The sequence below is a fragment of the Molothrus aeneus genome, chromosome 15, assembly GCF_037042795.1.
Source record: "Molothrus aeneus isolate 106 chromosome 15, BPBGC_Maene_1.0, whole genome shotgun sequence".
NCBI classification, from domain to species: Eukaryota; Metazoa; Chordata; class Aves; order Passeriformes; family Icteridae; genus Molothrus; species Molothrus aeneus.
In genome coordinates this window covers 10,831,934-10,903,337 of record NC_089660.1, presented here as the reverse complement: position 1 = coordinate 10,903,337, position 71,404 = coordinate 10,831,934, and the positions used below count along the sequence as shown (strand labels likewise).

The following is a 71,404-nucleotide window of genomic DNA, read 5'->3' as shown; positions in this document are numbered from 1 at the left end:
TTCTCGAATGAGAGATCCCACCAAAGTCCTGGAGTGCTCCTCCTGCAGTGGTGCTGAGCTGCCCAGCACCCCCAGACCCAGCAGAGCCACAACCTGGACCAGCATTTTGAGAGTCAGCTCTGCTCCTCAGCTGGGTGAACTGTGTGTGGCTCTGCCTTGGGCTCCTTTTATATACACAGTGCTGCAGGAAATGATTAATATCTCACCACAAACATGCTCTTGCTGAAGGGGAGGCGGGGAAGGGTTACCTGAAGAATGGAATTTTATTCAAATGAGTAAGAGTCTATGTACTTGGTGCATCAATTTTATAGACTATCTACCTGAACCCCTTTGCAATATGTATTTCCAAGGCAAACTGTACAACCCTTTAGTGTGGATAAAGTGTAGACAGATATCTGGATCTATCTGAAATTATTAGAGTATGTATTCATAGACTATACATACACCTGTAGACAAATGTGTGTGCAGTTGTGGATGATGGAAAACTAAAATATTGCTTTATATTAGTTTCTCAGCACTTCCAAAAATTTGGAGGTAATTTGAAGAAAATGTACAGGTTTCCTCAGAAAACTAGGGTTATAGTTCTTAATATCAGTAGATTTATGTTTTTTAAGATTTATAATAAAACTACCAGAATTATTGAGTAGAGTTTCTACAGGGAATTCTGTCTAATTCAGTAAATATAGTACAACCTGACTGAGTCAGGACCGAGACCTCAAAGTGTTGGTGTTCTTAGAAAGGCACTGTGGCCTCAGGATAGATTTTTCAGGTGTCTGTGGAGAAAACAAACTGAACAGTAACTGAGAAATTTTGCAATGAAACTTCATTTAATATGGGTAGAGCTGCACGGGACAAGCTAATTATGAGTATCAAGTGGAGAAATTCAGTAAAGAATGATTCAGAAGTCTGCTGACCTGTGAATATAAAAAAAAATCAGATTTCATAAGAACAGCTGTCCCCTGGGTTGCATTAGAGGAAGATTACCATGGATGCTGCAGCCCTGGCAAAGAGAGGTTAGATCAACTATTCCCTGGACAGAATGGCTGTGTCATCTCTCACTGACTTAGCCTGGGGCTACAAGTGAGGAACCAAGCTGTAGCTTTCCATGTTCTAGGTAACACATGAAAAAAGGTTTCCAAATCAGAGTGTTACCAGGAGATTTATTCAGTCCTGGATTATTGAGGATGCACTTGTGGGTGCTGGGTGAGGTTGTAGCCATATCCTGGGAAGGAAAAGGAACCCTCTACTCAGTATTTTCCCCATACCTAACACACTTCCAGAGCCAATAGTAGAAGTAGAAGTACACGCTCTGTCATACAGAAATTTTGTTAGACTGTATTTTTCTCTTTAATACAATATTTCTGATGAAAATCCTGACTAATACTGGACCCAGAACAGATCCTTACAGCCAAGGAGAGGTATGACCTTGCAAGCTGATGATGAATTGCTTGTAAATTATATATTTAATGCAGAAATTTCCATTTTTTTCGCCTAGTTTGCTTATGAAAACATGCTGTAACCTTGGACAAAAATGTCAATAAATGTTTTTCTACTAACCAAAGCAAAAGTCCAAGGGGCAAATTATTTTTAACAAATGTTACATATGACATGATCTGCTTTGCTCTCTTTGTGTTTGTTATTGCTCTCTAGGAATGAAAGAAATTTTAAAATCAGACTGTCTCTTGAGCATGCTGTGCCATTATTCTGGATGGACCATGCTGAGTGATCTTCAGGGAAGGCAACAAGGAGCAACAAGGCAACAAGGAGGGAGCTCAGCCTACTCGCAGGTGCTTTATCACCTCCAGCTCAGGGAACTGGATGCTCCTTTTGCTTTCATTCCTGTATGGTCAGGTATGTGCAGGTCATGCGCAATTTTGCATTTTTCCATTTTTCAGATGTATTTTGTTAAATTCACTGAGTACATTCCTCTCCTGAAAAGTCAATCCTATGATAAAAATCTTCTTTTTTCCAGTTGTATTATGAAGGCCCTTGCACCATGACAAACACAGATGACACTATGAATTTAGATAGTCCTTAAAAGATGTGAAGTAAGAGGTGAAAGGAGAAAGCATATCTCACACGTCAGTATTATATCAGATCACATCATCAGGCTTTCTTCCAGCTACCTCTGTTTCTCCATATCTATATGGTTCATCTCAGGGGTAATTTCCAGCAGTGACCCATAGTTTCCTCATAATTTTACTAGTATTTCAGCTGTTCTTAATAATTCCTTCCACATTCCATCAATTATCTATGACATTTCTCTGGTAATTCCCAGAGAAATTATTTAGTACAGCTGTCAAGGTCATGCATATTTCAGGATTAACTTTTCACCATCCTGGACATACTTTCATCCCCAGGCAGGGGACATGATGTGCAGGCAAGGGTTGGAGACTGGCTGAAAACCAACTAACAAGTGTAAAATGTATTAGTAAGAAAACTTCAGATGCAGCAAGTGATTTACAACAGGCCTGTGAGTACAAAGGAGTTACTCATGCAACTGGTTACATCCTACCATCAGGACACTTGCCAGAAACAACAGAATCCAGTGTTAAAATCTGAATTGATAATCTGAGATAAATGCCAGGACTATGACTTTTACAATTACTTATTTGGATTCAGTCTAGAGCGTTAGAATAAGTAAATAGTTGCGCTGAGGAGACTGTGGAAAAACAGTGTAGCTGTCTGGGGTCAGCCTCATCACTCTGAGGGAGTATTTTTTGGGTAAAGGCTTTTACAAGACACTTTGTTATGCTTGCGGAGATGTGCAGGACACAATAAGATGTCATGCCTTACATCTCCACAGCTTGCTTGTACATCCTGCAGGGAGTATGCACATTTATAAAATGGGAAGCAGGAAGAAAATAAATTAGAAGAAAATAAAAAAAAGACAAAAATCTGCACCAGGCCAACCTAGCTGATGTCTGTGATCCTTCAGTGGTGCTTGGCTACTCTGTGTGTGTGTGTTTTGGCCATTTCCCTCCCTAATCATTGCACTTTATGCCTCATCCTCCCAAGAGCACATCACACTCAATTCCAACAAGGATTGTCTCTGATTTATGATTCAAAAAGTTCATGATTACTTTTTTTTTTATTATTATATCTGGGTCAGAAAACTGCCTGTGAAAACTCAATTGTTCTGCCTCCATTTTGTAGGAAATTATCTACAATGATAACATGTTTCATCCTCTGAAGAAAATGTCTTCAAACATTTCAACATTTTAGTCCCCAGCCTGTAATGCCAGGAGCCCAGCAATCTCTTCACCCTCACCCACATCAAAGAACAATTTAACTGTGAGCAACAGTGTCACCCCAGTTCTATACTGAAATGCTCCATTTCTAGAAACATCCAAGGCCAGGCTGAGCAAGGTGCTGAGCTACCTGGTCCGAAGATGTCCCTGCCCATTGCAAGGGGTTTGGAATAGATGAGCTTTAAAGGTCCCTTCCAACACAAATTATCCTATGATTATATGAAAGCTCATCAATCACCTTATTTTTAGTAGAAAAGACTGATAGAGAACTGGTTTCCAGATCCTCCCACAGCTCAGGCTGAACTGATTGCTCTATAAGAGGCTCTTCAGCTTTTTACCAGTCCCAAGCTGTGTTTAACTTCCTCCATTCCCAGAAATTCCCACAGTCCTCTGGATTTTCCCAGATTGTCAGTAGTCATCCACAGCCACACTGCAGAGAGCCTTAGAAGCTCAAAAATTAATTGTATATCCTGCAGACTTGGCTATGGTTAGTTTACTTAAATTGTTTCCATGAGGGGATATTTTTATGAAGACAGCTCTTGTGTTTTGTTGACCAGCTCTCTTACATGCATCCGGTTTACAGAATCTTTGCTCCAAATTTCTGCAATGGATGAGTAATAACAGCTGTGTGTTTGTGCAAAGGAAGGCCCTCAAAAAGACAAGCCAGTTACAGAGGGCTACATGGTCAGCAAACAGGTTGTCCTCTACAGAGACATCTCAGAGTGTGGCTCATTCTATATTCTGTATCTACTTAAAGAAAGTCTTCCCAAAGCCTTAAACTTCAAACTGGAAGAGCATTTTGCAAAATCATTAGCATTGAATCACTGTGGCAGTTTTCTCAATCTGTGAAACAACAAATTCCTTCCAAATAAGGTACAAGTCTGTTCTAAGAAAACTGCAAAAGCCCTTTCTAGGAAACAGGGTACCTCTGGCAGGTTAACTGTGTTGACCTATATTGGAGAGTGGAGTAGAGGAAGATTTATGTACAGTCATCAGTGGCAATTTCATCAGCCCATGGGCTATTTCTGTATACTCAGAGGTGCCTGAAGGTGTCCAAAGCCCAAGAAGCTCTCTTGGTCATGGAGGACAGTGCTGGAAGACATGGTGGGAGGAAGGATGTCCTCTGTTCTGGCTCCAAACAGAATCTCATGTTAATGAGATGGATTTAATGTCTCTGAACAGAGCATATTGCACTAACCTTGCACTGTTAGTACAGTAAATACTGAAAAAATCTGTATGTTTCAGGCCATGATCCAAGAAGCAAGTGAGCCAACACCCACAGCTGTCCACTACATGCAGTCACATAGAAAAGTGCTTGATTTCTCAGTAGTGATGAGATTACTGGAAACCAGGTGGTGAAACGTGGGTGAACCAACTGTTGTACTGCAAGACATTGAATTACTCTCATACTCAGCTTCCCACTAAACTGAGCTGAAAATTTAGTTATTTTTGGGCTGCCCACTTTGGAGTGAGCTTGTGCAAAATGGTACGTTTCTTCCATGCTCAGTAATATCAATTTATTTACTCTTCTTCCAATTACTTATTTTGAAATGTGTATATATTTGCGAACATATAAAACTTTCTCCTGGAACTATCAAGACCAATTATTGGGTGATCTTGATTAAATAATTAAGTTAATTACATTTACTCAACAAAATTCCTGAGGGAATAAAGGAGTAGAATCAGAATCATTGAATGGTTTGGGTTGGAAGGGACCTTAAGATCCTCTCGCTTCCCCATGGAAGGGAACCATGAGCAGAATAAGAGAAATATTTGTGTCAGAAAGTTAATGTATCTCATCTAGGTTTGATTTCCAGTTTCTCATGGAAGCTTTACAGAGGTTTTGTCATAAAAACCACAAGTGCAGATAGCAAGTGCTTTCTTGTGTCATTAGTAAACCCTTTGTGAGATCAAATGAGGACACCAGAGATGCAATGATATGAGAGCTTTAACTTTGAATTCTGATCTGCCTGCAAATCTTGCTGCTGTGAAATGCACCTCTGCAAAAGTTGCTCAGACTTCATGTGAAGACTAGATTTTAGAAGGGGTCTTGGGGTTTGTCAGCCTGATGTGAAAGTGCAAAGATGGAGTCTCCTGATGGGCTACAGCCTGGCTGCTCCCTCTGTTTTCGATCCAACCATCTACTGCATTCAGACATGTCTAGGCAGATTCATTTAGACAGTAATAACAAAAGCCATAAAATCAGGTGTATTGGATGGATCAGTCTTGATCTTCCCAAAGGAAGTGTGTCCTCCTGTGTGCATAACCTCCTACCCCTTTGGGATCCCACTGCTCCAAAATGGAGCCCAAAATAGGCATTCTTGATTCTTGTGCTATTTGCTCCCATGTGGCCAAGAAGTAACTCAAGACATTTTGTGATAATCTATGCAGTTAGTAGAATAACTATTTATTATGTCTGTTTTTCTGGTTTTGCTTTTTTTTTTCTTTTCTTATTTTCAAACTCACAATGAATTTGGTGCATTTGGTAGTGCGACAAAATGGGAAGTACAGTGGATGTTTACATTTATAAATACTAGAATTTACTTTATAAATACATCAGCTTGAGAGGGCTGCACCAGCACTATGTGAATGAGAAACTTTATCAATAGCATGAAGGGAAGAAAAGCCAGAAACCATGCATCTAAACAAAAATTAGGAGAGGTCCATGAAGTTGACCTGGCAGACATGAATTATTTAAGTACAGTGAGTAGTTCAGGATATTTTGCATTAAAAATGCCAAACAGAATTGAAAGTATTGATGAGAATCTGATGCTCATCAGACTACTGCCAACGATGAGGGTAAAAATCAGACAATTTTCTTCCAAGCTCCTTCTGATGTGGCAGGCAGCCTTAGGCATGCTGGGAGCCAGGTGAGAGTGGGCAGGACCGGAAATTCCTCTTCCCAGATATGGTGAGCTGATGGTGCTCACAAGTCATGTGGTGGTTTCTGTTTCAGAGGAAAAATGCCACCCATGCACAGTAACTGTAAAGACAAACAAAAATGAATTTTTACAAGTAGTTGTGAATTTATATATTAATATTTTCCATTAAATGGACCATCAAACCTTAGGAAAGGAACTATCATCACAAAGCCACAGTTGTTGAAGTTGTTGATAGGATCCTTGTAGCCAAAGATTTTACCTGGCCATTTTTTACAGGTTTGACTGAGATAAAAATGACCTGGTAAAAGATTTCACAAATCCAATTTCTTGTCTGTGTAGTGAATTCTTTGACCACTTTTTATACCTTATTGCAAATAAAACCAAAGTTGAACTCTGAGAAGCTTATCTTAAGGGTCCTTAACAAACAATTATTCTATAATTCCTAAGAAATGGAATCCTAAAATGTAATTTGCTTATATATAAGCATTATTAGTATATTATATATTATTATTATATTATATACCATATATTAATGTCCTTACATTGTGCTTTCAAACTTTCTTTAGTTATATTTTGCCTATTTTTTCCCATGAAAAATTTGTGGAATCTGTTTTGCTCAGGGTGGATCTCTCTTGGGTGGCAGTTTTTCTGTAGCACTTCTAACTTCTAACTAAGTAGATTTTTTGCAAGCTTAATTATCCTTTTGAGTAATTTTTTCCCATGTAATATTGGGGTTTGTTTTACCAAGTAAACCAAACCCCAAAATCCCAGGCAATGTACCTTGTGGTGTCACAGTGACAACAGCATGGTGAAGAACTCTGAACTGCACTCTATAAGGCCATGGAGATTTCAAACAAAAAGTAATTTCATGTTCTCAGTCTTACCAAATATCTTTTTATACTAGGTCCTATTTTTAGAACCTACTGACATCTTCAAGATGAGTCAGCATTCCAGTCAACATGGAAAATGTTGTCCTGGTGATTAAACATTCATATGTCTGTTGAGAAAGAAAATGACAGCTAACACATGAGGCTTCCCACAAAAGGCAAAAGATGCATCTTTCGGAAGTGCCCTAGGAAAGAGCATCACCTCCAGCCTGGTACAACCAGTGGGATTCAGTGAGATGGAAAAATACCTGCGGCTCTGTGGGAGCTGCTGATGCACCCCAGCTCCTCAATGGGAAAAATACAGAGAGTCAGAGATTAAAGAGCCCAATATGGAGTTTGTGGAGCAAAGTGTCTCAAGGCACTTTGTGGCTCCCCAGCAGCTGCAAGAAACCCTGCTTGAGAGATTAATCACATCCTTTGGAAGTTTCTGAATCTCCACATCAGCTGAGAGGAACATCAATGTTTAGAATTGCTATGCTAGTTTTAAACAAACAAGAAGAGAGACCATTTATTTCTAACTCATTTCAAACAACCAGGATATTTTTATTCTGTGCCTCCCAGATTGCTTTCTCCACAGAGCTATGGAGAGGGCAGCACACAGCCCATACCCATCAGTGCACACTGAGCAGGCCAGGGCCCATGGCAGCATCCCCATGGCTGCAAGCAAGCTTATGTGACAACACAAAGGTGAGAAATCAAATACGGATCAATGTCAGTTTGTTCTCTTTAGGAAAAAATAAGGGGGAATTTTCAGGTTGCTGTGAGGATTTCAGTCTCGTTTTGCACATCTGAGTACTGAGAAATAAGTTTCTAGATCTCATTTGATTATCTAATAAACTACTGAATTTCAATACCTCTTACCCTTGGGAAAAGAGAAGTAGGTTCTGGGAGTAAGTGTGCAACTTTAAAACAACCAGCAGCCAGTGCCTTTGCCATCCTTATCCAGGCAGCACAACTCGCCTTTTGCTTCACTGCTGGTGGCTGGCACTTGCAGCTGCTCCCACTCTGCTCCTCTGGAAGGCAGAAGGAAACATTGGTCGCCAAGGAACGGCTTGATCTGTACTAGGAAAAGATCTTGAAGTCTCTTGAGTGCTTAAGGGCAGCTGCTTTAACATTCAAGAGGTGTTTTCAAAATACTGACATAAATGGAAAATAAAAGCCTTTGCTATGGAGAGCACCATGTGCCTGCATGCAGCAGTTACCACTCCAGGGTATAAAGAGTTTTGCTCAACAGAAACATTCCCCATGTCATTAAAAAAGCCAACTCACTCTCTGTTGTACCTATCTGGGTTATATTTCCTGAGTGCATGTCTTTGCTTACCAACACTGGGGTTTTTGTGCCATCTTCTTGCCCAATTGCTCATCATTGTGAGATCCTACTATGATGCCTCATACTCAAATTAAGAGAGTATTTGGCATCACTCCACTCCTCAGATTTCATCCACCTCCCTTTGCAGAGGATATTAAGCAATGCAGGTCCTTGCTACTGTTAATTCTGGCTTTAAATGCTGCTGCTGAAACATGGTCTTGTGAGTAATTAATTGTTTCATGCAAGGACTTTTCCCTTTGACTGAATGATCCAAACCTCTCATCACTTTGGTTTTATTTATGACCCCTTTTTGCACATTGAGTCCTGCATCCATTCATTGAGACTGGGACTTGTTTCCCTTACATCCATTTCATTAGACCATACAGTCTATTTTACTCCCTTTCAAGAAATAATATTTGATTCAAAATATGAATGAAAAATCTACTATTTAGAAAAATCTACTATTTCTCCTAGGTAACAGCTACTTTTGCTGTTACCTTGGTAAACAGGGAGTTTTCCCTGTGCAACAAACTCATTGCTGCTGATGCTTCTACAGTATTTTTAAAAAACCATATTAAGGTTCAGCTCTGACATCCATACCTCTTTTACCTTTGTTTTTGAATGGTTTTCTAAATTCTTAACCTTGCTATTATAAAAATTTCATGACCAATCAATTCTATCTTTTAATTAAACCAGAACAAATAGGCAGCTGGCAGATGATCAAAAGCCCTGATAGACTGGGCTAAAGGGCTTTTTGTCTGCAACACAAATGCTTGTCTAAAAGATGTTCCATTTGAGTACAAGCTAATAGAAATAATGAATAAATATGTGAGATGATAGATAGTAATAAAAATTTTTATTAAAGGCATTTCAGCCTACACTCTCAATGATGATATTTCTGCAGCTCTTTGACTTCTGATGCTTTTAGTGCAGTTGACTCTCTCCCAGTTGTCTGAATGGGCTACTGACAGTAGATGGCATCTTCCTCAAAACCAGAAATCAAAAAGGGATTGCTACAGGAGGAAACAAGGTGGAAAGCTCATTGCCCCACTCTGCCAGTCTGCTGTCATTGACAAGGTCGCATCATGGATCAGCAGCAAAATGTGGCCATGAGGACTCTCTGTGCTGTGCCTGTGCTCAGTCTCTGTGCCTGTGCTCACACAGGCTGGTGAGGCACGGTGCTTTATTGGAGCACTTACAGCTTGAAAGAGCCTGGATGCTTTTAAAATAATAGGGTTGACACTTCAATGGCTCACCAGCAGGAACAGTCAGTTGCTTTGCACCCACTGCACCTCACTGCCCACACAACTCTGCCATGAACAGGTCAGCATTCAGCTGCCTCCAGCCAAAATCTGTGGCAAAATTATTTAATATACATTAGATATCACTTAAAACTCCACCTAAAGCTGAGGAGTTCTGAGCTTTTGGATATGCTCAGGTCTTGGCTTTGTCCTTTACTTACTTTAGAGGTGCGGCTCATGAGCTGCAAGCTGAACCACAATACCTGCATTTGTTCACTATCCAAATCCAAAGAGGAGAGCTTTTGTCTAAAGAAAGCTCAAAGGTCATTACAGTGTATATTTATATCTATATAAAAAGGTTGAAACTTTGCTTCCAGTCTGATGTAGGTGTAAGATAATTTCCTGCAGCAGCATTAAGCTCTTCTGGCCACAGGAGAAGTGTGACCAGAGCTTGTTCCACTTTATTGACAGATCTTTTTGGATTTGGGGTGTGAGTATGTCCTCTAAGCCAGAAGAGGTTAAGTGAATATCACTTCTTTTCCTAATGTGATTTCAGCATAGCTGGCATGAAGGGCTATGGCATTAAATGGCTTCTGTCAAACTCTCATATCTTCATTTGTTCCGTAACAACCATAATAGAACTACTTGTTTTCTCCCTTCTTACTGTAATGTAGAAAGAGTGGGTCTGGGATTTGGTTTTTTTTTTCTAAAACCCCTCTTTTTGCTTTGTTTGTGCAGCTGGGGCAGCAGCAGAGCAGCAGATGCACCTGTGCACTCCCTGAATAACCCCACCAGAAGTGGTTCAGAGAGTTAATGGTAATGAACGGATGTAAACAGAAACCAAGAGAACAAACTAGGTCATCAAACCACTTCTTATCTAATGCTTGTTGGTATTTCTGTATCCTCAAAATGAAATATTCTATTTTCCCTTGTTTTTCACAGGCAATCAACTGAGTTTTCCTATGAATAGTTGAGTAGAGGTCTTGTCTCTAGCCTATTCCTTACAGCCATGAAGATTTTGGCACTAAGGTCATTGATCTCAGCTAACAGTGATGCATAGGTAAAATTTTATGAAATTAATGAGACATACAAAAATTTGCACTTGGTAGATTCACCTTCTGTTGCTTCATTTAGCCACAATAAACTTATCTAAATCTTCAAGGTCAAGAAGGTATGGAGAGTTGGCACCATGTGGCATGTTTGCATAGCTTTCAGCAGCAATTGGAACCTTTTTCTTGGCTATGAGATGCAAAGCAGATTTATTGTAATGGCAGTCCTAGCTCTTCATCTGGATCTGGGCTGCCAGATAGCACTGCTCTGTGTGCTGTCCCTCTGGTAAATAAATCCATGCCCATCCTGAGCACACCTGCTGCCCCAGCCCTTAGGCAGAGATCCACTATCATCTATATGAGATGGCCATTGGGGGGTATGAGGAGCAGCTTGAGGGGCTCAGCCTGGAGAAAATGCATCTCAGAAGGGACTTTTTCTCTCTCCAGTTCCCAAAAAGGAGCTTGGAGCCAGGTGGGGTTGGTCTTTTCTCCCACAGTAGCAGGACAAGAGGAAATGGCCTTAAGTTTCTCCAGGGGAGGCTTAGATTGGTTATTAGGAAACATTTCTTCAGACACTGACAGAAGCTGCCCAGGGCAGTGGTGGAGTCACCATCCTTGGAGGGATTTGAAAGGTGTAGCTGTGGCACATCTTGAGGGCATGGATTAGTGGTGGGTTTGATTATCTCAAAAGCATTTACTAACTTAAAGGGTTCTATTAGTCTGATGCAGAATGGACTTAAATGTCTTCTCTTCCACAGGTAGGAAAAAATAAAATGGTAGAAGAGGAGGCTGGTGGTGAAGCAGAAGACAAGGAAGGAGCAACTGCAACTTCCAGGGTAACACATTAATCCTTGTTGCTATCTCTAATGTTGGGAGTAATGTGGAACACAATAGGGAGTCCTCAGAACCGCCAGTGATTTAATGGAGCAAAGAAAGGGTTTGTTAATGAACAAGGTAATTACTGAGCTGCCGCTGTCCGTGGTGCTGGAGGTGTCGCCTGAGCCCCCGGGGAGCAGCCGTGCCCCAGCCATGATCCCTCATTTCTCTGTTCTTTGCTAACACCCGAGCAGGGGCACACCTGGTGGGAAGGGCCTCGAGCTTCCTGCGTGGCGTCAGGGTTGGGAGGGCTTGGAATGGCTGAGAAAAAGTGAAAGATGCCTGCAGGGCTAGAGAGAAAAATTAATTATTCTTCCTCAGACATGTTTTGCATTCCAGGTCTAAAATAACTATCTTAATGTTCATAAAGTGTACTGAAAAAATACCTTAGCTCTCCCCACATATATTTGCTATATTATTTGTCATAAATCTGTCAGCTTCAATTTTAGAAAGTTAAAATTGAGAAACTAACTCAGCTGAGATCCCCCGCCAGCCACTTTAAAGGCACTTTCTTCCAGAATGTCATAATACAGTGAAACAACTACCTCAATGACAGAAAACTCCATGATGGGAGAGTTCACACCCTTCTAGCTCTGGGGAAATCCAGCCATGAGATGGGAAACCACAAACTTTGCAAGTTTCACTGTTATAAAAAAAATTCTTCTAATTTTTTGATGACTTGCCAATTGATGATGTGTGGGCTTTTCATACACTTAGACTTGATACATTGGATGACTGTAGTAGATAAAGGATTGGCTGATAGTCACACTCAAAGAGTTTTGGTAACAATGGTAACTGGTTGGCCAGTCACCTCTGGGTTGAACTGAAACCCAAAGAAAGAATAAAGGAGAAAACTCAAGGTGTAAATACAGCCTTCAAAGCAAAGTAAATTTAAAAAACCCAAACATATGAACAGAAAGCAAGAAGCTTTCAACATTAAAAAAGGGAAGGGGAGCTTCTCCTCACAATCAAACAGGGATATTTTGGAGCTGATTATGTTGTGGTTTGATATGAGACAAACTCACTTAGCAATATAAAGCTCCAAAGAAACACTGAGAAATTATGGAAACAATTCAGACATCTTTGTGATCAACACAAAAGGAAAGCTGAAATAGCATCCTGAATAGGTATGATCTTTATTTAGCAGATTCTTGCATTGATTCCACCAATAAATGCTGAGTTTCACAAGGAAAGAATGATGTTTTAAACATCATAATTCTGCAATGAAACAATAAGGGGAAGACAAGGTTATAATCATGAGAAACCAGAAGGGTAGACAGCGCTGCTACTGGAATGTGAGGGAGTGCTGAGTCACTCTGCATTAGGTGCTGCCATAGTAACTATTTACCAGCTGTTTGGGAAGGAGAACAGACTGAAAAACTTGGAATAAAAATCATGTAAATCCCAGCTTGAAATACATTTCATATGCTTATTTAAAATATTTAACAGAATGGAATGCTTCTAAGGGTTTTTTATATTAGTGTTACTTGGGTCAAACAGATTATATTGGACTACTGAATAAACTGATTTCTTCCCAGCTAGGCTAATGTTACTGTATCTAATTGTGAGAGCAAGTAGGAGCTGCTTTGTATTCATGGGGAGGTGATAGAGTGACTGTTCTCTATAACCCAGCCTCGGCTGTGATGCAAACAGAAAAGATGAGAGTTCTGGTAGTAACAGCTTCTGGGGTGGATTGGAAAACTTAACACACTTCAGAGAGGTGTAAGCTCAGATTCCCTGGCCAGTTTTTTCCTGATGTTGCCCTCTGCTCTGACTATTAGGAAAGTCATGCTGGTGGTTGCTTTAATAACTTGGTGGCTGAAGGTCCCCTGCAGGAGAGATAGCTCTGGTGTAGTAGTGATTTGGGGCACTTCTGTGAATCATAAGATTCTGGGTGATTTCCTAGCATGGAAAATTTCAGCATCATTATGACAGGTGTCTGTCACACCTCCAAAGACGGAACATCTATTACTATTATACCAGTAAGTGAGAGCACTTAAACTGCTATTGAGGTGTGGACAATTTCAGAAAACTGTAGATGGGCCTTTTGATAATCAGTTTGGCCAAGTTTGCCTTGGACTGTAGTTACAGAGAAGTAGAAAGCTAGCAAAGGTTTTAAAGTCAAGAATTAGAGAAAGGTTTATGAGAACTCTGCAGAGAGGCAGGAAGTTTGTGGTGAAACACAGGAAGTCTCTTGTCTTTTTTTAATGTGTAGGGCTTGGAGGAGCTGCTGCAGGAGATGCTGAGGTCAGGAAAGCTCTGCTTTGCAGAGCATAGGCAGACACCTTGTGGCTCCCCAAAGCAAGGGCACGGAGGTCCAGGTGGGATTTGTTGTGCCAATGATCTTCACTCCTACGGTAGATGAACAAAAGGTGTTTCCACGACTCATTGTGCAACTGCATGCACAGACCTGTTTGCATGAATCTCAGTGAAGTTTTGGGAGCTGGTACTCTTCAGCCAGTTTCCTCTGATCCCTCAACTTCCCTAAGGAAGTATTATTTAAAGATACTCATCTCCTCAAAGATCAAGACATCCTGAATCATAGAACATTTTGGGTTGGAAGGGACCTTTAAAGGTCATCTAGTACAACTCCTCTGCTGTGACCAGGGACATCTTCAACTAGATCAGGTTGCTCAGAGCCCTGTCCCACCTGGCCTTGAATATTTCTAGGACAATTTGTTTTGTGGTATCTGTTAGCTTCAGTATTGTGATTTCCAGCTAACAGATTTCAGGAGTCCAGAAGCAAGGCTCAGCTAAGGACGCTGGTGGTTCAGGGAGAAGTCTGGGCTTGCTTAGACACAGGAACTGTAGGATCCAGGTAGCCTGCTGAAGATGAGACAGGCTAACAACCTTGCAACACAAAAATTGCCACAGAGGCAGGTAAAAATTGGCATAGAAACTGTTTTTCGTTTTCAAGAAAGAGAAGGCTGTAGGAATAGGCTACAAATGTTCTTAAGTAAATTAGATTGTGCAATATTTAATCTATAATCTATCTCACTCTCAGGCAAAACAGATGACAGTAGAAATGATTTTGCCAAGTCCTATTTTATAGCTGTTTGATTTGATTTGATTTGATTTGATTTGATGGCACTTGAAGGTGTAGCTGAAGTCCCAATTGCTTTAGAGGCATTTACTATGAGAATTGCAGTCTGAGGAAGCAGATACAGTTCTCTTTGGTTTCCAGCTCACTTGTTAGAGTGCTTGATGATGATTTTCTGCCTTGAGACTGTGAGTCTTGAAAGACAAAAGGCCCTTGACTAAAAGGGACATGACAATTTTATAACAGCTTTCAGGAGTGGGCAGTGATGGCTCTAATACAAATTACATCAGGTTTAATCAGCTGCTGGGCTTCTATACACAGGAAGTGTTTTTAGATTGTTCCCATATTGAATCAGAAAGAAACCACATGGTGAAATTTTTTTGCCATGGAATAGAAATTCTTAATTTTCATATGCTTCATTTTCACCTTTGAGAAAACCCAAAAGCTTTTATCTGCAAAGGAAATGTGTGCCCTTCACAGCTGTAATCATACCTGAACTAGTGCTAATTCCTGGTACAAACAAGGAATTGTATTGGTGTATCTTGGCCTGTGTTCCCAAAGAGTTAAACAGCAGCATATCACAGCTTGGAGCAGGCAGCTTTGCCAACGGTGCAGACCTGCCATGTTAGTGACTCAAAGGGCTGAATAAAAAGACAGCATATCTTCTACCCTTTGGCACTCCCATCCTGTTTACTCCACTGGCACTCTGATTCCCAGAGGGATACGAGACGTGTTCTCACCACCGGTGCAGCCCCTTTAACACCTTCTTCTGCAAAGCCCTTCATGTACCATGGAGCTGGGACATGTTTTTTTTTTTACAACTAGCTTGTTCAGGGAACAGTCAAGAGCACAAATCTGCTCTTCTCTCCTCTCTCCATGTATTTAGTATCACACACAGTTTGCGTTTTTGGGTTTTTTTTGGTTTTTTTTTGTTTAAGTAGCCACGAGCTGTATGATGATGTTTAGAGTTAATGCCGAGCTGTGTCTGCTGATGAAGCTGGCTGTGTTTCAGCATCTCTGATGATCTTTAGTACCTCTGTTGTGCAGGTCACCGGCCAGCTGCAATTTCATTGGCCAAAGGTGAAAATAAAGCTATAAAGGAGTAAGTTTCTCCCCCTCGCTCCCCTCATGGATCCCAGGGGGCAGGGATGTTCTGATGAGCATCCGCGCACCTCCGGCAGCATAGCCCCTTTTAGAAGGGATCTGGAGGGCTCGGCTGGATGGGGAGAGGAGGAGGGCTGCTAAAAACACCGCCCTCCGCCGGGGGAGCGGCGGGGAGCGTGCGGGGCGCGGCGGAGCGGGCCGGGCCGGGCCGGCGGGGTGCGCAGTGCGCGCCGCAGTGCGCGGAGCGGGGCGCGGGGGCCGCGCCGCAGGGATGCTCGCCCCGCTCCTGGGCTCGGCGGGCTCCGGGTGGCTGCTGCTGGGTGAGTGCTCCCCCGGCCCGCCTCGGCTGCGGGGTTTGTCCTTCTCCCCGCCCCTCTCCCTGCTTCCCGGCTCCTTTCTTTCTCCGCAGCGGGTGGGACCGGCTGCCCGCCTCGGCGCGGTGGTACCGGCCTGAACCCTGCGAAGCGGCCTCTGGGCCCGCGGTCCGGCTCCCCATGGCCGTCCGTGCTCCGGGATAAAGGGTATTCAAGCTCTTTAAAGGGAGGAGGCAGGCGGGAGCGGCGCTCTGCATGGGGATGGCATGATGCTCGGCGTGATGCGTGCGGCGGAGCCGGCACCATGAGCCGCTGTGGCAGTGGTGCAGAGAGCTCGGCGGGAGGCATTACATAATATCTCTCAAACTGTCCTGCTGGTTCGTTCCACCAGTCCCTCTCTGGTAAATTTGTTGGGGCACTTTGTCTGTAGTGGGTATGTGAAATAGGGCGGCGCGCTTGGAGGGGTGTGTGCGTGTTAAGAGCTGATGGGCAGAGGGTGATGCTGGATCCCATTGTTTTGTGGGCAGGCAGTGACGATTCCAAGTGGGTCTGCGTTAGGAAATTCTTGCGAGTCTGAAACAGGAGGATTTCTGTAAGGTATTTAAAGGTTCATCTTGAATTGATCTGCTGTGCTGATTTGAAATTGACTCCTTTGAATCTGTGTGAAGCGCCTTTTCTAAAGAAAGGTAATGTTCAATGTCTGTGCTATTTCCCCCTTTATGTATCAAAGAGCTTCCCTCTAGACCGGCAGACTTCCAAGGAGAAGAAGTACAAAGGGGAAAATTATTTTAAAAGACAACACCTTAGCATCATTCAGTAGATGTTCTGAGGGGAGTGTTGATAATGGAAAATATTATAATTATTTATGTTCATGCCTACTTGATATTTTTGATTATGAAAAAGGATGTTTCACACTGAAAAAAAAAGGGAACCCAAAATTGCTAGCCTGAATTTTGCCTCTGAAAATATCCTGTTAGCTCTCATTAAAGGCAGTGGCCTTACAGCTGCTTATATCAGCAGCTTAAATCAGCTGCTTCAGAACTGTAGCAAAACTCATGCAGTGAAATATGGCCCAGAGGGAATTACATGGGTGAAACAGAAAGGAGGACTTGGCTGGGAAGCTGTGGGCAAGTGTTTGTTACTGTGTTTTGGGCCCCAAGGCCCCAGGGACTGCTCTGAGCCATATTACTGTTGCACCAGGCTTGTTTATGACAACAGCAGGAGAACAGGACCCACTGGGAACAGGTCTCCTGTGTAAGCTCCTACTCTCAGTCCTCCACATGTGCCCTGAGGTATTGATTTCTGTGCTTCACATCTCAGTGTTTCTCCTGTGTCTCAGCTCCTCTCTCTTGTACATCTGGCTATCCCAAAGTGGGGCCTCACTTAATGCTGTGCTCTATTTTAGTGTGGACATGACTTTAGCCCAATGTTTCTGTCTGCAGAAGAGGTGCCCTCAGAAGAGAGGTGTGCTGTTATTGCCTTTTGCAGTGGCAGTGAGATGTGTGCCACCACAGGTATCTCTGAGAGATGGATCCCACCAGAGAGCCAGTGGCTCTGCCTGACCTGGCAGTGTGGCACCTGCTCAGCCCTGGAGCAGCAGCTGCTCTCATGTCTGGTTTTGGCTTTCTGATGGCCCCATCCCATCAGTCATGTTGCAAAGGAGTGGCTGTGCTGATTTACTGAAAAAGGGGCTCCTTGGCCCTCACAGCCCAGTGAAGCATTCTTCTTTAACTCAGATTAATTTCTGGCGCCATTAGGAAAGTTTTAACAAGTTGAGAACAGGTCTATAATGTTCATCTCAATGAAATAATGGTAGAAATCAGTGAAAGACAAAGCCAATTATTTCCTACTGTGCAGTCTTGGATGGTCTGATGGATGCAGAGAGTGGTATAGTAAACCAAACACAAGCCTAATGGCAAATTCCCTAGGGATTTGAACATTGGTGGTTTGCTTGAAATTGTTCAAGAATTCACCTTACCCCTTGAACCTCTGGGATTTCCTGCTTTTACTCCTCTGCTCTTCTCTTTCATGTGGCTGCAGCCATGAGTCTCTTGCCTGCCCTATCAGCCCTGCCTTACAGAAAGGAAGTCTTTGTTCTCTTGCCTCCTGGCAGCAGCTGGAGGCCAGGCAGGCACCTGCACTCATGTGTGGAGGCACAAGAAGGGAAATCTGCCATCACAGTGTCCCTTCCCACCAGCACCAGTGCCTCTCCAAACATTTCTCAGTGCATGTTTGCAAAGGGCTGGGAGGTTCATCTGAGGTTACAGTAGACTTGCACAATCCCACTCCTGATCCTGGCTCTCATGCAGTGACACAGGAGTCCTTGGTGATGCTTTGTGTACAGAGGAGATGCCCAAGGCTGCTCAGCCCAGCCTGTGGAGTGCCAGGTGCTGCACCAGAGGCAAAGCTCATGGTATTGGCTGAGGTATATTTAGTTGCTTTTATTCTCCATCCCTGTATTACTGCTCCATTTGAACATTTGCTAGATACTATCAAAAGGAAAGATTAGATACATTTGAATTTCCCTGCTCCCTCACAGGACAAGATAAGACATAGCAATTTTTCTCTGCTGCTCCTAACTAATCTGGACATTTATTTGATTCTTGTCTCCACAATAGAACTATGGATATTACAATTACATTCAAGTAATAAAAATAGGAGAGAAGCTTTGAAGACAGATGGCAAATGGAATTAACTGGATACCCTCAGAAATAGGAAAGCTGACTTGGGAGTGAGCCAGAAACAAAGAAATACAACATTACATCAGTAAGGGTATAATTGCCCTTTTGATGTCACCAAACACTGCAGAGCACCAGAGGGTTTAGATGTTTCATTGTGAGTACATTTCTGAGAGCACTTTGAGAGAAATACCTTGTTCTTCCTTCATCACTGCACAGTTGCAATCAGCACCTGGATATCTTAAAGGTAAATAGAGGCAAGTCTGGGTGAGATGGAAAGGGATGGTGGGTAACGTGGTGCAGGCAGTTATCCTTTGGTGGGTTCACAGGCATTCAGGGCAGCTCTTTTCCCATGGCTTTGTTTTTAACTTTGCTACATTATTTCTTCATATAGACCCAAATAAAAAAAAAAAAAAACTTACTCGCCCTCTTTCTGATCAGAAATTAACATGAAAGAAAAACATCTGTTAATTTATTCTTTTATTTTTAAGTGCTCTGCATACATTCTTTGGGGATGGGCCAATACAAGTAATGAGGTTTTTTCCTTCACTGCTATTTCTGTCTCCTGTGCTACTGTGTGAAGCCAAAGCCCTGCAGATCCTTGGCACTGGGGACCCATCTGTCCCTGCTATTGTTCCCTCAGGACTGTGGGTGCTGGGAGCAGGGACAGCTCAGAGGAGGGACAGTGCAGACCTCTGCTCCTGCAGCTCACCGGTCTTGTCCCCTCTGGACAAGGCACTGGTGGTCCAAACTGCTCCATCCTCTCACCTCTTCTCCCACTGTGCAGGAGGGTTTACAGAGCTCAGGAACCCAGATACCCTCTTACCCTGTGAAACCACTCAGATAGAGTGGAGAAAGGTGTATTAGAGAGCATGTGGCCATAAATATATAAATATGCTTGAAATATACATGTAAAATCCTTGAATCCCCAGCAGGGACCCTCACACTCCACACTCTCCTGCATTTTGCTGTGAGCCATGATTGGTTCTCCAGGAGCTTTTATTCCCAGATATGCTGATTCAGAGTCTTTGCAAATCCTTTTTGGAGACTTCAAGGAACTGAGCGATGATTCTGTACAGCATGATACAGGGAAATGTTCTGCTGGGCTTGGAATATTGTGGTGTGCCACCAGGACTTACTGATGACAAGTCATTTGCTGTGTCAAAGCCTCCTTGCTCCATAAACATTGTCACAGAGCCTCCAAGGTGACCTGAGGCTGGTGGGAAGGTGGGTGAGGAAGCAGACCAGGGGCTTTGCCTCATTTTGCTTCTTCCTACACTCTGTACATAGGCAAAATTATAAATATTTTATCATCCTACCAGAGACTGCACTATGGAAAACATGGTAGTTGGTGGTGAGAAAGTAAGACACTGGGATGAGTGGGGATTTTTAGTCAGGAAAGAGTGTCAGGGGTAGTTCAGCACCTGCGAGCTGGTCCCCAGCTCCTTGCTGCAGCCATGCTTCAGCATCCTTTACTCACTGCTGGGGCTTTTGCAAGCAGTGATGTAGCTGCTTCAGCTACAGTGTGTAGCAGATACTTCAGAAAAGCATGGCTGAAAATGCAGCCCCTTTTTGTCCTGGGCTGAGTCCACAGCAGGGTTTTGGCAAGACCCCATGGTGATTTCCCCCACAACCCCCGGATTAGTCAGCCACACAGGGGGTTTTTCTGTCTTCTGTGTTGTGTGGGATATTCCAATCCCATAAACATGGAAAGAAGCTAAATCCAACCAACCTGTCCAAATAATTTTCTTCCACACCACAGGAAGAAAATGTCACTTGTCAAAAAAAGTGTGTCATTCAATGGAAATCATGGTTTCTCTAGGAAAGTCCCAGTTCAGGGAAGAAAATTCTTTTTATTCAGACCTGTGTGCCATGGTTTTGCAAGACTGCAGCTCACATTTCCATTTGCTCAACAAAGTGGCTTTGGTTGTGTAGATAAAATCTCAGAGACACCGCATGTGAACTGCAGTGAGGAGTTTCCACTAAGCACTGTGCAATCGTGCTGCAAAATCTGTGCTGGATGAGTTGACCTCTTTGAGAGTAACGCTCCAAAGGCACCTGGGGGTTTTTAGGTGACTTTTCCCTCTGTGGCCAAGTGTGTCACTTGGCCCAGGAGCAGAAATTCCAAATGCTGGGTTATTTGGAAAAACAATCTCAGCAGAGGGTCTTTTGCCCACTGTTGCCTGTGGCAGAGGTGGAGGGTTACCTGTGTAAATCCATCTTTTAGTGGCCAGATTCTAAGAGAACCCTCACTGCTTTCACTGGTGAGGGGTTTGATGATGGCAAGGAGGGGAGCATCAGTCCCACACCTGGGAACAGACACTTGGATGCTTCACCTGGCCACCTGAGTTTGTGTTTTGACCACAGAGGAACGACAGCCACACCAACGTTGTCAGCCAGATCACTCACTGCAATGGGACTTTTTGTTCTGCCAGAGGAGGTTTAAATTAGATATTAGGAAAAAAATTTTAATGGAAGGTGTGGTCAGACATCGGAACAGGTTGCCCAGGGAAGTACTGGAGTTGTCATCCCTGAAAGTGTTCAAAAAATATGTAGATGTGGTGCTAGGGGATTTAATTTAGTGGTGGGTTTAGCAGTGCTGGATTAGCCATTGGACTCAATGACCTTTGAGGGCTTCTCCAGCCATAATGATTCTGTAATTATTAAGGTACAACTTTGGGTCAAGAAGCAGAAGTGCTGAGGTGGCAGGGACCTGGTGTGTGGTGCCATGTAAGCTGATCCTTCCACACAAGTGTGACTTCCCCTGCTGTGAACATACTTTCATTTGGGAAAGTTCTAGAAACTACTAGAAAATCTTCCAAGTTTCCTCTCATATTTGCTTATGACTAATACAGATCCTGCTTATTAGGATACCAACATGATGTTGAGACTTGCTAACAATAGCCTTGCTATTTGTTTTTCCCCAATATTTTCACCCCAGAGAATGGCACAGCCTCCTCTCTGGGACAGTTGCCCATGTGGCAAATCTCTGCCCTGTCCTGTCTGCTGTCTGCTCCTGGGGCTGTGCCCCCTCTTCAGCCTGACATCTTTTGCCTTTGGAAAGGATCAGTTTTCCCTGCTGAGAGCACAGGCAGTGCATGGATGGGTGCAGAAGGCACCACAGCTCACTTCGGGCTGTTGCTTGACCTGCTGTTGGATGGAAAATTGCCTTTCCTGGGCAAGCCACTGTGCTTGTTCATGGCTGAGAATCACAGGGGCTGGTTGAAATGACCTTTCCTTCTCCCACCAGCCCTTAGGAAATTTGGGCTGAGCTGCCCCCATGCACAAGGCAGAGCAGCCCCTGGGCTGTGCCCACCCATGTGGGCCAGTGATGGTGCCCAGGGAAGGACAGGGCTCAGGAGCAGCCTCTTCAGGGAAGGGCCTGCACATGGTAAGGGTCAGAGCCCTGCTCTTCTTTGCCTCCAGAGCAACAAGCAATTCCTTTCCAAGGGCTATGAAATCCCTAAAATCAGCTATGGGAGCCACATTGACATCGCTGTGACCGCTGGGGTGTCCCACTCACTGCTAGATGGCCCCAGGCGAAAGCTACAGCAGGCAAAGCACTGAGACATTTGCTAAGTTGGCATTCTTTTTATTTGTTCCCCCATCTCCAAGAGCAAGTATGAGCTGTTCGGCACAGGAACAAGCACGCAGATTGCTAAACTGATTTAACTTTTTTTTTTCCTCTTTGAAAAATTATCTAGGAAACAGTCAATCATTCTGCTGTTGATTGAAGTGAGTTGGAGGTGATCTAAGCAGTCAAATTACAGAAGGCAGGAATGATGCAGACTTAATGTCTTTTCTGCAGAAAACAGTACTTAGTAATAAGAAGTGGAGAGGATATTATTTAGTTTGTTGTAAAATTCTTCGTAATGATGGACAAAAAAAGACAAATACATTAGAACCCCTTTTGAAATGTTAAATATACTTTATTTAGTATCTCCAATTGCCAGAGATTGGAATTTTTTCCTTTTTTTTTCTTTCTCTCAGAGAATTTTGTCCCATTTGATGCCCAAGAGATGATAATGACTGGTACTTAAGAGAACAAAATATATGGATGGGAGGAGGAGGAGGGAATTTATTCTAGCCAGGATGTTGATCTGGCCAGGATGTACCACAGAAATAATCTCATCTACACATAGCCCAGGTGTGCAGAGAGAATCATTCCATGACACATGTTTTTGCAGGATTTCCCCCCAAACTTTATACGGTCAAAACCCATAGAGATGCACTGCTTCAAAGTACATTGGTCTAGAGTTGAGCAACCCCTAGTGTTCAGTTTTCCATTGGATCTGAATTTCTTTGCCTCTGATATTGATTAGATCTTGATTCTTCGATTTTCTTATCAGTCCTTTCCAGAGCAGGGGGTGGTAGATGTTCCTGTGAGGGTGGCAGATGTTCCTGTGAGGGTAGATGTTGGTAGGTGGCCGCTGATGTTCCACTGATGGCCTTTTATCTTTCTGGGTATCTTTGGGCTGCTCCCAGTCTGTTGGTATGTTAAACCCATCTCCTTAGAGTGATGTTACATCTCCTAAAAAAACCTAAAGAAAATTCCTTTCTCGGAGGCAAAGTCAAGTCAAGCGTAACTAGAGAGACAAAATAAAAATGTAAAAGTTATGTTGTTTCCAACAGTTCAGTCTTTTAATGCTTTTCCTACCATGGGTGAGCCTTTGCTTTTAAGAGCAGTTGTTGGACCTTATCAACCCCTGACCTCACTGGAAAAATGTCCTCACCATCTACCGGGGTGCCCCAGGGGAAAAACCAGCACCCTGAGCCCCTCTGAGGGAGCCTCTCCTGGCTGCTTGCGGGAGCCCGGCTGCTCCTTCACAGCCTTGGCCATTTTTTGCTGTTATTTCGGGGTTTTTGCCATATTTTAGCTGGACACCCAGCACCTGCAGGACCCCCTGCTGTCCTGCCCCTGCCACTGCTTAGTGCTTACTTTGTTTGCCAGTGTGGGTGTGCTGAGCTCTGCCATTCCAGCGCCACTCCGGGGTTCCACTGTGTGGTGTTGTGAGGGTCCCCAGGACGAGGTGAGAAAGGAGAATTTGACTCCAAGTTCTCAGAAGGCTGATTTATTATTTTATGATATTATATTATATTAAAGAATGCTATACTAAAACTATACTAAAGAATAGAAGAAAGGATACATCTGAAGGCTAGACAAGAATGAGTAATAAAAACCCGTGACTGACCAGAGAGTCTGAGACAGCTGGACTGGGATTGGTCATTAAGTAAAAACAATTCACATGCTTGGATAAACAATTCTCCAAATCAAATTCCAAAGCAGCGAAACAGGGAGAAGCTGAAGCTTCCCAGCTTCCCAGGAGAAGAAATCCCGGCAAAAGGATTTTTCATAAAATATCGTGGTGACATTTCACCATCAGGAGGGCCGCGGGCCCGGCTGCTCCTGAGCAGTTGCCAGGGAAACCCCATTGCCCTCTCTCCACCATCAGCCCTGTGCGCAGTGGGGCTGAGCTCGCGCCACAGCGCCCCCTGCAGGCATGGGGGAGTCAGTGCACACCCTGCCCGGCCAGGAGCCAGCAGCGCCCCCGCTGGCCGTACCCGGAACTGCAGTGCAGGGACAGCCCTGGGCCCAGGGGAGGCCGCGCTCGGCTCCTGCTCTTGGCTGGGGCTGCTGCTGCTGCTGCCCTTGGTTTGCCTTCTTACACACACACGCCAGCAGAGAACTGTTATTGCTTTCCCATACCTTTGCCTGAAAGCCCCTTAACTTCAAAGTTATAATAATTTGGAGGGAAGGCGGTCACATTTTGAATTCTAAGAGAGGTTTCTGCCTTCCTTGGCAGACAGTGTATATATCAGACCCAGATACCAATACAGCTCAGTTTTAGGTAAAACCCTTCTCCATAACTCCAGGCAATCTCATTCAGAATTATCTTTTCTTCAGCCAAATGTTCAAATAGCTCCTTGGAGCTGAGAGCAGCTTGTGGCTGGCCTGTGAGCACCAGCTCTCCCAAGCTGTGCCAGCGTCCTGACGTCCCCTGAACCTTTGTTCACTGTGGGTCTCCCTTGCACACTCACTCTTGTTGCTACAGGACAGGGACACCTGCCACTAAACCAGGCTCCAAGCCCCGTCCCACCTGGCCTTGGACACTTCCAGGGATGGGGCAGCCCCTGCTTCTCTGGGCAACCTGTGCCAGGGCCTCCCCACCCTCACAGGGAACCAGGGTTTTGAGATGCCGGGGGAGCCATCCCCAGTGACCTCCTCCCTCTGTCTCCTTGGAATACCCGAGTCCTGCTTTTTTTTCTGCCTGAAAAGGGTCTTTTTGTGCCACCACCTCCTCCAGCCCGAATCTCCCACAGCTGAGAGGCTGCTGAGGGTGGTGTGATGCTCTGACCTGCCAACAACAATTCAGGGCTGTGTTTCCTTTGGGAAAGGCATTTGCATATCCTCTATTCACTTTATTTGGTTAAATATATTTGAAAAGGCAAAAGCTCTGTGTCATTGAGACCAAAGAATGAGCCATGAGCCGAAGAATGAGCCATGACCCCCATGAGCCGTCTGGGGGCCTCCTCCATCTTAACCCTTTAGAACCTGGTTCCAGCATCTTGGAGGCTTAAAATATTCAGAAAAAGAGATTTTAAGGCTGTTTTTGCAGCAGGTATGGGGAAGGAGGCTGGAGGCAGGGAAAGCCCTGACAGAAGTCAGCAAAAATGTGCCATATACATTTGAACTGAAAATTCACTTTTGTGAATACAGCCACAGACTGACTTGCAGAGTGTTTGCAAAATTTAGCATGGACAGAAATGTCTTCAGGGTGATTTGAAAGTACTTGTGAAAACAGGAGAGCAAAAGCAAGTTACAGCAGTGTCAGGGACAGAAAGGTGCAGGGTGCTTCAGGATGTGGCATCGGCAAAGGGAACTTTCTAGAAACAAAATTAGAAATAACCTAATTGCTGCTTTAGTTAACAAAATAAATAAAAAACTCTGAAGCAACAACAAAGATCCTGAAACCAAACCGTGTGTTTAAAAATCATTTAAACAATGTAACTGCTTGTTATTAGTGTCAGGAGAAAAAAAATACTTCAGTGAAGTATTTAATTTGGACTATTTAAGGACATCTCAAATCACAGCCCAACCACAGATTTCTCAAAAACCCTCCATGAGATGATGCCAAATTCCCCCTTTTCCCTCATTTTCTAGCACAGTGCCAGGCCCTTGCTGCCAGGGGAACAGAAGCTGGGTGTGGGATGTGGTTGGGGTCTCTGGCTGGTGGATGTCAGTCCTGCTGACGTGCCAGGGTGCAGGAGAGACCCCCTTGGACTGGGCCAGGACACAGCCCCTGCACCTCACTGTGTGCTGCACCTACCACACTCAGCTGCAATGTGGAGACTGAGCTTCTGGGTGCCTGTAAAGTGTTCTGAGGATGACAGCTGGGAAGAGATGCATAAGCAATAAATTCATCATCCTGGGTTTATTTTTGTTACCTTGCCATCAGTTGGCATCCCTGTGGTGTAAGGAAATTGAGGGCTAGAGGGAGAGGAGGCAGAAACACTTGCCCAGTAACATAATATTAATGTTCCTAATTATTCAATTAATTCTCTGTTTGTGCTGTATGCTTCCTTCCTGCTGCTCTTTGGAAATGGTAAAAAATATAGGCTATGTGTTAACATAAAAGCATAATATCTGACCAGAGGATATAGAAAAGAAAAGGAGACCACTAAAAAGACACACAAAGCAGTAAAGTTCCTCTTTCTTACATATTATTTGAATTAGTGGTGGTTTTTTATTTCTACTTGAGGCACAATTTTCCATGGATGGGCCTTGAGGAATGTAGAGATACTGTTGGCAAATTTCTGTTCTGTAACTGAAGCTATCGCTCTGGTTTATGGGAATGTCCTGAAAACCATAGCAGCAACTGGGGTTTTTTGAGTTACGCTCAGAATTTTGAAGTGGAACTCTTCCATAGAGCAATGGAAGCTCCCAGGCTATTTCAGCTCTGTGTGGTTTCCTAGTGGTACAGCCTCATTTAGCTGCTCTGATGAATCTATGTAAAGTCATAGAATAGTTTGTGTTGGAAAGGACCCTTAAAGTTCATCTAGTTTAACCCCCCTACAACGAGCGGATATCTTCAACTAGACCAGGTTGTACCAAGCCCTGTCCAACCTCACCTTGAATATTTTCAGGGCTGAGGCATCCATAGCTGCTCTGGACAACCTGTGCCAGTGTGTCACCACCTTCCTTATAAAAAAATCATTCCTTATATCTAGTCTGAATTGGCCATCTTTTAGTTTAAAACCATTACACCATGTCCTATCCTGTATTCTCCTGGCTAAAAGCAACAATGTTTAAAATTCAATCTTAATCTGCATTTCTCATTAATTTTGATAAAGTATAAAAGCATAGAGAGATTCCATAGGTTACTCTCTTTTATAGGACTCTTTGACTTTGGCTGGGAGCATTAAATGCACTGTGATTTACTGATATATCTTTTTTTACATCCCATCCTGGATGGATCAGGTCTCAGCCAAATCCCAGAGTTATTTGAAGTCTTCCCATTGATTTTACTGGTAGGTAGGTCTTACTGGGCTTTAGACTGAGCACAAAAGGTGAAGTCTAATTTCCTTTGTACTAGTATAAACATCCCTGCTACTCAATGCTTTCTCTTGGCTGTGAGTCCAAAAAATTAGGTTGTCTTCCCATAAAGCCCTGTCCCCATCACTCTGCCCTGCAAATTAGCTGGTAGAAAATTCTGGGGCAGAATGAAAGCTTTTATTCAGTTTATTACTTAGAGTATGCTTGCATCATTTTTCCCTTAAGGTAGGCAGACAACATCCAGCTTCCTCTCTTTGTTCTCCCTCAGATATCTCCAATGGTTGTTTCAGAGAGTGAGTCCATATGTGTACGTACTGCAATGAAAGCAAAACAAGAGAAAGGGAATTACTGCTCAGGGTATTTACAGAGGAGGTAAAAGGGTCAGACTCTACCATGAAACATGTGTTTTACTCAATCTCACCACTCACACTGAGGGTATATTGCCCATGGTGAGCTTCATCTTGGTAGGCAAGACCAGCCCTTACCAGCAGGAGCTTGAAAGAAGATCTCCATAGCACAGTATGTTGCTTTTAATCCAATATTCATTTGAAATCATGATTCCCACTTCCCCTTTAGGGCATTTCAGCATGAACACAGACATGCTGAGACTGTGGGCTACTGGCACTGAAGCACTCAGCCAGCCCAGAACTGTTCACACACCTGAAATATTTTCCTGGCTACAAAGATTCTGTCAAGCTGTGGCTCATAAAGAACAAAGGGGCAGGAATCTGAGCTGGTGAATATTGCTGAGGTCCCATTAAGCCAGCACTGTGATGCTGATTTGCACCTGCAGACCATTCAGTCTAGTACTCCCTGCCCTACTCTGGCACTTTGATGAATTAAGCCTGATTGCAGAACATCCTCCATGTGACCCAAAGGAGCTATATTTTACAATCTTGCCTGAAATCTCATTAAATAGTCTCTCTTCATTCATGAGTGTTAAGTGTTCTTTGAGAATTCTCCACTACAAACTGCAATATCACAAGTAAAATTTAGGACAGGTCAGACAGAAACTTTATTAACTATGGTAATAGTAAGTCTTCACACAGCTTCTCACTCTCTGCTCACCTCTTTTCTGCCAAGCAGTTCTGGAGAGCCAGCCAGAAAAAAAAAAGGAGTAGAGAAAAACAATAATTTCAGTGTTATTAATGCCAGATATTCAGCTTCTAGAAGGGAGGATCCCTCAAATGCCTTCCTAACAGCCAGAGTCCTAAGCAGGAATTGAACAGTAAAAAATGAGCAGTAAATAAAGTGATGATATGGAACAAGGGCTCCCCGGGGGCCCAGGGTGGCACACCCATGTTATCTTTGCTCAGGAGAGGGGAGTTGGAAGCTATCAGACACTGTTGGTCTGGTGGTTTCCAGTTGAAAGGAATGCTCTTGTAGTTGAGAGTATCTCAGCCAGATCTCTCAAATGTAAATGTCAGTAATTTACCATGACAAATGAATTTCAAAGTTCTGGTCTTGTTATTTTGAGTGTAAATTAACAAAACCTGGTTTGGGCTGGAATACCAGGGGTGTTGGGCTTTTTCTGTTAATACATATAGCAGTATAAGGATGATGTTGGCAATAGTTACTGATTTACTATTTTCTTGATTCAGGGGATTTGTAATTATTCTACTTGACTATCACAGAACCCACTCTTCCAGCGCACTGTTTTGGGCTGGACGGGTCCTTTAAGGTCATCCAGTTCCAATCCCCGTGCCACGGGCAGAGACACCTTCCACTAGACCAGGTTGCTTCAAGTCGTGTCCAATCTGGCCTTGAACATCCAGGGGTGGGGCATCCCCAGCTACTCAGGACTGCCTGCTCCACTGTCTCACCACCCTCACAGGGAAGAACTTCTTCCCAATATCCCATCTAACCCTGCCCTGTCAGTGTGAAGCCATTCCCCTTTGTCCTGGCACCATCTGCCCATGTAAATATCTGCCGATATCCGACCTATGAAGTGTCTAGTTCAGCAGACCTGAACTGGTAGCGCAGACTTTCTCAGTGTCAGAAACTTTCTTTTATGATGACTTTTCCTAAAGAAAAAAAAAAAAAAGCCGTTTCTAATTTTAAACTGCGCAGTTGCAGAATGAAAGGTTTTACAGTTTTACACCCAAAAGCGTTGCTTCGAGCCTGTAAATCCTCCAGTATGACAGAGATGTGCGAAAATACTGCAACATTCAGCAGCGGAGAGGGTGGGTTTTTCCTCTGGGAGGCGGCTCCCATCGCCGGGTGTGGAAGCTCAAGGGTTACAGCGGGCATCACTGCTGCTGCTGCTGCTGCGCTAATACAGCCTAAGCCGATATTAGCCAAGCTTAACTTCTTTCAGCCGTTTGCAGATGGGAGGGGGAGGGACGGCCTGGAGTCAGCAGTTCTGTGCAGAGCCCCGGCCATGAGCTGACCGGGCAGCAGCGGCCCCGGGGCACCGGCGGATGGTGAGTCCCGCCGGGGTTTCATTGTTGTTATCGCAGCGCCTCTGAGGAGCCGGGGGGATCCCAGCGGGATCCGGGAGCTGCGTCCGGGCAGGGTCTGGGGGGGGTTCCAGACGGGACCCCCATCCCCGCGGCCCCGCGGGCTCCACCGGAGCCGGGCTCCGGGATGGCGAGCCGAGCCAAGCCAAGCCGCGGAAAGCAGAGCGGGCAGCGGGAGAGCTGCGGTGCGAGGGAGCCGGGGCTGGGGGTGGGTGGGCTCGTTCCGCGGGGGGATGCGGGACAGCTCCTGGGGGACACTGGCACGTGGCTTTGGCACTTTCCCGTTGTTCGCGTGTGTCCAGCAGCCTTAGCGGGGGAAAAGCTCCTGCCCGGCTCTGGCTGGAGCTCCCAGCGCTGGAGGCAGCTGGCCCGTAGGTCCCGCGTGGGCTGCGGGGTGATAGCCCTGAGATCAGCGGGGAGGACAGCTCTACCTGCGTGGGGGCAAATTCACTGGCATGCAGAGACGGAGCCTGGCACTGGGGCTTCCCTGGAGTACTCTGCCCCTCTCAGCTGCTTGCCCCAAACTCTTGACCTCACATGTCGGGGCTTGTTTCCCACAGCGGGAGCTCTGTGGAGCATGGCACACCTGTTTAGTTGTGGTTGACCTCAAATCCTGTGTTGAGTTTTGGGCCCCTCACTCCAAGGAAGACACTGAGGTGTTGGAGTGTGTTTAGAGAAGGGCAACGGAGCTGAGGAAGGGTGTGGAGCACAAGCCAGATAAGGAGCAGCGGGGGTGCTCAGCCTGGAGAAAAGGAGGCTCAGAAGGGACCTTATCACTCTACATAGGAGGTTGAAGCTGGTGGGGAGGTTCGTCTCCTCCCGAGTAGCAAATGGAGGAACGAGATTAAGTGACCAAGGAGTGCCAGGGGACGTTTAGGTTGGATATTAAGAACAATTTCTTCACCAGAAGAATGTTTCAGCTCTGGAAGAGGCTGCCCAGGAAAATGGTGGAGTTGCCATCCGTGGAGGGATTTAACGAACGTGTAGATTTGGCACTTGGGACACGGTTTAGTGGCAAGCCTGGCAGTGCTGGGGGAATGGTTAGACTCGATAATCTCAGAGGGCTTTTCCAACCTTAATGACTCTGGAATTCTGTGACATCCTGCTGGTTTCTATGCTTTCTGTGTCTAAACTTTCAGCCACCCAGACTGAGTGCAGGCTCTTTGCAGTGCATGTCTCTGCCTGAGAGATCTCCCGGGGCTGGTGACATAACTTGCCTTTGCCAGAGCTATGCAGCAGTAGTAGGTTGCAAGCATTCGGTGTAGTGTGTGATGCTCCTAATTCCATGCTGTGCATTCCCACTTTCCTCAAGCATAGAACTATGAGCATACTCCATCCACATGGGAAGAGCCTGCTGCTGTGTGGAGTGTGAGAGCTCATGAGGTTGCACCTTGATGTCAGGGACTGAACATGAAAACCTGATCTGTAGCCATGAAATCCCCTATCTGGACATAGTGTGGACAGTGGACATCTGGCTTGCTGTGTTGTGTATGTGCCTGTTGCTGGTGCATCCCATCCTTTGGCATGCTGGGGATGGAGCAGGTTGGGGATGTGAAGAGAATAGGAGGATGATGCTTTCAGCAGTTTCAGAGAGCCTCCTGGAAGCTGGAGGGTCCCTGCCTGCTGCTGGAGCTGTGCCATGTGGTGGGTCAGGCATGGCCCCAGGTACAGCTGCAGGGGTGGCTGTGTGCACTGTGGGGCCTCCTGGGAAACCCTCCTGCACCTGGGCACTGAGTGTCCCTAACACCAGGAGCCTTTCTGCACTAATCACTCTGCTTTTACTGATACCACGCAAGAGAGAAACATCAAGCTGTGTTCCTTTAAAAGCATGGTGATACTCCTGAGTAGAGAAGAGATTATTTTGAGAAGCTCTGGCTCTTGCAGGCAGTGTGTTTCAGTTCTGACTGGAGGCTACTGGCACAGGGCCCAGGCAGGCAGAGGGCACGGCAGGAGCCGGCAGGTCTGTGCAGGGCAGGGCTGCTGCATCAGGCTGCTCCTGTCCCCCTGCTGTCCCTGCTGCTGTCCCCCACCTGCAGCCGGAGGGGGCGCTTGCCTTCCTTTCGGTTTTTGGCACACGGCCTGCCTCTTTATTTTCTTGCCCCTCACTGCACTGCAAGGTTGCCAAATAAGCCTTGAACAACTTTCAAAGCTGCCTTCAGTTTCTGGTTTGTTTTGGGATAAAACTTGGAGCGGATTCAGGCGGTCACAGTTCTGTATGCACAGGGTCTGGATAAAACTCTGCTCTCTCCATGTGTACTTAACCTTTGGTACCCCCTCACTCCTTCCCATCTGTGCAGACAGGGTCCTTTAGAAAAGCACTACAGCTACAGGGCCAGGTTGGATGGAGCCCTGAGCAATCTGCCCTAGTGAAGGGCATCTCTGCCCATGGTGTGGGGGATGGCTGGGTGATCTTCAGTGTCTCTTCCAACCCATTTGTGATTCCATGAACTTGCAGGGCACTTTCTTGTTAACTAACCTGGTCTAATTACAGTGAGATTACTCTAAGAGAGGGATACAACTGTATTTGTTCTAGTTAGTGACTCTACTGTTACTATTTTGTAAGCTCCCATTTTGAAGTCATTTTCTCGTTTCAGTTTCCAGTGTGACAGTTGTAATACTGTCTTCATGGGCATGTGTTTGACAGAGAGCTGGCAGAGCCTTTCAGTCCTCTCCTTTTTCATATGTCTTTGCTTTAACTGTAGTGGCAGGTCAGTAAGTACTGGAGCTCTTCAAGCTGTAGGATTGGCATAAAGAGAATTGCTCCTTATAATAATAAAGGCAGTGTTTGGCTGTGATATGGCCCAAACTGTGAAGTCTCTGCAGCAGAAGATGAAAATCTGTGGTATAATAATGCACAGACAACCTCCTGCAGACAGCAACGGGCCAAATTTCCAGGATCTTCATGGCTGGAGGCAATGCCAGCTGCAGTCTGGCCTGCTTAGCCCTGCTGTGAACACTTGCTACATAATTGTTGGTATTGCAGAAGGCAACACAAAATTGAAGTTTGACCAAATAAGTGTTCTGGTCCAGTCTGAGCTGTCAGAGAGACAAGGCAGGTTAACACCTGGCTTGGAAGTGGTATTCAAAACATTCCTGTTCTTCCCTATCCTCTGCAGGATTAACTCTGGGCATGCCACTGTGTCATGTCCTAAGATTATGGAAGATTTTCTGTTTCGAGCTTGTTTAGTTTTCTGTTTCACTTTGGATGAAGGACTCCTGTGCTTGCCTGAATGCAACTGGCTGGCAGGATCCTCAGAGTGTTATTCAGAAACCATTTATTCTGGTGCTGCTGCCAAAAGAAACGGCAGCAATGAACCCAAAAAGGTTTGCAGCTGGATCAGTACCCCTGGACTGGTGCACAGATATTTGTGCTGGTGCCTGGGAAAGGCAGGGTGGGTGTGGGAGTGGTGGAAGGGGCAGACAGTCAGGAGGACTCCTTGCCCTGGCAGGCCTGGAATATAGTGGGGCATCCCAGCCTGAGTGGGCTCCACCAAGCTGTGCTCCAGGCAGGGCTGGAGGTGGGTGTGTGGTGGGTCAGGGAGCCATGCAGGGAGGACAGGACCCCACCCTGGCACCAGGATGCTATCTGATCATGCCAGGTGGGGATCTGCTTGTAAACCAACCACTTTTTCTGATACAATAGCAGGACAGTAATTTCTGTGCCAACAGCCATGTGCCCCAGTGAGGGGGCAATAAGGTGAGGGGCCCCTCATGGCCCAGTCCAGCAGTGGAGTGAGTTGGGATCATCCATCCTACCCTGCCAGAAACCAGCAGGAATCAGACCTCTGCAGTGTGTGTGTGCAGCAGGAGAGCAGCCAGGGCACTCCCTTCATCACTGTCCCTGTATCACTGTCACCAGTGTCACACAGTGACCCTCCAGGTGCAGCCAAGGGCAGGGTGTGAATGGTCATGGAGAGCAACTGGCAGTGCAGGAATTTGCCTGCATGTGTGTCCTTGTCTGGCAGTGACCTGCTGTGGGGACAGCAGAGCCAGCCCTCAGCAGCCAGGGCAATGCCTGCTTGTGGTATCAGCTTCTTCCCTGCCTGGCATTGTGCCCAAATGCCTCCACCCAGCCATGGTAGAGTGAGATGGCCACAGAGGGTCTGGCTAGGGCATGTTCATGTGGAGAGACTGAAAATGGGCCAGGCAGTGAGCTGAGGAGGGGAGTGCATCCCTTCTGGGTGCATGGAAGGGTAAGGCCCCTTGTGGTCCCTGCACCTCTGCACTGCCCAGCACTGACCCTGCTGCAGAGCCTTCAGGTCACTGGGGTTCTTAGCTGGACCAGGGCCTCTACAGACAATACTAAGGTTCATTTAAATTCAGTATTGAAAGGCATCAAAACTTTCCCTGGCAACAAGCCATCCAGCTCTTTGCAAAGCACCTTCACATCTCCTCTCTGCCAAGCCAGCTGTCAGGGGTGCAGCTCCCTTCTCCCTTTCCATTCAGTGCTTCTCTTTGTACTCTGCCCCAGATAATTATTTTTACGCCATTCTTTAAGTTGTTTGTTTGCTGCCTGACACAGAGTATTCAGGAATCATATAGTATATGGGACAATCAACCATCAGTGTCAGTAAAAAATAAAAAAAAGCCAAAACCCAACCCAACAAACCTCATTCTTCGCAAGAACTGAAGTTGACAATTACTTATGAGTACTTCTGGGAAGGGGGGAGCTTTGCAGGTGTTCTGTGAGCAGTGTGCAGAATGAAGCCCCAGCCCTAGCAAAAGCAGCCCCACGAGGCACTGCCAGGATCCAGCCCTGTGGGACAATGCCAGCAGCACGTGGCACTTCAGCATGAGCCCAGAAAGCATGTGCAGGGTTCACGGCCACCTGCAAGCTTTGCCATAAGGCTGAGTGGCAAATTCTCTCCTGCTTTAGTCACCTCAATGGGATGCTCCTGTGGACTATGCTGCCTGTGAGCCAGGGAAGCCAATGGGGAGGGATCAGGCTCTGGTTTCCCCAGATGGAACTTTGCAGCCCCTGTGCTGATTTTGGCACAGTTTTGTGAGCAGGCTCCAGAGAGCTGAAGACAGCCAGAAAACCCCACAACTGTGGTGGTTTGCTTTTCCTTCTGGCTGGGTTATGTTTTAGCTTGAAGGAATGGCCTGAACTCACTTGAGGTGAGCACACAGAAGCTACACTGGCATAAGGGGAACAAGAGGAATGTCATGGGGAGGAAATTGAGTGCAAAAATATCCCATTTAGGTTTTCTAATCTGAACTCCATCCTGCAACCACAGGCTGAGGGTTTTAGCCTGGTCAATGAAACCTCATGACTGGCTCATGCTGGTGCTGGGTAACCTTTTCAGGATGTTTCAGCAGTTAGAGGAGCTTTTTTGTTACTGTGCCTTAGGCAACTGATAGACTTCAGAGACAGCAGAGTTGTTGAGCTTTTCCCTTTCGGTATGAAACTTAAAATGCTTGCACTGGCTTCCTGATGCTTTGTTATCCAGAGGAGCAGCAGATTTGGACCAGATTTCCAGTCATGGCTTTTCCATATGTGTGAGTCATAGTGGCTTCTGAGGGCTGCTACACTGCTCTGCCCAGGGGTGCAAAAGGTATTTTTATGTTGGTCCACCCGTTTGAGCTGTGCTGAGTGGGTGAGGAGGTGTGGGATGGAGGACAGAGCTTCCCATGAGGATTTGGCATCAGTGGATGAAGAGGGACTCAATGCAGAGAGATGAGGATGGGTTGGTGGTCCATGCATGGCTCTGAGCAAGGAGCATTTCCAGACAGCTGGGGGCTGGAGTTTGCTCTTTGAAAGATCTCAAATGTCTAAAGTAAGATCTCTGCATAGCACTGAATTATTTATTGAATAATTTCTCTAGGCAAGCGACCAATACGCTGTAGATATTTCAGATACTTTAAATACTTCTATTTATGTGTGATTACTGGTCTCTTTCAGGACATTGAGCTCCTTGTTAGCATTTTTCCCTTTTTAGTGGATGCTTGCAAAGATCTTCTGTTTTGCAAATACATTCCCCAGCAGTGCAGAGCAGGAGGGAGCAGAGGCCAGTGCTGCTCCTCTGGTTGCTTGGAGATTCCCATCCTTTGCCTGGGCCCTGCCTTTAGGGTTGGGATTGTCAGGAAAGTGGATGGAAGCTGGAACGTCAGCAAAGCTCCTGAACCCAGTGCTGTGTCGGCCATTAGCTCTGTTCCCAGGAACCACTGAGAAATATGGGGATGCCATGGTCACACCCAGGCTGTTAATGCCCCAGGTACTTGGAGATTTTAAGGAGTGAGATGTTTCTACAGTAATGCTAGGGGCACATGGTATTATGCAATTAGTGCTGTTAATCATCAGTCACACAGAGTAGGGGGAAATTCTGCTTTTTATATATATTTTATATATATGCACATGCACACAAAAGCATTTACATCCACGCATGCAGATATTTAATGTGTGTAAATACTGGGTATAAATGGGACCCAGTACTTCAGCAGCCTTTTCTCAGACATTCCTTCTGTCCTGAGTGAAACTTCCTGTCTCTCCAAAAAAAATAATGCACCATTGGGCCAAGTTTACACCACAGCCCCAACTACATGCTGATGCTGAACTGGTCTCTTTCATCCATCCCTGTGCTTTACTCACTCACTCACTCACTCACCAGGGGACACAGGAAAGCACTGCTGGCCTCCTTGCCATAAAGTTTATTTGCTTTATTCTCTTACAGATCCAAGGCTTGACCTGGATGCAAAGCCTTTTTCTATTGTGGATAACTCTGCCTTGCTGAGTGGGAGGGAGGGCACTGGGAGAGGGAGAGTGGGAGGCAGGGGCATGGGGACAGTCCCTGCTGGTGTTGCTGCAGCCCCATGTGTGCTCCCATGCCCCAGACCCTGAGTTTGGGGTGCACTGAGCCCCCAGGCAGCTCTGCCAGCACAAAAGCAATTTGAGCTGGAGAAGCTTGGGTACTATTGAAACCCTGCTCTTTAATAGTCATGTTGGCAAAAGGCCAGTTTCACAGATTGGATGGGTTTGATTCTCAAAGGAAAGGGAGAAGGATATTCTTTGTTAGTAAAAATAGAATATAAAAGTTATAAACTGCTTTTATAACATTTCTTGATCATGGGGTGCTTCTCTAGCATCTGCTCCCCAAAGAAGTGCCACAGCCTCACAGGCACTGTGTGCCTGTCCTCCCTTGTTTGCTATCCATTGCCTCTCACCCTCTCTTATGTTGCCTGAGCACTGGCATAATAATTCAAAAAAAGAAAATTTATCTCAAAACCAGTTCCTTTTCTTTCCCCTCTTTTTTTTTTTTTCCCTTCCCAATTATAACTCATTGAGTTGCAGTGGAACCACAGTCAATGAGGCCAAATGCCTTGGCTTTGAGTCCTCTATTATTATTTGACCCTGCAAAGAATTGCATGATCTAAGTAAAACACAGTAATTGTGGTTGTGCACTGGAGAGGCAATTATTTTGCTCAGTGGGTAAAATTAAGCACCTGTAAGAGTTCAGTTAGGTCTGGTTTTGGTTAGGTAGGGGGCATTTTTTTAATGGAAAACACAGTTTTTATGAAAATGTGCTGTCCCAAAAATCAAAGCAGTGATTCATGGAGGCTGTGAGAGATTGGCTTAGGGTGATGTGTCTGAAGGTGAGAGACATTAAATGGAGAAAAAGGCTATAGTGAGATAGAGGAGCACTCTATATTTTCCTCCACTTTAGAGGAGCAAAAGAAGGTATGGTTTCAGAAAGTTTTAAGTGATATTAGCCTTGGTTTGACCAATAATCCTTGTAATTGCTGAATTGCATGTGTGGCTGATTAACCCTTGCAGAGTACAGAGGCTCCCTGTGCATGCATCCAAGTACTTGTGGTGGGTCAGGGCTGTGGGCTCACCCCTGCCCAGGCTGCTCTGGAGGGATGTAGGACAAGCAGTGAAGTATTTTGGGCCACTGTTGTGGTCATGTGTTTATAGCACAATTGCATGTGGGACAGAAGCTGTTAGATGTCCTGCAAAACTATGTGAGCCAAGTATTGCTTGTCTGCTGCTTCATTTTGGGGCTGCTTACTGGATTTCCACACAGCAATTCTTTCATAGTCTCAGATGCTTCTGGTGTTCCTATTTTCCCCACTTCTGGTGTTTTTATTTTCCCCTTGATGTTTACCACACCCTTTGCTCTTTCTCAAGCAGTTTGCAGGCTTGCAGACTGCCCGGCTTTCTGTCTCACAGTAGGGAATTGTTCTGTAAGGTTTTCAGTAGCTCTCTGTAATGTCCAACAAATACATAATGGCGTTTTCTCTCTGTAATTAACACTGGTTTTGTTCTGCTGTAAAATGTGGCATTACCATTTCCATAAACACTCTAGTGTAAAATCATTAAAACAGAATAAATTAACCTGATCTCTAGATGAAAATAGAAAGGTGGCCAAGTGCCATGAGTTTTCCAATTTTTCATGTTTAAGTAAAACAAATGAGAAGAAATCTGCAGGTTTGGATCAAACTGTGTATTTTGTTTGTGGCTGAGGCAGGAGTAGGAGATCTCATTAGATCACTTGTTCCATAAAATCTAGAGAAATGTGAGCCCAGCCTCCTGCTGCAGAGTGGTCGGTGTCCCCCTTCCTCATCTGAGCCCAGCTCCAACCCACACTGGCTTCAGGATGAGGACTGAAGGCTTATCCAGCTTCTCATTCTCTGTGCCCACACAGGGAAAACTTGTGGAGCTGCAGAGCAGAGGCTGACTTGGCATCACCTCTCTGGTTTTAATTACAGCATGATTAGGAATTCACAGCCTGTGGTGTCCCAGGAGCTCCCTGGCCAAGCTGGAGAAGGTCAGAGGTACTGAGCTGCATTTAATGGCAGGGGCTCCTCCCAGGAGCCTACATGGAGTCTGAGGAAAAAGGAAACATAAAAATTATTGTACTCTGCAAGCAATACACAACATGCCCAAATGCCTCTGCCTGCATGGCTGTGACAGCCTCTGCATGTTTTCATGAAGGTGTTAATTATTGCAACAGCTTCCATTTAAATAAACAAATGGTTTCCAGTGATGCAGTCTGACTAATAGCTTTATGTGTCCCTGGGAATGCTGATTTTCCCTTTCCCCTTGGCAAATGGAAACTCTCTTGTAGTGACAGTCATAATTTGAGTGCCATTTGTGATTTGAATCCCTATTGCAAAGTCCCCCAAGCCCTCTGCACAGAGCACAGGCATGTTTTTTGTTCTGCACAGGAAGGTGAAGGAGAGTGGTTCAAGTTTTGCTGGATGCTTCTTTGTGCAAATCTTCTGTCACTGACCCCATTTCAGGAAAACAACTATAAATCTCAGGATCTGGGCTCTGCAGAGCTGAACATGAGGAAAGAGTTCAAAAGGCTTGTAGTGTTTCACTGGCGTGAAATCCCTCTAAATCAGCCTGTCTAGATTGAGATGTTTTAGATCCTGGAAATTCTGTTTCCTCAGTGAAATGAGTGAGCAGCCAGTGCCGTAGCCAAGGACACGGATCCATGGTGACTGCTGCCTGAAGGGATATTCCAGCTTGCTCTGGGAGAAGCAGAGGGTCTCTGTGCTCTGAGCCACTGCATGGCACTGGTTCTGCTTTGCAGTTCCCCACTGCAAACTGTTAATTCTCTCAGACATATTGAAAAGCTGCTTATTTGGGTTTGGTTTTGTGCTATGGAAGTCTAATGTAAATAGCCTTTTTTGGGGCTTGAATAAAGGGACAGTGATGGGACCCTTTGCCCATTTTCCAGGACAAAATGGTTCACCTGCCTCTTCCCCACCCCACTGCGAGTGCAGGGGGCAGGAGGATATGGATGCCCCAATAGGAGTTGTTCTTCCCAAGCAGGCACTGATGAAATGGTAGGGAGGATGTGATTGTGTGGCTGCACAAGACCAGTAAGATTTTAATTGCATTAGGCACACACCAGTAGTCTGAGGCTGTTCCCACACTGGCTTATGTCACTGAACTCCATTGACTGGAGTTACAAAATCACTTTCAGGAGAAGAAAATTAAAACTAATTTGTACAAGAGAGCCTTTTGTTGCCAAAATAAATAAATAAGCCCTGTTCTGGGGGTGATTGCTGTGAACACAGGCTGGTGGATGACCTGGAGCCCAATGTTACTGCTGGCTGCCCCAAGGCTGCAGGAGCCCTGCTCAGCCCAGACCCAGGCTGGGAAGTTCCCCTGTGCCAGGCACCCCCAGCTCTTACCCATGGCTGTGCTCTCTTGGCACTTCCTTCCCTTCCTTCCCTTCCTTCCCTTCCTTCCCTTCCTTCCCTTCCTTCCCTCCCTTCCCTCCCTTCCCACCACTTTTTTCTGTCCTTCCTTGCATATTTGTTTCTCTTTCTTTGCCATGGGAATATTTTAAAAATCCGATGATGTGAAGTGCCATTTGGAATAAATGGAAATGTCAGTGTTTTCATGTGCATGGGTGCCATGCTCTGCTTGCTGGCACCCTGGGCTGCTTGCTTGTGGGGAACATGAATTGCAGCAGGCTGGTAGATCCACTTCTGGCAACACAAATGGGGCCAAGAGGTAGCAAAAATGGGGCACAAAGATAACAGAAATGTAGAGAAGGGGTGTGGAGAGCATCCTTCTGCTGATCCTGAGCCCGAGGTGACAGCAGCAGCTGCTTGCTGTGCAGTCTGGAGTGCAACCCTGCCTTGTTGATGGGTAACCCAGCCCAACTGTGCTGGGTTTCAATTACTATGATTTATTTTCCTGATCACATGAGAAATGTATTCCCAGAGCGTGTGACCATGAGGTGCTCCCCTGCCTGTCTTGACTCGTCAGAGGAGGCTGTGAGCCAGCACCCCTGACCCCTCTTTCTGTAGGTATAGGGAGGGGCTGAGGCAGTTCTCTCTGATCATCCCAAACACACCTGGCCCCTTTCCTGGCCACCATCCCAGGGCAGGTTGGCTGCTCTGAGCAGATGGACTTAACATGAATCACTTCAGGATGCAAAACCCAGGATTAACTCTTGTGAAAGGTAACTTGTGTGAACTCTGCAGTGCCAAAATTGAATGTGAACAGAAATTGCAGCCTTGATTCTCATGACTGTTCTGTTGATGCTATGAGCTCTGGATGTCCATGGATGCCCTCGACCCAGATGGGTGTAAAGGCCTGGTCCTGCTTCTACCCAGGCAATCCCTGCAGCTGAGCAGGGCAGAATCAGGACAGAAGCATATGGCTGTAGCCAAGCATCCCCCCATGGCAGTGCTGTTCCCACAGGCACCTTCCCAGCTTTCCATTTTCAACTTAACTGCACAGATGGATACAAAACAGCACTTACAGGCAGCTGTTGAGGGAGTAATTCCCAGGATTTCAGTGTAACCAGCAAGCTGGGTGGCTGCTTTTGGTGGGATAGGCTGTTTCTGGGAGCAGACTGTCTTAATTGGGACTTGCTGAAATGCTTTTGCACAAATAGGCAATTCATCAGCAAATTAATAGCTCCCTTGCTAAGCTCTCCTAGTTTTTGTAGTAAAAGTATGTTTGTCAGGCTGCTTTTCATAGTCTGGTGTTGAGAAATATTGAGGGGAGAAATCAGTACTCTGTCTCAGTTCATAGACTCATTCTATCCCAGAATGGTTTGGATTGAAAGAGACCCCAAAGCTCATCCAGTTCCAAATGCTCTGCCATGACCAGGGACTCCTTACATTAGACCAGGTTCCTCCAAGCTCCATCCATCCTGTCCTTGAACACTTCCAGGGATGGGGCATCCACAGCTTCTCTGGGCAAGCTGTGCCAGTGCCTCACTGCACAGTTCATACCAACATTATTGCAGTTGCATAGTCAGTATTTTTTCACATGTGGAAATTTCTGAAAAGGTCCTCAAATCTCAGGAGGCTTGTGGGTATCTCCCAGTAACATCATCTGGATGTGTTTATTGGAGGGGTTTAACCATTCTTGAAGAGGCTGGTTGGGGTCCCAGAGGGTTTGCAGAGTCAGGAGTTCTCTGGGAGCAGAGGTGGCTGTGGGATGTTGGTCAGCAGCAGGGAGCAGCATGGGGCCAGAGGGACATTTGGGCTAGAGCTCTCAGGGGGAGATGGATGACCCTGATCATGGGCTCTGTGTTGCTGTCCCCTTGCTGCTGCCCTCACCATTTCACAGCCCAAAAGTGAGTGAGGTTAATTGTTTGTTATGTTGGCTGCAAACTTACCAACCTTCTCCAGAGCCTTGTGCAAAGGGTGCCCCTCTCTTCACCACCTGGCCTGTGCCAGCCCCAATGCTCACTTGGCACAAACACAGGAGAAGGCTACTAGAGGATAGTCCTGACCCTCGGGACTCTCAGGATAGTGCAGCCCAGACACTGCTCCCAGGAGGAAAAAAGCAGGTTTGTGTTAGTGGTGCTGTTGTGTGGGAAGTCCTGGCCCCCTCATGGAAGTGAAGCCATGGAACTCCACAAGCTGGAGCAAGGCCAGAGGGCAAGAGGGAAAGGGCTGCCTGGGCTCATGTGGCTGAAAAACTTTTTTAAGACCTTGACTCTTGTAAAGTCATAAATAGAGCTGTGGGAAACCTGAACTGTTTGGATTCCCCCGGGCAGCACCTGCTTGGCTCATTCCTCAGAGGGCTGGCCGGTACTGGGGACTCCTCAGTGAGGAGCTGATACAGGGCTCTCACTGTAAACAGGAGTTATTTAAAATGCTCCTCGTGCACTCAATGCCCCAACACGAGTCCCCAGGGGACCGCCTGACCTCTCACTCTGGAGCAGTGAGCCACCTGCTTAGCTCCTTCTCTCTGGTGGCTGTTTCTGTTTGTGCAAAAGGGAAAAGCAGGATAACCTGCCGTGGCAGAGTCTAGATCAATGCCTGATCCACAGTGTGACCTTGCCTTTCCCAGGAGCAGCTCCCACTCTGTGAGCCCAGCACAACTGTCTGTGCAGTCCTGCTCAGGGAAGGCAGAGAAAGCTCCTGGCAGCCCTGAGGGGTCCTAGCTGGATCCTAGAGCTTGTCCCAGCACCTCTCACTCCAGATAACTGCAGCTGCATCACTTCCTGTACATTGGTGCTCAGCTGTCCTTAGGGAGTGAGCTATCTGTTCTGGCTCACCCTGCTATGGATGCTTCCTCTTTTCTTGTGTCTCTTCCATAGATGCAGTTTTTCTCAGCTAGGGTGGCCACTGGCAGGCAGCCCCTGGCTCAGCAGAGCAGGGTGTCTGCTATGGCTGATGAGGCAAAGCATGTTCTCCTCTTCCCCGAGCCCTGTGCTGCCTCTGCCCCTCCTCAGCCTGACCTCACCCGGCCTGACCCATCCTTGTGGCTCTTGCAGAGGTTGCAGTTTCGCTGGTGGAGAAGATGCAGGCTCAGGAGATCCTGCGGAGCCTGCGGCTGCCCGAGTTCGATGACCTCAGCCAGTTCTTCCGCAACCTGCCGGCCACGGCGCTGGTGGGCCTGGGCGCCTTCGCCGCCGTCGTCGCCTACTGGTTCGCCAGCCGGCCCCGCGCCGTGAAGCCGCCCTGCGACCTGCGCATGCAGTCGGAAGAAGTCGAGGTGAGGGCAACCCCCGCTGGCTTTCCCCAAGGTCTGTGTGCCTGGAAGTCACAGCACGGATTGGGTTGCAAGGGACCTTAAAGATGATCTCATTCCAGCCGCCTGCCATGGGCACTAGACCGGGCTGTTCCAAGCCCCATCCAGCCTGGCCTTTGACACTTGCAGGGATGGGGCTGCCACAGCTTCTCTGGGCACCCTGTGCCAGGGCTCCACCACCCTCACAGGGAAGAATTTATTTCTAGCATGTAATTTAAACCCACTTTATTTCAGTGTGAAGCCACTACCCCTTGTTCTGTCACTATGTGCCCCTGTAAAAAGTCCCTTTCCAGCCCCTTTCATTAAGGTCTCCCCAGAGCCTTCTCTTCTTCAGGCTGAACAACCCCAACTCTCTCAGCATTTCCTCATAGGGTAGGTGTCCCATCCCTCTAATTACCTTCATGGCTCCTCTGGACTTGTTCCTATAGATCTATGTCCACAGGGCACGCCAGGAAGGCTTTTTTGTTGTTATTGTTTTGGTAGTTCCCCAACCTCATCCTGAAATCAACCATGTAATGCACTGTGCCAGGGATCACTTCACCCCATCACTTCACCCCATCACTTCACCTTTTCCTGCAAACTAAAAAACTAGAATACAGCATGTTATTCTCTTAGATTGTCAGTAAAATTTTGGTCTCAGCTTTGCTCAACCATCTGTGGCAAAAAATTAGAGGCACTGCCATTGAATGGGAGAAACAACTGAAAGGCAACAGCTGATGAGACCAGATCACCTGGCACTCTTCATATGTGCCCATTGCTGAGTTTGGTGCTGCAAACTTGGTAACAGTAAGAAAAAGTAAACCTGAGGCTGAGGAGTTACTAATTGTTATCCTTGCAAAAGGCTCTGTCTTAAAGAACAGAAATATTTCCGAGTATTGTCTCCACTTATTTTAATATCTGAAAGTGAGATGAGAATTTTTAAAGCCTTTTGTGATGTTCCCTCTAGGATGTCATTGTCTTTAATTCCAACAGTTTTTTAAAAGGGTGGGAGGAATTAACATTTTCCAAGATAGTTTTTCCCTGTGATTAGGGCTTTAGTTACACTTTTTTTCTGGCTCCCAGTGCAGTCCTGGTTTGGTCATTCTCACCCTGGTTGCCCACTCCTAAAACACCTCTGCTGAGCTCATGGCACTGGGGGCTGGGCTCTGCCTTGGTCTGTCCTTCATGTTGGCCTGGATGTCTTTGTGGAAGTGCTCATGGTGCTAGTCCTGGAGACCTGTGGAGCCCAGAGCCGTTGCTTCCCCCAGCACATCCCCACTCCATTACTTCCAGATCCATAATTCCTTATTAAATTCCCTAGGGAAATATCAATGATCTCAGAGACAATGAGCTGGGTCAAGTGCTTCTCTGTGACCAGAGGGCTCTCCATATCCCTGAGGTGCTGAGGTCAATGAGGTCCCTCTCACATCCCTTTGGGTCTTGGGGCAGGTGGTGGTGACAGAGGTCTTGCTGGCATTTGGGAAGTGTGCTGCTTTATGGTGGGAGTTTCCCCATCTCCCACCCTTGGGCAGTACTGCTGGCTGTGTCATTTTGTGTCATCTGATGTCACGCAGGGCCTGGCTGGGGCGCGCCGCTCGGTGATTGGGGACAGCCCGCAGCTGCTGACGCACTACTACGATGATGCCAGGACCATGTACGAGGTCTTCAGGAGGGGATTCAGCATCTCTGGTGAGAGCACCGTGGTGAGGAGGCCTAGGAGCAGAAGTTGGGAGAGGTGGAGACCAGGCCATGCAGGTGTTCTTACCCCATGGTCACTGGTATCGTCACAGAGCTCTCACACTCTTGAGAATCATCACTTTCCACTCCAAAGAGCCATGATGACTCTTCCCTGCTCTACCATAACTATTTCCATGTCTGCTGTTTATGGTGTCCTCCCTCATTTGATGCAACAATGTCATGGTCAGATTAGTATTTTTGGTACCATAAAAAACCCCAGAAGATCTGCACATATTCTGCCCCACAAGACAGGGGTAAATGAAGGACTCAGTAGGTGTATGGAGGAATGGATTTCTGCAAGTAAGATACCATTAGCAAATTATTCAAACTTTTCAAATTTTCATCTGGTCTTGCACTGCTGTGTGTTGTTTTACCTTCCTCCAGAGTAGGCTGGGCTAAATATAGTAGTTTTCACCTTTTAAAATCAAAAGTCAGCACAAGTAGTGGGATGAGTGCCCTTATCAGACACTAATGCTCATGTGACCTTTGGAGAAGTGTCTTTTATTGAGGCTGTTTAGGGCAAACTGCTGCTGTCAGTGGGGAGGACTGAGGCCTTTTTGGGGGATTCCAGCAACTCATCTCCCACCAGATGCACTTGTGTGTGTAGTTTGCTGGAGATTGCTGTGAGAACCAACCCAATAACTATGGATTTACTCCTGGAGGGCTCCCCCACATCGTGGCCCCATGTGTTAACTCCTGGCACTGCCTCCCCATAACTCATCATCTCTGCTTGTGTCTTTCAGAGAATGGCCCTTGCCTGGGCTTCAGGAAGCCCAAGCAGCCCTACCAGTGGCTGTCCTACAAGGAGGTGAGCTGGATGTGACACCCACTGTGCATCCTCTTCCCCTGCCCAACACAAGAAGGGGTGTTGGGGTGCCTGCACGTTAGACCAGGAGGTTGCTCATGCACCATTTGATGCTTCCTGCTGTCCCCAGCCTGGCACATCCAGGTGTTGCATGGGTGTGTCAGCTTTCAGGGGCTGGCTCCATGCCATGAGCCCACTCCTGAGAGCAGCACTGAGGCACTCTGGAGCCACGGGGCATCGCCGACCTCATCAACTGCTAGTCAGCTAATGATGGTTCATGATAACATAAAAATTGGACTTCTAGATAGGAAATACAATAATTTGAGAGCCTCCCTGTAAGTCTTGGCTTAATTTGGTATTGCTTATATTCCTCTTTTTTATGTATTTTCTCCTCTCCAAATTCCAGGTGGCTGAAAGAGCAGAAGCTCTGGGTTCAGGCCTTTTGCAGCAGGGCTGCAAGCCATCCACAAAGCAGTTCATTGGCGTCTTCGCTCAAAACCGCCCAGAGGTGAGATTTTATATCCAACTTGATGTTGTATTAATAATTTTCCTGACCTGTCAGCTTGTTCTCAAGCTGTATCTGCTCTCGTGGCCCCTTCTCACCTTTGTGCTTCCATGTTCTCCTTCAGTGGATCATCTCTGAGCTGGCTTGCTACACCTATTCCATGGTGGTGGTTCCCCTGTATGACACCTTAGGTCCTGGAGCCATTCGGTACATTGTCAACACAGGTAAAATCCAAACTGATGTGATCTCAGTTCTGTTGCTCAGAATGGTTCATTTTCTGCTTCTAAAAGACAGATGATCATAGAATCCCAGAATGGTTTGAGTTGAAAGGGACCTTAAAGCTCATCTGGTTCCAACTCTCTCTTCATTGGCGGGGACACATTACACCAGGTTGCTCCAAGCCTCATCCATCCTGGCCATGAACACTTTCCAGGGATGGGACATTGTGATTATACTTGAGTGTCTTGAATTCACTTAGGTTCCTGAGAAGCTGCGTGTCTCTGTGCTGCCTCTGTTGCATTTTCCACATGCCCGGTTGTGCATAGACATGGATAAGGGCTGCTCTGGATGTGGGAATGTGTCCACCCACTCTTGTGTTGCTTGATATTTTGCCTCCTAGATTTTTTTAATGCATGTGGGGACTAATTTGAATATTTTGAACTGACTCCCAGAATAATCATAAATGTCAGCTACAGCTTTGTCATTGAGTTAGGTTAGCTAAGGCTGCATTTTTCCTCATTTTTCAAGAGAAGCATGTGCTGTATGCTGGGATTTCTGGTGTAGCCTGGAGTGACTATCAGAACTGATATAGTGTTAGCTATGAGCTAATCTTGCATTAAAGATTTACTACAAACAGCTTGTTTGGCTGTTTTTCTTGCAGCTGACATTTCCACGGTCATTTGTGACAAGCCTGAAAAAGCCAAGATACTCCTTGACCATGTGGAGAGGAAAGAAACACCAGGCCTGAGGTCTATAATCCTGATGGACCCATTTGAGAAGGAGCTGACAGAGAGAGGGAAGAGCTGTGGGGTTCGCATCCAGACCATGCAGGAGGTGGAGGTGAGTTTGCTCTCTGTCCCCTTTTACTATTTTTTGTAATATCTGTAAAAAGACAGTACATTGCACAGGGACTTGTGAATTGTGTGCCAGGTTCAGGGTCTGTGGAGCACAAAAGAGCAGCTTGTGGCTGATAATGCTGATGCTTGGTGCACTTGCCTCTTGGTGTTATTCCTTGTTGATAGCAGAGCCAACATTTCAATTCTTTATCCTCAAGCATGCTATCAGCTGCTATTTAAGCATGGGAAGAGGGTTGTTATTTGAGACATTGTCCTCATACAATGTTACCAATAAGTAAAACTTTACAAAAGATTTTACCTTGTAAAATCATGGCTCAGGTCTGTTACTTAGGCTAAGTAGAAGAGGACTGTGGGAAAGAGACTCAGCTGAATTAGGAGTATGAAAACAAGTTATAAACCATTGTGTGTTCACATTGTGGTTTATGGTGGTTGGTTGAATTATGGTTGTTATGCTTTAAAACTATGTAACTGATAATGGGCAAACTCCTTAAAAAGGCCTGGTTTTTGCAATAAAGCAGCTCTCCTTTGCACTTGCCTGGGGACTCTGCATTACTAGGGACCCTCACCCACACTACATGTAAGCCTGCAGCCTCATACTTGTTTGAAATACCCTGAATACCCAAACACTACTTGAAATCCAAGGAAGGCACTGCAGTTGAGGCAAGAAACTCAGGATAATGAAGATGTCCTCAGTGCCAGCTAGGAATTTGTCTGCTTTAGCTTACACTCTCCCTTAGTGGATGGCAGATTTTTAGCAAGTGGGTTACACTGCAGGAATTAAGGTGGAAATCACTTTTGTTACTTTCATCTCTTCCAGGACTGTGGCCGTGAGAGCCGACATGTGCCTGTGGTGAGTGTTGGCTTGTTGCTTTTCCCACTTACAACTGCAGCAGAAGGGACCTTAAAGCTCTTGTTCCACCCCCCTGCCATGGGCAGGGACACCTTCCATGGGTGCTTGGTTGCTCCAAGTCCTGTCCAGTCTGGCCTTGAACATTTCAAGGAATGTGGGACAGCCACAGCTTCCCTGGGCAACCTGGGCCAGGGCTTCACCACCCCCATAGGGAACAATGTGCAGTATTTGCTTTATTTCCTCTACCTGGAACACTTAATTGAGATAGCTCATCCTACTGTGAATGTGTTAATGGGACAGAAATTAAATGCCATTGTTAAGCTACCCTAATTCCACTACCTTACCCTGGTGGCATTGGGGGAATGTCTCTCTACCCTTCACTTTCTGCTGGGGTTCCTATAGTTCAGAAGCACTACTTGGGATGTATTTATATGGGATATTTTGGGAAAATTGCTTTGATATTTTTCACTGGCTGCTCATATTCATACAAAACTCTGAAAAGCAGCTTCTGATATTCAAGCTGTTTATTTAATCATTCATGACCCAAAATAGTGCACGTATGGGGTGGTGCACTAGAATACAGAGATGCTGCTGGAAATGGGAACAATCAGCAGCTTTGGAATCTTGTCCCCTATTGTGGAGTTCTTTCCAGAATTGACCTGGAAATTGATGAATTATCTCAAGTTGTGCCACATGTCTAAAGATATAGGTGGTGGATTGGAAAATACTAACTGTGAGACAAACACTAAAGCATGCCCTTAGTGCAGCTGGAGCACAGCATAAAGGCAGGAATAGAGTCTGCATTAGCTGAAGAAACCTGGTTAAATATGCTGAGGGGAATTACAGCTTTTTTTTTTCTCTTGTCAGAGCAAAAACATAATTGGTTTGATCTTTAGGTTTCTACAATGTCAACAGTCTCTACCACTGACATATCTGCATTTGACTGATGTGATTTTCTTAATCTCCTTTTGTATTTCTAGCCTCCTCGACCAGAAGATCTGTCAATTGTCTGTTTTACTAGTGGCACTACAGGTAAAAGAGGCATTTTAATCTTGAAATGTTAGAATATCTTATGAAATTAATTATGAATCCAACTTCAATACATACAGACTTGCTGTTATACTGATATGGCAATGATATTTCTAGGCATTTTTAATATTTAAGAATATATAGGTTTATATACTTCTGTAGATTGCAAATTAAAAATAACAATATATTTATTTTTCAACTGAATTCTCTGACATACACTTTGCCAGTATGATTTTGCAGTTGTCTGAAAATCCACCCATGTGTCTTCTTCCCATTTTGTTGTGTAGTTGTGAAGCACTTGGTTGATTGGTATTTATCTTTTGCAAGTATTAACCAAAAAAAAAATCCAAAAAACCTAAAATGTGGTTCCACAGCTCTCCATTCTCTGTATCCTAAGCACATTGATGTCTCCAGCCTCACCAAGGTCCTTGTCACCTCCATCTCCTCTTCTTGTGTGTTGCTCATGACACCAAGTGCTGGAGAGGTTTGGGATGAGCCTGGTGCTGGTACTCATGTGCTGCTGGCCTCTTTTTCTTGGAGAGAGGGGCAGCATCATTTTCCTGCCTGTTCTTAGTAGGGGCAGTTCTTTCTCCTCTCTTCAGACCCTGGTCTTCATCAGCTTGCAGGAATTTCCTACTCTTGGGAGCTCAGCCTCTGTAACATCTCCCTGAAAGCTGTGTGGGCAGATGCACAAGGCATCACTGCTTGGGACACTGCTTTCACACTTGCCTGCAGAGAAGGTCCATGCTCCAGGGACTGCTGGAGCAGCTCTTCCAGATCCACCTGTGCTCTTGGGATTGCCTAATGCTTGGTCCTACACCAAAGCATCCTCAGTTTGGTCTCAGCAGAAGATGCTGGGAGCTGCTGGTGCTCCTCAGATGGCAGGTCAGGCTGTGCACGAGGGAACACCTTCATCCTCCACCTCCCAGAAAAGACTTGTGCTTCACACCAGGTAGGCAACTGCTTTATCCAAGTACAAGCTCAAGATGTATTAAAAGGGATATTTTACCTTTGTGTATGGTCCTTAGATTTGATATCTGCACTTCAAACTGCCCAGGACAGGGCACTGAGGGAAAGGAGCCTGTGACTCTGCTCTGTTCCAGCACTGGGAATTCCTAAATGGGAAAGACTGACCTCAGTGCTGGACATGAACATCACAGCCATGTACAGAGTGAGTGCAAAGTGGCTGGGCACAAATGGGAGCAGTGGAAATGGAAGGAGCCATGCTGTGGATGCAGCAGGCACGGTGTGTTTCTGTGCATGGTCAAGTGCAGAGCACTTATTTTTCAAGTCACGTTATTGTTGACATTTTTATTTCTAAATAAGAAATTCTGCATAGAGAAGGTTTCTTTTGATTTTCTTTTTCATTTGCAGATGCAATCATGGGCCAGTTTCCGATTTTGTGCTTTTCTTAGAAACATGCCCAGAGTTACAGAAATAGGACAACCAGGAAGTTCATTTCCCTTCTCCCATCCAAATCAGAGATTTCCAATTTTGCAAATCATCTCAAACTGAACCCTCTCATAACAATGATTTGTGATGCATGAGCCCATCCTCTGCTGTTGCAGGACTTTGCACATCACTCTCTGCCTTTTCCAGAGGTTGCATCAACACTCTGGTCTGTTTTCTACATTGTGCTTTGATATAAGGGTTTTATATAGCCCATGCAATTTTTAGTAACTAAATTTAGAATTTTCTGCCAAAGGATATGCTCTCTAGGGCTTTTCCAATTCCAAAGGGTTTTAAATATTTTTGTATGGTATGAAAAAAATCTCTGCTCTAGAATTTGTCACCTGAAAATTGTAGAATTGCAAAGAATTCCCCAGGAGCAGACTTTAACACTTGCTTTTCTTTGACAGGATCAGATGCCCCAATGCTTCCTCAGGGAGAAAAGAGAGGCTGTGGTTGCTGATCTTGGATGACAAGAGCAACTTCCATGGTTGTGCCAAGAAGCCATCAGCACTTGGAAATGGGCCAAAGATACATAGATATCCCCAAACTGTCAGGACACAATTTTTCATATTGGCTACTCCAGAGAAATCAGTCAACTGTCATTCCCTCAAGGATCCACTGATCAGGTGGATAAAAATTGCTTCCCAGTGGTTTCTCCCAGCCTGGCCAGTGCATCTTCCTTTTTGCCAGAGCTCCTCAGGGGAGGAAAGTGCTTGCATCCCAGAACACTGATGGATCACACCATCAAATTTGTGCTGAAGCACTTGAAAGACCCTTTTGGCAATGTGGAAAAGGTTCTTCTATTCTTTTAAAGGTTCTACTATTGCTTATGAGAACTACCAAACAAGCCTGGCACCAAGACAAGGAGGACTTGACATTCCTGGTTTATTGATGGGTTGCAAGGTATCCATTCTGTAACAGGACAGTCACTGGGCCTGTCTTTGTGAGGAAATTCAAACAAGAGCAGTGTTACAGAAATGGCATTGATTTTTTTAAATAGAAAAGCAGCATCCCTGCCAACCCTCTTCTCTCAAAGTGGTAATTCTGGGAAAGGGCTCATAGAAAGGGGCACCTATTTTTTCTAGGTTAACTCTTAGAACTACTAAGGAAGGTTAAAGCTTACAGGAGTCCCCCAACCCAAAAAGCTGCAGCTGTCCCATAACAGCATGGTTTGTTCTGGATTTCTCCTGATGGAGCCTCTCCTGGCTCCAACACTGCTGCTCTGCTTAGACACCATCACCACTGGAGCCTGTCCAGGGTGTTGAGCCTGTACAAGAAGAGGGATGCAGAAGAAGGAGTCAGGATGTTAACACTGCTTCCAGGGATGGCAGAGATACTGGATCTGCATTCAAGTCAGAGGGGGAGTGAGTAAATGAGTCAAATATCTGAGAAATCTCATAGAATCACAGAATAGTTTGGCTTGGAAGAGACCTTCAAAGCACGTCTAGTTCCAATTCCCAGCCATAGCAAGGGACACTTTCACCTAGACCTGTTTGCTCCAAGCCCCACCCAGCCTGGCACTGAACACTTGAAATCCTCCAAAGAACATCTGAAGAATTTTGTCAAGGTGCAGGGACCAGGTGTGTGCCAGAGGGCACAGTTTTGAGTTTCCAAACCAGTACTGAGCACATCCTCTCCACTGTGACACTGCAGGAGCAGAGCTGCTTCTAGAACTGCAGGGGCTGAGCACCAGTGCTTGGCTGGACACACCTCAGTAACACAAGTGATTCTGGAGTCGTGTGTGTATGCACAACTGACACCTGTTCATGGATGTTTCTTGGAGCCTGGATCCATGTGTGCACCCAGCTGTGAAAATGACCTGCCAGGCTGGTTTGGCACCTGTGAGCCTGGTTCAGCATGTTGGCATGGGAGCAGCCATGGCTGGCAAAGCTGTCATGAACTTCAGATGGGACCAAACCAACCTCCTGTGCATCATCTTCATCTGCAAGTGTTTGGGACTGAATTACTCAAGGCACTTAGAGCAGCAAATAGGGATTTTCAGTATAATATGTTGTGTTAAAAATATCCTGCTCTATTGCAATAAATGTATGCAACAATTGCTACTGCTGTTTGTGCCTGCCTTTAATTATTTGGGAAGCTGAGTAAGAGTGATGGTGGGGGTGCTGGCAGGGCTCAGTGCTGAGTGTGCCCGTGTCTGTGCCCATGCCCACACTGGAGGGCTGCTACCAGCACAGCCCTCAAACTGCTCTGAAATGAGAGGATTAAACATACTTTCCTGTGCTGAAACATACTCACAAAGCACCACAGTCTCTTCCTAATCTGAGGAAGGCAGAATGAAATTCTGGCTGGTTTACTGTTTTGTTGCATTAACTGAAGGAGCTTTGCCAGGCTGCTTGTGCCCAGTGTTCTGGGGACACACTGGGCACCTGCAGGTAAAGCTCCCCTGATCTGCCTTCGCACGGAGCAGCAGGAACTACGTGGCAGTGGTGTGATGGAATTAAAACAATCTGCTTAAAAACATGTTGGAGAGAAAGAGGCTGGCCCCATAATCTTTATTTGAGCTGAGCTACACCTTATTTTCACAAGTAAAGCCTTGGAGGGTGATGAAAAGGGACAGTGCTGTGATAGGAGGATGTGCAGAGCCTTCCATGTCACTTTTTTGTGAACATGGAGGTTCCAGCCTGTGTATTTGCTTAACAAACATTCTGGTTTTGTGTCCAAAAGATATGAAATGCAAGAGGTGTACCATGGTCAGCTGACCATGGTGTAAAAGGAGTGTAAAAAGGCAAATATTGGTGGTGCTGAGATGCAGGTTGGTGGCGGATGAAATGCTGTAGAGGCAGTGCCCAGCTCTGGAACATTACACAGGGGCTCTGCTGGCTCCCTGATGGATTTAGGGCTGTCTTCAAGACACCTCTGCTGCTGCTACTATTCATTACTTCCCTTAATTTTAGTCTCAAAAGGTCTTCTTGTAGCCTAATTTTTACCTGCACTGCTCTCTGCATTTCTCATGTTATTCAGAGTACTGGTTAAGAGTCTAATAGCCTTTTAAAGAGTGTTTCTTGGTGTTCAAGGTCATTCTTAGTCAAAATCTGAATGAAATAAATCCTCCCAAGAGAGGCTGGAACAGCCAGCCAAGTCTGATGGCTGTGCTCATTGAGTGGCTCCATCTGAGCACTCTCAGAAATTGCAGTTGGGCTATTGCTGCTGGAACCTGTTTTCCAGAGCCTCCAAGAGAAATATTTCTGTTTGCAGTATCATTTTATTGAGTTTCGAGTATTGAAGTGGTTTTGGTTCATATTAGTGCACAGAAATGATGGTGAAAATTACATATGTTTCAAAATTGAAGAAGCAAACATAATATTTTAACCATTTATTGTTTTGGCTTTTTTTGTTCAGTTTTTCAAAGTTACCTTCTGGCTTATCTTTTAAACTGCCTCTCTGTTTCCTTTCAGGAAATCCCAAAGGTGCTATGCTGACCCATGGAAACGTGGTGGCGGATTTTTCAGGCTTTTTGAAAGTGACGGAGGTGATTACCCTGAGCTAGAAAACATTGCCATGTGCAGGGTGTGTGGGTTGAGCTGAGGCCCTGCATGGGCTGGAAGGATGCTCTTGCAGATAAAAGATGACATTTTTCCTGCTCAGAGGGCCAAATCCATGGGAATGGAGCAAAGCTGAGTCTACAGTACTGGAGGGCATTAAATCCTCTTTCCAGCCTTGGCTCCCAGGCTCTGTAGGGCACTAAGGGCTTCTGAGAAACAATGCTGACTTCTGTAAATTAATTCAGTAACTCTTTTTGAAGAATTAGGAGAGCATACAAGCCCTGTACAGTTGCAACGGGTTCTTGAAGAGGAGTTCAAGCTCCTCTTGTGCTCTCTGTGTCCCATTGTGCCCAAAAATGTCACCATTTATTTGACACCTCTCTGCATACAAAGTGTGTGTGTATATATATAAGAACATACATGATTTTTTACCAGAATGGTTCATGGTTAATTTCATTGATATTCCAGTATATTTCAGGTTTTGTTATACATATTTCTAATAGAGCATAGCATAGTGCTGGCCAAGTGCCTTTATAATCTGTTTCACACAACATGTAAACTCATGTTTAGAAACAAAATAAGAAGCAAAATCAGTTGACCATGACATAGTAAGGATTTTATACATCTTATATAAAACAAATCTAAAGAGTCTAATTTCTGGTAGTGAACAGGAATTCTATAAAGTAGTTACATGCACATAGGATGGACAATTGGTTATCTCATACTGGTCTTATTGTTGATGTTGAGATTACTGAGGTTTTTTACTTTAATCCTGGAATTTTCTGAGATTTCCAGACCACTGGTGTAAAGAAACTCAGCCACGTGATGTAAGAAATGCCACTGAACTCACATGTTCCAATGTTTGCAGGACTGTGCCTCCACAGTGTGCAGCACAAAATGCCAGTGAGGGCTCCTCAGCATGGAGCTTCAGTGGCAGCAAGAGGCACAAATGGAAGCTGAGGTGTGGAGAGGCCTGAGCTTCTAAGGGCAGGCATTTATTTTGGAAGAGCACTAATTTAGAGCTGAGGGAAATTGGCATCTTCCAGAATTGGTCCACTAAATGGATTTAGTGTTTGCTGATGGAGTGGAACCCTCTGCTGATGGAGTGGGATTAATCTCAAAGGTATCAGATTGAGCCCCAAGTCTGGTGTGATTGTAAATTTATCTCCAGTCACCAGAGTATTGCTGGCAGAGGGTAAATGCCTGTAGCTGATCCACAAGATTTGGGTAATGTCTGACCATAGTAATGAAATAGAGTAAAGTGTGAAACATTTGAAAGTAGTATAAATTAAAGAAACAAAACGAGAAGTTCTGTGGGTTTGTTGTTTACAAGTTCTTGTGGCAGTTTTGCTTAGTTCAGTGATTTTTAAAAACCAAATGTATTTTTAAGCCAGAGCTTTATAATAAGGTTGTTCTCAAATACCAAGAAGCTGTTTGCATTTTTACATTTAACTGGACAACTGTGCCGACTGTGAAATGCTATTCAATGGCATAATTTTGGTCTGATTTAAAACTAGATTATTTTGTCTGGGCTCTTACAGCAGTAATAAGAAAACCCTGGTTTATATTAAAGGTTTTGCATTACTGTGCTTGCAGAAAATGAAGCCAAATTGAAATAATGTATAAATAGATTTGCAGGCCCTAATGGCTTCATTCAGACTGACAGACACAATAATATGAAATGGGATGCTGAGAACACCCACATGGTCAATGATGTTTGACTTTGGTAGTGATGGCTGGGAGGCCATAACCAAATCTGACCAGCCCAGATTTAACTTCAATAAAATATCCCCTGAGGGATGAACTCCTGTGTCTGCCTCCACTGTATCCCAGATCAGGGGCTATTGATTCTTTCTGAGCAGTGGAGGTGCAAGTGGGTATAAACTGTTAATATTGTGAGCTGATAGATTTTTATACCCATTTTCCACTAACCACTGGCCTTGATGCAAATTACTGGGTAGTCAACCTTTCAGTTTTTCTAATCCATAGTATTACAGCAAGCTGTTCCTTAGGAGATGCAGGCAGAAAGGTTATTTTCTTTGGGGAATGGGTTAGGTAAGGCTCTTGGGGCCTTTGTTTATTCCAGCCTTCAAGAGAGAGTTAAAAACTTGGCAAAATCAAGACTTTGATCACTTTTCTTCCCCTCTTCCCTTCTTTCCCCTGTCTATGGGACAGTCGTAATGCCCTTAAAATATTTGAATCACTTAAAATGATGAGAAACACTAACAGAAGTAATTAGTTTTTGAAGCCTAAGATTAAATCATTAGCTTTACAACACATTGATTCAAACCAATGATTAACCCAAGAAAAAGGGAAAAAATGGCTAATTTTGACTCTAGTAACACTGTGATTTTTGAATGGGCTGGATGCAATGTGGGAAAGTGCTGCTCCTGCAGAGCCCTGCTGGTGTCCAGGGGGCTCCTGCAGGTTAGCACTGGGATCCTGGGGGCTCCTGCAGGTTTGCACCAGGATCCTGCTGCCTGGCACAGCTGAGAGCACAGATCAGGGTCTCGGCACCTCCTGGTAGAAAGCAGTGGATAAAAATGGGATTCTCCATCAGGGTGAGCCTCCATTCCCAGCGTGGCTACAATCTGCCTTCTGCCAAGGAGAGCCCTCTGCATTGCCCTGTGTGTACATCTCCGTGCTCTTTACTCCTCCTGCTAACTGAGCTCCATGATGCTGTGGCTTTAACGCTTCCCTGTGTCCGCCGCTCCCTCCTCTCTTGACAATCTTTACCCTTTTGCTCCTCTGGTGCCATTTTTCTTTTTATTATTTTATGACTTTCTTGTTGTCTTCCTGTCAGTGTTTCTTTCCTTTCTGTCTCCCATGCCCTCCACCTGCAGAAAGTGATCTTTCCGAGACAGGACGATGTGCTCATCTCCTTCCTGCCTCTGGCTCACATGTTTGAAAGAGTTATACAGGTAAGAAACCTGCCTGAACTGACGAGGCCTCGTGGGGCTCCTTGTGTTTTCTTCCAGAGTCAGTGGTCTCCTACTTGTGAGGATGTACACATTTCCTATTTGCCTTTAGCACACATGTTTGAGAGAATGGTACAGGTAAGGTCATGGTGTCAGTGGAAATAGTCTTTTTTCCACGCCACAAACAAAAAAATAAAATAAAATGAATAAAATACTAAATAACCAGCGATATCTTTAGTAGCACTAAAAAGGCTTGTACTCCAGAAGTGCCACATGCATAACACCAGAGCCATGGTCTCAGTGACATGGCTGTGAGTCCAGAGCGAGGCCAGGAGAGTTTCCCAAGTTTTCCAGCTTACACCTGGCTCAGGGATTGAAAAACAGCCCTCCAGCAATGAGCCAGACTCATGGCTCACACAGCTCATGGCTACTGCTACCTGAACTGTTTGTGGGACAGATTTTCACAGCACTCTAGGGTGAGGTGTCGTGTGAGTCAAGATAATTTCATGCCATTTTCTACATTAGCTAAAATGATTTTTTTGCATAAATAACATGATCTGCAAAAAAAAAAAAAAAAAAAAAACCAAAAAAAAAAAAAAAAAACCAAAAAAAACCGAAAAAACCAGCCTGGCAGATACTGAAAAAGAAGAAACTGAGATCATGGTGAGACACATGATCCTCCTGGCAGGGCAGCATGTGGTGCAGGGCAGCTCCATTCACTGGAGCCTGTGTCCCCCAGGAATTATGGCAGATTCAAGTCCTTGCCAGCCCACAGAACTGACTTCATGTCTCTTTTTGACTTGTGCTGCAATTGGTGAGTTAGGCAAGTCAGGTGAGACAGTCACATCAAGTCTCCTGGCCTGAGAAGCTGCAAACTTAAAATAGATCCAGTATGTGAAGGTTGGATCTGGATCCAGTTGCAGCTCTGTACTTTCTCAGAGAGGCCTGTTTCAGGCTGAAAGCACACTCTCTTGAGTCAGACAAGCATCTGAATAAAAACCTCCCACTTCTTAGTAACATCTGTGCCAGAAATAATATATTTTTCCCTGTTAAAACTCTCACAAATTGGAAGTAAAAGCCCATGAAAGATTTAGAGAATTACAGCCCAGCCTTTCTCCACCTGCAAGGCAAGTTGGTCAGTGTGCCAGCACTGTTAAGCAAACAAGAATATAATTATTCAAAACTCATCTGATGGGTGGGCAGAAAGACATTAGAAACATTGAAAATGCTTTCATTTCACAGGACCTTGCTGTACTGAAAGGGACAGCCTCCAAAGGATGTTCAGGTTTATCCTCCCATCTGAAACAGCTTAATATAAAGATTTTTTCAAAAGGGCTAAAAAGTAATTTTCAAAAGCTTTTTGAACAGCAAGCACTGCATCAGTGTCCCTAGTTTTAGCCAGCATTTTTCATTCCTGGAATTTACAATTAAAATAATACAGATACATTCTTTAAAGCTAATAATTTCTAGTTGTTATTTCCAGTTCCCAATGACCACACTGGTTACTTTTTTTTAATTTCAATTCATGTGCAGTGTAAAGCACAGATTCAGCAGTGTGATTTTCATTAAACCCACATCACATGTGTAAAATTCCTGTGGTTTCAGCTGATGGAGACAGTCTCTAACTGCCTGACAGAGCAGTGAGAGCAATTTGGTTAGTACTGCAGAATTTTAGGAGCTGCACAAAAGATGTGCTTGTCTCTTAAGGAATTTTCAACTTATTTACTTATTAGGGGAAGACAAGCCCACAAAAGGGAGCTGAAGTTTTCAGTCTACTCAGAAAGGCTGGGCTCAGCTCTGGCATCACAGGGGCACTTGCTGAGGACATTCTCCTCCATGCACTGTAAAACCATGGGAGAAGTGCTGGTCTCCAAATGTTCTTCAGTGATAAAATGCCAGACTGCCCCAGTCTGTGCTGGCTCCTTGGCAGGGTTACTGGTTACCAGTAACCAGCTACCAGCTGGCTCATGGCCAGCAGCCCCTCTGCCCCATCTCACATATTGGGCTCCATTCTGCTGATGAGGAAAACACCCTGCTTTGTTTTCAAGTACAAGGCTTCTGGATTTGTAGTTTCCATACAAATCAAGCACCTTTCATTAAGTGGGCTTTATTTCTGGGATACAGGATCAGGCACTGTATTGCTAACGTAGTTTATATTGTTGTATTTAAACAAAACTAAAGTATTAACATCTAAAAATTGGCTGCTGCTCCGTGTTTTATGATGTTTCTTACTTTGCATTTCTGTATTGATAGGTCCTCATGCTGTGAGCTGCTATGGGAGGGCTGGGCTTTAGGAAAGTTCTGATCCAGACTCTGACCCTAACTGGGACTTCTCCATCCCCATATGCAGGGGATGAAGGGAAGTCCCTTCAGAAAATTTTGATTCCTTGTTCTTCCACAACAAGTGGTAAATTTGGTGGATGCTGAATTCCTTGTCCTGAAAAATGCCCAGACCTATTTGGATATTTCACTCCAGCGCAAAATCTATTGTTACTTTACTGTATTTCCAAAGTCCCATTTTTGCCACATTGCAGAGCAGAAATTCAGAAAAGGAGCTTCTGCGCTTGGGAGAGGAATGCTTTGCTTTGGGAACTGAAAGCCAAGGGGTTACATGTGTTCCTCTTTCTCCCCATCAGTCTGTAGTGTACTGCCACGGAGGGCGAATTGGCTTCTTCCAAGGCGACATTCGCCTCCTGTCTGACGACATGAAGGCACTGCGGCCAACCATCTTCCCTGTCGTGCCACGGCTGCTGAACAGAATGTATGACAAGGTGAGCTGCATTTTGATTTTACTCTTTTTGGAACAATGGAGTTTATGTCCCTTTACTACTCATGTGGAAGAATCCCCTTAGTCATGGAGATTTCTCAAGCAGGTGACACTATTTCTGCCTTGCTGCAGACACATTCTCACCCTGTGTAATGGATACAGCTCCTTCAGTGTCTAAGTCTATTATTATGACTTACACAGACTCCAGACACAGCTATCACACATGAGTATGAAATCCTTCTGTATTAGCTTCCTACCTTGTTCTCATTAAAATTACCAGTGACATTTCTAGAGATACAGGATTTTTTTCAACACAGAAACATCAGTCAAACCTGGCTGCACAAGGACTTTTTGTGCCCTTCAACCAGATTTGAAACTCAAATCTCTTGTTCTGGTGGCAACAACAGCTGGAAATCAGAAAATTTAAAAAGTCTTTGAGGATTTAGGCAGTGTAAATGTGACAGTGGCTTTTGGATTTAGAAATCTTTAAAACTAAGGTAAAGGTATTGCAGGGTATTTAAGACAGGCACGTCTGGTCATCATGTTAAATCTGTTTGACTAGCTGGGAATATTTATTCCTCAGAAGACTTATCTGCTAAAGACAAGCTTAAGCACAAGCTCCTGATGTAATTTTTCCCAAAGGTCAGGGCTTCTGTGCTTTATTAATGGGACAGGCACTGGGGGTTTCTCATTTGTTGAGGTGGAGTTTGTGCTGGTGCCTGATTGAGCTCAGGTAAATGAAGCCCCCATCACCACATCAGCCACCACTGATACCTGTTCATGTTGCTCATTGCCTGTTGCTCAGGTTGCATGAACTTTACAGAATCCTATCACAGAAATGATATAGTAAGAGCAGCCTTGTCAATCCAGTTGAAGCCTGCACCACCATCCTGTCTTTTCTCCCCAGAGGACCCACGTGTGCAATAGGGAATGGAGCAAAACACATCATTCCTTTTTCCCCACTAACAAACCCCAGTGTAGCCTTGTTTACCTGTACTGCAATTGTAACTGTACCCACCTGGCTGTGTGGGGTGTCATGGGGAGAAGAGGTGTTGATGTGCTCCCTCTCCTCTGTGACACCTCATCTGCCATCCTGTGCTCCTGCAGATCTTCAGCCAGGCTGACACATCCCTCAAGCGCTGGATCCTGGAATTTGCGGCCAGACGGAAAAAGGCCGAAGTTCGAAATGGCATCATTAGAAACGACAGTTTGTGGGATAAACTTTTCTTTAATAAGATACAGGTAAGTGATTCGAGAAGTGAGTCTGAAGTCAAAGAACTCTTGCTTCTTCTAGCAATTACTAGTTTTTTGACAAGGCAGTCTCAGACAGTAGGAAAAATTTCTTCATGGATAGGGCTGTCAAGTATTGGAACAGGCTGCCCAGGAGAGTGATGGAAGTGTTACAAAAGGGGGTGGATGTGGCAGTTGAGGACATAATTTAGTTGTGAAGATGGTGCTGAGTTGATGAAGGAACTTGATGAGCTTAGAGGTCTTTTCCAGCCTTAACAATTCTATGATTCCTTAAAGTCACTGTAGTCCACTTGCCTGATGATGAACTGTGGGCAATCACTACTCACTAGTGAACAACAGATTGGAAAATAGAATAGAAAAAGGGAATTGAGCACAGTTTGTTGCTAGTGAAGTTTTGCCTTTTTTTGTTTTTTTGTTTGTTTCTGTTTTTAAGCACCATGCATAATGTCAAAATTTCCATTCTCTCAGGGATAACTTTTCAGAGGGAAATAGAGAAACACAAAGCAAGCTACGATGACATTTGCCTCATCCCTCTTCAGCAGCACCAAGAAATCACTAATTTATGGAATAGTGCCAAAAAATTTTTACAGCTCTCAGATAGAAGAGAGAGGGAGAAGGAAAGGTATCTAGGGATGAAGTTCAGAAAGGTGGTCATGAAAAGGAGGTCACTGATCAAAGAGATGCTGCTCGAAAGTTTTCTGGAAAATCTCAACAAATAGTATTGGACTTAGGGTTGGGTTGCAGTTGGGTATATTCAAACCCACTTTTCTTCCTAGGAAAAGAATAAAGTTGTAAAGAAAAATGCACACATGAATCATGGTTTAGCAACCATGAATAAAGAAATCAGAATGCCCTTCTGCTTCCCACGCATCTCAGTTAAAAAGATATTCAATTGGCTTTAAACCAGGTTTTTCTGGGCTCTGTACTACTCCAGGAGGCTCTAATTACTTCATTTTTTTAATCGGATGACTTATCTGGAGACATGCCACTTTATTTTTAACTAAAGAAACTGACTGTACTTGTGGTCTGTGGATTAGTTGTCCTCAGTGTGCAAAGATAGCAGAGCTCACCCAGCCAGGAGCGAGCCAGGCTGCATATTGATGCAAGGGCTGGCGAGACGGGCAGACTCAGTCAGCAGTTGTTTTCTTTTGTGCTGGGTTTTCTTTTTTACTTCTAGAATAAAGAAAAGGAAATGAAGGGGGAGGAGAAAGAAGTGAAATAGGACACAGGAATTGATGTAATACCCTCCAGAAATATTTGAAGGTCATCTGCCTTAAAAAAGGCACAACATTATTTTAGAGGGTTTGGGAGGCAATTCATTAAAACCAGTGAGGTGTAAATAAGCAAAGAAGACTGGATGGGGAAGAGTCTGTTTTCCCCAGCAGTTCCCAGAACTAGGTCTGCACCCTGCCCAAGCACCGCAGTTGCAGGAGCCCAGGCTGATCAGCTTGTCCTGCCAGGGACATGAGCACTCCTGTCTCTGTACACTGAATGGGCTTTTATCCCTCAGGAAAGCTTCAGAGCTAGTTCATATTTCCATAGATGGCCTCATCACACAACCACAGAATGGCTGGGTTGGAAGACTCCTTGAAGTTCATCTAATTCTGACCCCACGCCATGGGCAGGAAATCCTGCACATCCATCCTAGAGAGAGCATTTTGTGCAAGCTCATGGTTTTGCCATCTGCAGTAGCTTCTGATGCTTTCTTTTGTTTCCTCCTGCTACCAACCAGGCAAGTCTTGGGGGATGTGTCCGCATGATAGTGACAGGCGCTGCCCCCGCGTCCCCGACTGTCCTGGGCTTCCTCCGCGCAGCCCTCGGATGCCAGGTGGGTTTGTGTGCCTGCTCAGGGGTGTTCATCCACTGCTAGCAAGAGAATGCCTGGTGTTTAGGAAAGGAGATGGGTTAGACCCTCAGAACTGCATTTAGGACAGCTGTACCAGGATGGATAGAACAGCAGGGCTTGAGGCAGCCACGGAGTTCTGGTACACCCAGAGCTCAGTGAGGTGGGAACAGCCCTAGGATGGCAGCAACAAACAGGCAAGAGATGTTTTCATTTTGGGCATCTCCCAGAAAAACCCCACAGGCTCATCCCACCCACCTCTCAGCACCAAATTGAGTATGTGAAATTAAATGTGTTCGTGCAAGTGCTGGGAACTTCATTACACAAGTTTTATTCTATATATAAATGGAGAGAGCTAATCTTCAGACATCAGATGAACACTGCATTATTTCTCTGTGAGAGGAAGCCCAGAGCAACTGAAAGGTCTCATTTGAGAGCCTAAAATTAGTCAGGAAAAAAAAAGGTGGATTTTCAAAATGTCCCACAAAAATACCTGTTTTTCCCACTAATAAGTTCCTCTCATAGTGTACCATATGTCCTGAATCAAAGGCTAAGTGCTCAACTCATCATCTCCCTATTTTCAATGATATAGAGCCATGGTCTTTCCTAGTTATGTAAATGGAATTTTGTAGACACAGTAGAAGCCAGTGTGTGGTTGCCCATTTACCAGGGACATGGCAAATGGGCAACCACACACTGCAGCTGCAGGCTCAGCTCACAGGACTGTGCAACACAGGGCAATGCTTGGGATTTCAGTTTGTAATAGCAAAATCTTTTATGATGTTTTAAAGATACTTGTCTCTTTGTCAGGTTTATGAAGGCTATGGCCAAACAGAATGCACAGCTGGATGCACCTTTACAACTCCAGGTGACTGGACATCAGGTAATTATTTTCTTCCACCATTTGAAGAAATAAAAGAAATGCACGTTCCTTTAGGAAATTATGGACTGTAATATCAAGGCCAGGTTGGATGGGGCTTGGAGAAACCTGATCTAGTAGAAGGTGCTCCTGCCCCTGGCAGGGGGTTGGAATGAGATGAGTTTCAAGGTTCCTTCCAACCCAAACCACTCTATGCTATTTCAGAATAGGTTTTATATCTAAAGAGGAGGTGTTGATATTTAGTTTTAATAGTGCAAAACCTTAATTAAGTAAATTATTTCTGCATACAGACACAGCTCCTGCAAGAACATCCAGTGTATCTACAACTATGCAAGTAACTATTGATAAAATGCTAATTATTGTTTATAGGAGAGATGACAAGTGACTTGATAACTTTGATTTCCAGGTCATGTAGGAGCCCCTTTGCCCTGTAACTTAATCAGATTGAAGGATGTGGAAGAACTGAATTATTTTGCTTCCAAAGGAGAAGGAGAGGTAGCAAATCACATTTTTATATCAAATTCTCACTAGTTAACACTGTATGAAGTAGTTTATAGAAGCATTTGACCTTTGTAGTGTGCATGGTTGCTGATGGGTTGCATCGTGCAATCAGGAAAGGAAATGGAAGTTTAACAATAGAGCAGTAAAGAATTAATGAAAAAGGAGCTGTGGCAGTACTTCCAGCCTGATTCCTTAAACTGCTAAGACTGAATTTGTTCAGCTAAGAAGAGCTGAATTGCTATGATTTCTACATTGCTGTGATCTCTACATTGCTGTGATTTCTATACTACACAAAAATTAAACTTATTGAAATAATTTTATTTTTAACTGCAAATGGAATGCAAATCAACTTCAAACAAATCAGTTTTGCAAAGCCTACTTCATATTTCCATTAGCTTAAAAAAAATCCATAGATAGTTTAATAACCCAATCTATTTTAGTTTCATGGAGCACAGTCATTAAAATATTTCAAATTTAGTGAGTTGCTACTTAACTTATATTTATAGCAGAATGAGAAAATAATTCATCATCATCCCTGGTTGTTTTGCAGATCTGTGTGAAAGGACCCAATGTGTTTAAAGGTTACTTAAAAGATGAAGAGAGGACAGCTGAGGCACTGGACCAGGAGGGCTGGCTTCACACAGGAGACATTGGAAAATGGTTACCTGTGCGTACTGGACACACTCAGAGTTCTTAGGGAAATTGTGTTATCCCAAGTAAATTTTCAAGGGCTGAACTTAGGTCTCCAAGCAGGTCTATCTTTACAAAGGATTGAGTTTATATTTGGCAGAATAAGCATTTGAAAGCACAACAGGCAATTGAAATCTCTGTTAAAGACAGACAGCTTGCTGAGTTTCTGTGGTTAAATAACTTCTCTGGGAATTCTCATTTCTTTCTCCTAACAGAATGGGACCCTTAAAATTATTGATCGGAAAAAGCATATCTTTAAACTTGCTCAGGGAGAATACATTGCACCAGAGAAGATAGAGAATATCTACATCCGCAGTGACCCTGTTGCTCAGATCTATGTCCATGGAGACAGCCTGCAGGTACAAACCAAGCTTTCAGAAAATCTTTACTCTTAGTAGTTAGAAGACAGAGCTGGGCTTGAACGAAGGGAAAATGTGAGTGGATCATGCCACACTGTCTCCCTCCTGCTTTGGAGCTGGCTGACAGCCAGGCAGGAACTGAGCTGCTGGTGTGATCCTGAGCAGCTTAGAGAATGCTGTGACCAAAGATCAGGCTTTTAAGTTGGCTTTGGTGTCACTCTTGGGGTCTCCAATGTTGTCCTTTGCCACCATGCCTGTGGTAAGCCAGGAAAAGGCAAAGCCACTGCTGCCCCTAACATTGCCTGCCCATTCTGACCAATCTTGTTCTGTTAATTTGCACATTTATACACACACTTACAGCTTCTGAAGCCATGGCAATTCATCCTCTGCATTCAAGGCTCACAAGCATGAGCCTTCACTTGGCATCAGAGTTTGCCTGGGATTTGCAGGGCCATGTGAGTTATTAATGTCCAGGAGGAGCACAAACCCAGCTGAGGGTATTAAATCTGCTGGTAAACGCAGTCACAGACAGCCTTTTATCTGAGAAAAAGGCACAGGCATCAGAATGTACTTCATGACAATATGTTAGCAAATGATTGACATAATTAAACAAGAAGTAGTAAACATGCAGAAATTCAGCTGTCTTGTGTATTCACTTCAATGTGGAGCCTGGAATATGGTTCAGCTTTAGCCTGCAACTCTCCTTCTCCTTTACCTACAGGCCTTCCTGGTGGGAATTGTGGTTCCTGATTCTGAAGTCATGCCAGGGTGGGCAAAGAAAAGAGGGTTTGAAGGAACATATGCAGAACTCTGTAAAAATAAGGTTTGTATCTGCAGTACAGACCTTTTTTTTTTTGCTGTCGCATGATGTGTGCACAATATTGTGTCTAGGAATGACAATTTCAGTGACAACAATTATTTCCTCACTGAACATTCAGCAGGGTTGACCTGGATCCAGTGATATGTGTTGACTGGTGGTACCAAGCTCTGCCAGCACTGGTGTGGGGGGGGAAAGAGTCTCTCTTGCAGAGAACAGCAGTGCAGCAGGAGGAGAGGTTGTGTTTGCTTAGATTTCTTAAATAAGACAACTAAACAAAACTTCTTGCTGGTCTTCTCTGTGGTGACCAGCAACAGGACCAGAGGGAAGGGCCTGAAGTTGTCAGAGGAGGTTTAGGTTGGATATTAGGAAAAGGATATTTTCCCAGAGAGGGTGGCCGGGCACTGGAAGGGGACTGGTCACACCATCAATTCTGACAGAGCTCAAGGAGCAATTGGATAACACTCACAGGCACGTGGTATGACTCTTGGTCTGTTCTATGAAGGACTGGGATTGGATTCCATGGTTCTTGTGGGTCCCTTCCAACTCAGGACATTCTATGATTCTATAAAAAGGACCCCAGTCATAGACACATGCTCTCTAATACTGAGGAATTGCACTGGATCACATCAGTAAATACTGATGCCACTGAACCATTCCACTGGTGTCTGTGGCAGTGATTCTGCATTGAAGTCTGGCAGATGGCTGAAGGACTGTAAATTGAACAGCTATGTCACATTGCTGGTTTGAAAATAGAACCTTACTTTTCATACCAAGGAGACACTTAACATCACCACACTTAGTGTAATGTTTATACATTACAACAGAATTTTGCTAATTACATACTAACTGTTAGTAAGGCACTTGGACTTTGCTCAGAAACACTTTTTTTGGTGAACAGTGAACATTAATTGCATGTAAGGTTGGCTATGGTAGCTCATGAGGAATTTCTGTGTTTTGATGCAGGAACTGCAGCAAGCGATAATGGAAGACATGGTACGGTTAGGGAAGGAGAGTGGGCTTCAATCCTTTGAGCAGGTAAAATGAAACACATCCTTCAGTGTGCTCAGACAGGCCATCTGTCTGTACAGAAGAGGGATTTGTCAGCATCTATCATGTTACTACAAATCTTTGTTGCAGCTGCACATGATGTTTTTGGAAAGAGCTTTATTGCTGGCAAGCTGTATTTATTCCTTTAGAAAAATGTATTTGCTGCCATTCTGCTTCCCACCTATGTTTAAAATTTGAATTAAATTTAGTGAAAGTTTTGGGTGCAGAGGTCAAAATCTTAATCAGGGACATGGATAATCTCCAGAAAACCAGAGGTCAAGATAAACATCTGTAGGAGTCTGACTTTTCTGCCACTGAAAGCTCTGTTAGAAATTGGGTCACTAATTACTACTCTTATACCTGACCTTGAAATGATGCTGGTTTCTTTATCTTTAGTCTGGGCACTAGTTCTTTCCTGCTTGTGTAAATATTTCTGCAATAGAGCTACAAACACTTCAGAAGGGGAGATCTGAAATCAACTGTGGTCTGTATAGCATTAAAAACACAGAAAAATTATCCACCCTACTTTAAAATGTCAAATGCTTATTTCTGTTGAGAAAACCAAACATCTTAATCATTACATATAATTAGCAAGGGCTTTTTTGCTTTTGTTCAGACTGTTTCTGGGTGATAATTCTAATGAGTAATTCACCATATTGGAGTGGAGCAGAAGCATCATTAAACATAACCCTATTATTCTTAATTTCTCAATTACCTATGCAAATGAAATGGCAGCAAAAAGAAATTTATTTAAAAATAATTCAGTAAAAAGCATAGTTTTTAATGCACATAATTGTCTGTGCCAGTAAGTCTTGTTTGCCTCTGCCATGGTCTTCAGAGTATGAAATATCCTCAAGTAATTGATTCCACCAGCAGTTTACAATTAATAAAGTATAAAGTAGTGAGGAAAGACTTGTCATCTTTCTAAATATTGGAATAAAATAATAAGAGAATAGAATAAAAAATGATACCATTTTCAAAATTAAAGTGTTTCAAAACTTCATCTTTGTTGCAATATGTAATCTTAAAACCAAATTTTGAGCCAAATACTGTGGGTAATATTCATATGGAATGGGATCCCCTGTTTATGGGTATACTCTTTATCATCCCCATCCTCATCTGCACCTTGGATTTCTGTCTTGGGAATGACAGGCTGACTTCTATAACCATCAGCTTCCAGGATCAGAAAGCTAGTGCAGCAAACAGGAGAGCATTAATAGTGTGAACACTGATTTATGAAGGATTGCGTGGGGGCAGGGCCTGGACCACGATGCTCGCAGGGAAAGATGAATCACATATCTAAGGAATGGAAAATGGATTTGCAGCCTATATTGCTGCAGCTCCCAGCCAAACAAACTGCAAAGCAGTCTGGCCTGGGGAATCACAAAAGCAGCAGATGGCTGGGGAATTTTGTCTTAAATTGGTGGGCTCTGACCAGTCACGCAGCAGTTTTCTGCTTTCCCCCACACCAGCACGGGGAGGAAAAGCTCACTCCCATCTGTGCTGCCAGGCTCCCCACTGTGCTCAGAGCCACTGCCTCGAACAAGGGCAGCCTTGTGAAATGCCATTTGCACCGGCTGAAAGATCTGTATCACTTTAACCAGCTAAAGATGATCATCATGTACACGCTTTGTGCCTGAAAAGCTTCATGATAATTTTGCAATATTGAATTAGTCCTGTTTACTTTTGCAGTGGGGTTAAGTTGAGGTTTCCTAGCCCAACTCCCTGCCCTTGCCCTCTTCCCCACTGCCTTTCAGCTGTGTGAAACTGCAGTGATGATCTCACATTGGCCCTTGTGTGCTGCCTCGCTGTGCTCTGGCCTTGCTTTCATACACAAAAGCAATTTATGTGCTCATTCTCTTGGAGAGCTCCCTTCTGTGGGCAGGGGATGGAAATCCTGGGGACTCAGCAGAAGAGTGCCCTGGACTTGAGGCACCACCAGAGGGAAGCACAGGAAAAAAATTAATGTTTATTCAGTGTGATGCCTGTAACCTTTGCTATAAATATATTCCTCTTTTATTTTAGGTCAAAGCCATTTATATTCACTCTGATATGTTCTCGGTGCAAAACGGTTTGTTGACACCAACATTAAAGGCTAAAAGACCAGAACTGAGAGATTACTTCAAAAAACAAATAGAAGAGCTATATTCAAGCATCTCCATCTGAAATCACAGGAAGAATCTTCTGAGTAATGGACTTCATAGCAATATTAGAATAATACTCGAAAACTACAGAGCCAGAACAACACTGCTGAAATGGATAAGCATCTGAATCTTACATTTGAGCCTTTCATTTTTCTAGGATTTCATCACTAACCATATTTTCCCTTCTATTTGCCATCAGGTGTGATACAATTTCTTTTTTACTCTAGGTATACAGTAAGGCACTATTAAAAGTTATGCTAAATTGACACAAAATATGCAGAAATTTCAATCTATGACCAAGTAAATGATGGAAGCATATCTTTTAAATAACTACAAACATTTCTAGTTAAAATAGGGAAAAATTCAGGTATGTCTGTTGATATTTGATTGTATACAACCTAATATATTAGAAACTAAAATTATAAGTAATTCAATAATGTGGTCTACCTCAAATAATCAGTGACTGATGGTGAAAGTAAAAGTCTATTTTCTCTGATTTGGAACTTCAAGCTGGATATTGGTTTATATAGTAAGTGATAGTTTTTATATTTTTCAGGACATAAATGACATTGATTTGATTTAATCATTGATGATTTAACAATCAGAACAGAAATAGGAAGGAATTTCCCACTATTTGTACTTAATAGACCTAATAGTATATTACATCTAACGGATTCATGTTACCTGGAAATGACAAGAACAGGGTAGGAAGCAATAGCACAGAATTCCCTCTATTTCCTTTTCATCCAAACACAGTTTATCCATGGTTTGCAGATTCTGCATAGGGCTCTTTCAGTCCAGTGCACTCAAGGACATCTGAACTGCTCAAACGGAGAAGATTGCAAAAGCATCACTGGCTCTGTGGTGGCTTTAGGTGGGAGTTCACGATAATCCATATGCTCCCAATCCCTAATTTATTACTTCACATGCTGCTAATACTAAATAGTCCAGCTGGACTAACTCCCTTCAGAAACAGCGCTAAAGAAATGGAGCACAAGGAATAAGCTGGGATTCTGGATGGGGCTTAGCAAAATGAAAAGGTTTGGGAAAAGGCCAGCCTGAGATGCAGCAGTGGAGGGCATCCTATCCTTTATCTGACCATGGAAGGGGAAGCAATACTGCCCCAAAAGACTCATGGGGATGGGCTAAAGGCTGTGTTGGCCATTGCTGTGCAAGGCAGAACAGTGGATGTGGTGGCAGAAGGGCCTGTTACGGGAATGTCTTTATGGTCAGACATCTGGAAGCATCAAATCCCATTGGCATCACCTCCAATGGCCTCTCTGGGATAACCAGCAAGTTGTCTGGATAAAACCTTACATTTCTGTGGTCATCAGAAAGGGGATAAGTCTCACAAGGAGTAGGAACAGACTCTAGAGCTCTCTCTTGGTACAAAGCACGGTACAAGGCAAAGAGAAAACTGTCATGTCAAGTTGCTTGAATACATGGACTGTTGATAGCTTCTTTCTGCTAAACAGGGTCCTAAATATCTGTGTCTTTTACTAGCTGATGTTTGTTGCACCAGTACATGCTAGCATGGAGCTGTGCCTGCTAGATCTTTGCTAGGACAGTGGAAGCACACTTATTTTCTCTCTTATAGTGGAATCCACTGTAGACTTCTGAAGCTAAAAGTTTAAATTTTTAATCTAAACAGTATCTTATTTTCTCTCTGAACTTCTGTTGCATGCTTCCAAATGAAATAAATTGAATTAATAAGTTAGTGTTTTACGAAGACTGATTTATTGCAGTGATTTCAGAATAAAATGATACAGAGGAAACCATATCAGTAACATAATGACTCAAAGAACGTGGCAGTTTGATTTATCAAATGTGCGTTTGTCTGAATCCCTTTATGCATCTGACTCCTCATTTGATTTCAGTGCAGTGACTCATATCTGTCCAAAGCAAGTAAAGAAATATCTGAGATCTGATGGTATCATAATTTTTCACTGATGTATGCAGCAATAGCATCCCTGGGGAATTTGCCACGTCAATGGAGGATAGGGATTATTGCATAAAATCTGGCTCTTTGGGTCAAGTCATAAAGGATTTTTATCTCATTGAAGTTTAGTTCATATCCTTTTTGTATCAGCCAGAAGACAGTCATTACATACACAACCTTCAAAGCAATGGAGAATTAAATTCAGTACA

General features: G+C 44.6%; 1 protein-coding gene across 8 annotated transcripts; it reads left to right on the top strand.

Annotated features, from left to right (window-relative positions):
• Positions 1–15,863: 15,863 nt before the first annotated feature.
• Positions 15,864–70,973, top strand: ACSL6 (acyl-CoA synthetase long chain family member 6). 8 transcript variants are annotated; one of them, XM_066560112.1, is made up of 22 exons: positions 15,942–15,959; positions 16,481–16,550; positions 42,844–43,064; positions 44,654–44,768; positions 45,560–45,624; positions 46,028–46,129; positions 46,251–46,350; positions 47,007–47,185; positions 48,020–48,052; positions 49,033–49,084; positions 53,950–54,023; positions 56,880–57,092; positions 59,591–59,725; positions 60,829–60,963; positions 62,705–62,800; positions 63,626–63,698; positions 64,102–64,190; positions 64,747–64,863; positions 65,102–65,245; positions 65,967–66,068; positions 67,029–67,100; positions 69,138–70,973. In XM_066560112.1, exons 3-22 carry the CDS (start codon positions 42,870–42,872, stop codon positions 69,276–69,278), a joined length of 2,232 nt encoding a protein of 743 aa, XP_066416209.1. In that variant the 5' UTR covers positions 15,942–15,959; positions 16,481–16,550; positions 42,844–42,869; the 3' UTR covers positions 69,279–70,973. The 8 variants fall into 8 exon arrangements, with proteins under 8 accessions (XP_066416213.1, XP_066416214.1, XP_066416207.1 ...); XM_066560116.1 differs by lacking the exon at positions 16,481–16,550 and having other exon boundaries at positions 15,864–15,959; positions 57,015–57,092; XM_066560117.1 differs by lacking the exon at positions 16,481–16,550 and having other exon boundaries at positions 15,864–15,959; positions 56,880–56,957.
• The last annotated feature ends 431 nt before the right edge of the window (positions 70,974–71,404 follow it).

Bases quoted from the DNA above. Each gene is read 5' to 3' on its own strand.
- ACSL6 (XM_066560110.1), top strand. From the start codon at position 15,911: ATGCTCGCCCCGCTCCTGGGCTCGGCGGGCTCCGGGTGGCTGCTGCTG. The intron at 64,864-65,101 runs GTGCGTACTGGA...TTCTCCTAACAG, and splicing joins ACATTGGAAAATGGTTACCT to AATGGGACCCTTAAAATTAT. The intron at 66,069-67,028 runs GTTTGTATCTGC...GTTTTGATGCAG, and splicing joins CAGAACTCTGTAAAAATAAG to GAACTGCAGCAAGCGATAAT.